The following is a 72,089-nucleotide window of genomic DNA, read 5'->3' on the forward strand; positions in this document are numbered from 1 at the left end:
ACCCTGGCTGAAAAAAAGTTATGAGAGCCTACTTTCTTGTTTAAATCAAGCACTGGCCAGTGAAGCATAAGCCCTGACAGCAGATAGGCACTTAGAGAAGGAGGGCCACGAAGTTGATAAGGGGACTGGAACACCTCCCCTATGAAGACAGGCTGAGAAAGTTGGGGCTGTTCAGCCTGGAGAAATAAAGGTTGTGCAAGGACCTCACAGCACCTGCCAGTATGTGAAGGGACCCTACAGGGAAGCCAGAGAGGGACTCTTTGTCAGGAACTGTACTGACAGGACAGGGAGCAATGGTTCAAACTGAAAGAGGGGACATTTAGATTAAATATATTGAAGGACTTCTTTACTTCCATAAAGTGGAAGAGTGGTGAGGTACTGGAACAGGCTTCCCAGAGAAAATGTGGCTGCCCCATCCATGGAAGTGCTCAAGGCCAGCCTGGAGGCAGGTTTGAGCAACCTGGTCTAGTGAAACGTGTCCCTGCCCATGGCAGGGGGATTGGAACTAAATGATCTTTAAGGTCCCTTCCAACCCAAACTATTCTATAGTTCTGTGTTTCTAAAAGTTCTCAGCAGCTGAAATTTTAAGCAACCTCCTTTGTCTTGTTTGCAGGTTCTGCCCATGAACATTGTGCATAATCTGGTCAGTAACCTTCATTAACAGGGTCTTTGCAGGTTTCCTTATTTTAGCCACATGAAATCCAGGTTTCAAGTCTAGGCCAGTACCCTCAGCTTCCATTGCTGACATGAAGAAGGATTGGATGTGTCTCAAGGTGGGATCACTCTCTCCTAGGAGAGACATTATGGGACAGCTGTGTGGCTGAAACCCTGAACTTCTACCAAGAGTATGGTCACACTCAAGTGTTTAGGATACAAGTGGATGCTAATGTAAGCTAATATAACCTGTCAGAAGCACTTTCCAGACCACCTATAATACAGTCTGAATATTTAGCACTGTAAGGGCATATAATCCAGGACGACCACCAAGAAGCAGCAAATGAAGGTGGTTTTACTCTGTGTGCACATTTTCCATGAGTTTAATGTCTGACCCTTCAAACTCTTAGTTAAACCCATCCTCTGGCATGAGTGCCACTCCAGGCACTATGGACAGATATTCAATCACAGGGACAAGCGTAGCGTGATCTCAGGAGAAGCTGAAGTCAGAATGCTCCAAACAGAAGTGACACAACTCTTCTTAATAATGAAGATAATTAAACCTCAACATCACAGTCTAAGCAAATGTCAAGGCAAATTCATTACCATCAGCAAATCATGTCAAATGTGTTTTGGAGCCAGGCTGCTCCCACTGGTGCCAGGGGAGCTTAACCATGGGCTTTCCCAGAAGCCAAGTCAGGTCAGCACCCAGCTTCTGCAAATTCTCAGCTTATCATCATGTGCTCTAGTTTACTCATTGGATAAGGCAGGGATAAGAGCCACCAGATGAAATTTTGTGTCTGTGCTGCAGCAGAAGAAGTCAGCTACCTTCTCTTGCAGCACGTTATTTCACCCTTTACTACATCCTCCAGAGCACCAGGCTTTAAAGAGGACTTTGAGAAGTGTTTAGAAATAGTTTTGATTACGAGAGAGCTCAGCAAACTCTGTGTCACAAACTTAGTAAGTTAAATACAGGCTATTCCTGAAACTTGGGAGGAGTGTGTTTAACTCAGCCAGTTCACATCCCTGGTGGGCTGGCCTTGTCCAGAATTTCAGTACCCACACTGCTGCACAGTTACTTCCCCCACCCAGAAGAAATAGGAAGAGCAAAAAGAGCAAGAAAACTCCTGACTTGATATAAAGGCAGTTCAATTGGTGAAGAAAAGAGGAAAAAACAGCAAGCAAAGCAAAGGTAGCCACCCAACACCTCCCAAGGGCAGACCGATGCCCAGACAGTTGCTGCACTTGGCCACCTTGGAAACCATCTCTGCATCCCTCCTTCTTCTGGCTCAGGTTTTATTGCTGAACATGATGTTGTAGGGTAGGGAGGTGAACAGCTGCAAAACACTGATCCTTCCTCAAAGGATGTGTGAATTTCTAGGCACTTGTAAACTTTAAAAAGCAGAAAAAAAGATACAGGGATAGAGTTGTCCTACCTGTGATGCCTAGAGAGTCCTTTCTTTAGGATGGTATTTGAGACATGGGATGTGAGTTTACTTAAGGAGGATAACTGGATAAGAAGCATTTTGATTCTCTTTCTTTCAAAAGAAAAATGACTGTTTATTTACACAAACAATGCAATGAACCTTTCTATTCCCTTTCAGAAGAAACCTGGAGTTGCAACTAGTTAAAAACCACTTTTTGCAACACTGTTCTGCTCACTGAGATATTTATAGAGGAAATTAGCACAATTTCTTGATAAGTCTGCTGGATTAAAAAGTGATGTGACTGGCAAACACAGTTTCCCTTTTTAGCTGCTTGAGCATTTCTGTCATAACAAACATTGTCCCCCAGTTGTGGCACCCTTTCCTCTCACAAATTTTTGAGTGGTGCTGGAACACACTCTGATATGATTCCCTTTCATTTCTGACACCGTTATGTCATTTTATGGATTTGTGCTGACAGCATTTCATTTCGACATCATTATAGCATCTCAACTGACTTTCCACACTGAGCACACCAAGAGGCTTTTGTGATGATGCTATACTAAGAACAGTTAGAATAAATAGGTTATTAACGTGATTACAAATAACCTCGCTAAAGAGTAATTATTATACCTGAACATGATTTTCTTGCTTAAATTTTCAGCTGTTGCAAATTTCATATTTTCTATCTTTTACTAATGGTCAAGAGATCCAAGGTATAGGTAAAGCTACCTTGCAACTGGAGGATGCAGAGCCTGGTGGGTTCACAGACTGCTGTTACGGCTAGCAAAAGCGGGCACAGCACTCACCAGGAGTCAGGAGCCAGTTCATCATCTCTGGTTCCTTGGAAGTCAGGTGCCTGAGCTGGGCAGCAAGGTGTTCAGGTGTCTCAATTCCCACCACAGAGAGCAGGAGGAACCAAAGGGGATTTGACCTGTCAGTGTTAGACCAGTCTCTTAAGGCGTGATGGGATGAGATTTTGTTTGGACCATGGTGGTACCAACTGCAAGGCAGACTGGAGAAGTGAAAGGGCAGTTGGAACTAGATGATCTTTAAGGTCCCTTCCAACCTAAACTGTTCTATGTTTTTATGCTTCGGTGAATTAGCACCACTACCTTAATTTAAAAAAATTAAACTTAGGAGAGTCTAGTTCTATCTAAAGAGGTGATGAAAAAGGGAACTGGAGAAAAATACCACAACAGAAAACAACAAAAAAAAGAACCCCTAACCTCCAACATGTCCTCTTATTTCTCTCAGTGCTATGTCTTAGAGATTCATGGCTGCACAAGCCAGGGTGTGCAAAGGAATCCCAGGTGACAAGTCTAAGCCAGATGCCTTTCTGAAGCCTCTGTGATTAGAAGAAATTGATGGTGGGAGAGGTGCTTTTGAAATGACATCCATGTAGGCTGGCAGTGCAGCCTCCTCAGGATCAGGAATCTCCCTGGCTGCCATGGCCGGTGTCTCTGGTTCCCAGAGTCGAGAAACACTTCTCATCCAGGCAGCTGGGCTTGCAAGATGCAGATTTCGATGCAGATTGAAATGCAGATTGAGCTCTGGGTGGGAGCCTGAGACAAAAGGACTGCCAACCTTTGGGATAACAAAGGCCACAAAGATGGGTGACCACCATCAAGGTGAACAGACACTGAGAGACACTTCAGCAGTTGGGAATTGCTCACCTTTTGGATAACAGAGGACATGAAGATGGGTGAAAGTCCCTGAGTTGAGGGTCCTCCTCAGAGACACCAGCTCTGGCATTTCTGTATTACTGCGCTGTGAATAAATGGAACCAGACATCTGAGACTCTGTTATGAGAAAACGAGAGCCGAACCGGTAAGGAAACCGGATCTGATTGTGTGAGTGGGATGTGCAGGCAGTCAAGCAGGGCTCCCATCGGCTCACTGGAGCTGCCTGCTCTGAAGGACCTTCGGTCCTGGCAGTGCAAGTCTCTGGTCTTTGGAGAGTGACTGGCAGAGGGTCTCAATGAATGGTCAGACTGGGTAGTTTCCTTAACACCTGAACTCTGCTGCAAAACCTCCACCTGCACCTGAGTGTTCCCAGACTTGGATTTGCTCTAAGCAAGAAAAGATATGCAAACTCATGCACAATTACAATTACAAGTTATAGAATATTTAAATAGCAGCTGAACCAAACACAGCAAAACTTAGATTTATCAAAATGTGTGATATTCAGAAAGCCTTCATTCATCTCCCTTCTGGAAGTGTGTTCTAACACAGGCTCTAATTACATCATCAACTACTGTTTTTTTAATAAATTGGAACATTTGTGTTGGTGAGGATATCCAAGGCATGCTTAGGAAGTGAGATAGGTCAGTATTTTTACTGCCATTTTTAAATTAGTGATCTTCTTAACTAGTGCATTTGGTACAAGTCATTTCTTCATGGTCTTTTGCAAGAGTAGGAATTTTCTAGTTTCTGTAGTATGTAAATCCCTTAACAACCTTGACAATGTTTTTCCTAAGGTGAAATGAGATAATGAATAGCATTACCTCCGCTGTTTTAAATGGAAAAATGAGGCAGAGGACACTTACTGGAGTCCCTATTAAAGTCAGCAATTTGGGCTTCCACATCCATCTTGCCACTGTCTCCACCTCTGTGCAGATATCCTCAGGCAGATAGAAAAACAGAGATCTGTTTTCTTCTCCTTTACATTTTATCCTTTACATTTCTCTTCTCCTTTACACTTTCACACTGCAATAACATAGTAGGTTGCATGGAAAAAAATGTGCACCTGAAAGAATAAAAATTTATGGTGTGCTTTTACTCAGCTAAATCCTCAGATAAATGTTCCAGCAAGCCCTGGCTGCACAGGATAGCGAGCAGGACTGAGAGGAATCAGATGAGGAAGTAGTGAGTTAGGAATACAACTATTTAAGACAGTGCTGCATATTTTTTATTTGATATTTATGGATCAGCTGATGTAGATCAAAAAAATTACCAGAGGGCAGTTCTAAATGATTTTATTCGAATGAGAAATCCCAGGTAAATGGGAAAGTCTGGAGGCACAGCACTGGGAGCTCCGCAGCCTGAGACTGCTCTCGGTTCAGCAGTACAAGGTTTCCTCCACGTGCTTTGGAAAGTGAGTAGCCATAGCATGTATGACATGAATGTGGAGTGGTGTGTAGGAAATGAGTATGCCACCTGTAGACTGATCCATGAATTATTAAGGTGATGTTTGTCACAAAATTATTTTTTTGTAAGAGATGACTTTGGAATATTAATAAAGACTAGTTCTGCACCATGGATGGCTCTAATTGCAGGTCAGTTTATCTGTAAGATAGCAGGTGAGGCTGCTGTGATCCTTAAACATGTTCTGTCACCGTACAGAGGATGCTGCTGCAGTACCTGTGAACCTCTGTCTGCCCATCCAAGTGTAAGGGTTTGGTGGCCTAGACAGTCCAAGGGGATCTCATTTACAGGACCTCTGTATATATATCGTACACCTCATATCCAAACATGGAAACAGCCACAGCTCCCATCCATACTTGTGGATGACCCACAGAACCACAGAATGAACTAGGCTGGAAAAGACCTTTGAGATCATCTAGTCCAACCCATGCCCAAACACCACCTCATTAACTAAACCATGACACTGAGTGCCACGTCCAGTCTTTTTTAAACACGTCCAGGGATGGTGACTCCATCACCTCCCTGGGCAGCCCATTCCAGTGCCCAATCACTCTTTCAGTGAAGAATTTTTTCCTAATGTCTAACCTAAACCTCCCCTGCTGCAGCTAAAGATCACCCTCTTGTCCTGTCACTGGCTGCCTGAGAGAAGAGACCGACCCCCACCTGGCTGCACCCTCATTTGAGGGAGTTGTAGAGAGTGATAAGGTCACCCCTGAGCCTCTTTTTTCCAGGCTAAACAACCCGAGCTCCCTCAGCTATTCTTCATAGGGCTTGTGTTCCAAGCCCTTCACCAGACTTGTTGCCGACCTCTGGATGTGTTTGAGCATCTCAATGTCCTTCCTAAACTGAGGGGCCCAGGAACTGGACACTGTACTCAAGGTGTGGCCTCACCAGTGTCAAGTACAGGGGAAGAATGATTTCCCTGTCCTGCTGGCCACACTATTCCTGATACAAGCCAGGATGCCATTGGCCTTCTTGGCCATGTGGGCACACTGCTGGCTCATGTTCAGTCAGCTGTTGACCAGCATCCTCAGGTCCTTTTCTGCCTGGCCACTGTCCAGTCATTCTGTCCACCATTGGAAGTATTCAAGGTCAAGCTGGATGGGGCTGTGAGCAACCTGATTTAGTGAAAGATGTCCCTACCTATGGCAGGGACTTGGATGTGATGATCTTTAAAGGACCCTCTTAACCCAAACTAGTCACCTACCTGTGGAAAAGTCTCCCAGTCCAGGAAGAGTTTTAGATGTTTCCGTGAGCAAGTAAGAGGATGAGCCACTCTCCTGATAGTTCCTGTAGGCATTGCAAGGGAAGAACAGAGTTTCTCTTGTGCCATCTCAGGTTATTCCTGAGCCAGGGAAGCCTGAGCAGAGACTTGTGAAATGAAGCTTGTCCTTTCAAATCCAAGCCTGTGCCTTTCAGCTGCCTCACCCCAAGACAGATGTGCTGCACCAGCCTCCAGAAAACCTGATTCATGGCTTCATCCATAGCCCATTGCCAACAAGCAAAATATTTCCGTTGACTTCACTCAGTTTTGTGGCTGGCTCCTGGGACTCAAAACATGTTGCAAAAGGCCAGTTCTCTGCTGAATCTGTCAAGGGTCTCCTGTGTTGTTAGAGCCAGCAGGGCCTCACTGGTTGCTGCCAGCAGGGAATTTGGCTCTCCATGCCATTTCCAGCATGGATGTTGCAAGATGATGGTTAAATGATGTATCTTGAGTTTCTACTGATAAAAAATATGTCAGACTTTCTGGAAAACCCTACCTCTGATACTACTGCCAAGTGTTTCCTTCTCTATTGCTACCAAGTTTTGACTTCAAATGGAACTTTCTAATTACACCACAAATATTATATCATGCAAATTGGGAAGCTGTTAACATAGCCCAGAATAAAATAGCTGAAAAATAACAGACTACAGCCTCTTTTTATTACACTCTGAAGGTCTAAAGACTTTTGAAGTATAAATTCTCAATCCTGTCTGAGTATTGAAGAGCAGATGACCTCACAGCAGAACAAGCTGGTTGCTTAAAGAAGCTGGCTAATCCACGAGACATTATTTCTGTCTTTTTCTGTTGGCATCTTTTGTAATTGTTTATTAACAATGATTTGTGTCCTGTTGAGTAAGCTGTGTTTGTATAACACCATCGGCACTATATTAGCTGAAGCCAAGGGTATTCTGGCTAGTTAGTCACAGCTATCAAACGCTTGGAACTTAATTTTCACTGTTTTCTGGCTAAGCATTTTAAACAAATATTTTGCTGCAGGGTAGAGAAAATCCTAAATACTCAACAGTATTGTTTGCAGGACCGGACAGGCATTTGCAGCCAGATGAATATGTTTGACGTGCTTTTGCGGTGGAAACACAATGACATCTACTGGCTGATGAAGATGGCTGTCAGAGTGTCTGCTGGAGCAAAACAGCCCAGAGTCGACTCTGCAAGGAAAAGGGATGACATTCTTCTGAGAGGCAGGATGACAAATCAGAACAACACCCACAGATATCTCAAGAAATACAATAGAGATTGAAAAACAGAAAATATAAGGTCTTTCATTCACGTAACACTTGTTTATTGTTAGTTGAAAAACAAACAAACAAACAACACAAATCATCTGATGGTGTAAAGTTCCTCTGTTGTCCTCAGTAGTGGCTGTTAGAGTTTAAAAAGAAGTTAAAGCAACTTACACTGGGTGTAACCAGCTAAAATTCACAAACAAGATCCAGAATGCACAAGTGCCTCCTCTCCTTTTAAAAAAAGGGATACATGTGAGCAGGACTTTCTGATACCCTAAAATGACACAGTCCTGCACAGCACTGCTATTAGTGCATTTTTTCTCTTAACATGATGCAATCTCTGTAAGTCTTGTGCAGAAGATTATACCTAATCAACCCCAAAGGCACGGTACTCCAGCAGTATGGTATTTCTCTTGGAAATAGTGTTATTAAAAATAAATAAAGGAGGGAATCAAAACATGTCTGTTTCTGAAACTGAATGCTAACGACAGCAATGAGAATAAATTTCCTATCAGCTCACACTTCTTGTGTTCAATGCATATAATTTTAAAATCTGTTTTCTTCCATCAACTCTCCTCCCATAATTTTTAGTTGTGTTGCCTCAACAAGATGATGCAGTTCAGCAGAACCAACGCCTCTGAAAATCATCATGCTTGCTGTCCAAAATGGACAGGCTGTGCTATTTTCTCAGTGAGGGACACTGGGCTGGAAATGTTATACAGTTGGTGTATCAGTGTAGCATCCGGAAGAGGAACTGTGTGGAAAAGAAGGCTTTGGCTTCCATTCATGGAAGCAAATCAATCCAGAAGTAAGGAATACAGCACAGACTAGATCCCGTCCATGGTTGTACAGGCTTCTAGGTGGTGACAAGAAAATTGAGGCTGTCCAAAACTGATGAATATTGTGCGTGGAAGTAAGAGCAGAAAATATGAGCAATGCATTAAATGCAGTCACTGTAATCCATGGAGACTTGAGTACCACCTCACATTGGATTTAGCAGGAGTCAAGAATGTGCTTGAACTGGAGCAGCATCTTGTATAAGGTATGTAGGGGCAGGGTGTTCAGTCTGGACCGGGCGTAGACGGACGGAGACGAGAGATCTCTGTAGTCAGATCTTGGAACATGCGGTTTATTGCAAAGGGCGTGGGTACAGGGGCACTGCTTAGAGCTGCAGCTGGCAGCTCTGAGCAGGCCCAAGAGAGCAAGAGAGTAAGCGGGTAAGCAAAGAGAGAGAGGGGGAGAGAGAGGAATGAGGGTGAAGAAGTAGTGAGAGAGAATGTGTGTAAAGTATAGTAAGAGTGTATAGTACGAGAGTGTATAGTACGAGTGTATAGTAAGAGTCTATAGTAAGAAGTGTCTGAAGTCCTGGTTACAATACAATAAATCATCTTCTGTACTGAATATTCTAATTGTCACTAACCAATCTAATACAAGATACAAATCCTATAGCATTTACATACAGCCTATAAGAGTTCTTATATTACCATAGAGTGTTACATCTTAACTTCTAAAAACTACTCTTTGGACCCCTTCTGCTGAGCTAGTAGGGTCTGCTCTGACCCTTGGACCTGCCTGCAAGCAGAGGGTATTGTTCAATCAAGAGGGGATTACATTCAGTTGGCCATACCATTGTTTTCCAGTTGTTCAGTAACTAAGACTTGGTATCTCAAAGGTGGCTTTCATTTCGATGTCGCTTATAGTTTTCATATTCCCAAAATCTTTTGTCAGGCAATCATATTTATAAGGCCTTCCTGTTTCGTCTTCCCCAACAAAGGTAGGTCAGCGCTTCAAAGCTCTGTACAATTTTGCATGTCACTCCCTCACTTAGATTTCATCCCTTACAGAGGAGATGAGGGAATGTGAAAAAAGGGATTTGACCCTAATGTCACAACCCTACTGTTCAACAATGGATTTTTCACAGTGTTGTTGCAAGGAAGAAAAGAAAAGGGGAGAAGGGAGATGGCATAACACAAACAAGTAAAAAATGGCAAGGTGTTACTTGTTCAGTCTGTGATTATGAAGATCTAAAAATGGTTCTCCTCATAGCAATAAAAGAGAAATCTGTGATAAAAGTGGTCTGACCATCAAAATACTGAAGAAAGTTCTTGTCAGACCATATACAGCAGATGATTTCTTCTGTACACTGCATAGCAATGGGACAACTGTGGGCTGGATTTCCCTCCTCAAATAATTTCAGAGTGTCAGAATTGGCATTTGATTCCTGACTGGCAGCATTCAGGATGCAGGACAAAACAGGACCGTGTATATCTGTGAAGCTGCTTGTTTGTGTATGTCATCCTGGATTGTGGTTCTGAAAGGCTATGCTGTATTGAGACAAAAAAAAAAAAAAAAAAAAAAAAAGAGCAAGAGGAAGGAAATGTCTTCCATATTTTCCTGATATGTGTTTTATAAATAGAGCTCTTATGGGATATGCATTGTCATGTTAAACATAGTGACACCTAACAATGAGTGAAAAATAAATCAGATGCAGATTTCTGGGCTGCTGTCCTATGTTGCCACACCATCCACGACTTTTGCAAACAGTCATGTATGTTAGTGGTTTTCACACTGCAGTAACTGGGTTGCAGCCTGAAAACGGTAAGTGTGGTACTTGTGTCCTTGTTCAGTGCTAATATAAACCCTCTGGTTTTTATGCTGGCAGGCGGGTGCACCATGTGTCCATGGGTGTGTTCCACAATAGTTCTGGGTAATAATCACTCTGTGGAGTCCCCCTAGTTATTGTCTTCCCTCATCTGACTTTTACTCACATTCCCCACAAATATTCTTATATAGAAATATTAAAAAGTATTTCTTTAGATAATAAGGGGTGGGGTTTGTTTTTTTCTGCCTTCCAAACCCCAAGAATCTGCTGACTGTCTTCACCAGCCAAGAAGATATTCACTGGTAACCTTCATTCCCCATCAAAAAGCATTGCACTGCATGGGTTATTTGTCTAAAGAGATACTGTGCTGTCAAGCTGGGACCTAAAGATAGCAACTTGAAATACAATTCTTTCAACAAACCAAAGACTCGTGGAGATATTTCTATGTTTATAATTTCCAGTGGATACAGGGGATTTTCTTGAATCCTTATTACAAATAAACATCTTCCACTCAACCAATGCATCCCAGACAAAGCAGCCTTATGCTTGTGCATGGGATTTAGGGAGTAAAAATGATGAGAAATTCATTACTTAAACTTGAAATGAATCAAGTAATTTTGTTTAATTTTGAAGAGGGAGGAAATACAGTGGGGCAGTTAAATACTCGAAAAATATTAATGTAGTCTCAGAAAGTAAAGGTGGGAGGGCTAAGCACCCTGGTTAAAAACACAGTTGGAAGAAAATTTGTCCTCAGGTGTGCCAGATCACTGCTATTTCCAGTTAAACAAAGTTGGGAGGAGCCCCTTATATAGTTTTCTGCATTCTTGTTTTCAATACAGAGATCCGTTTGCATATGTGGATGCATAAATACTTACCTTCTCCACATACATATGTAGAGATGAACCAGAGAACTTTGCATGCACAGAACTGCAGTCTCCATCTGGACACACTTCAGGAGTGAACTGCAGTATTCACTTTGTGTGCTCACTTTGAGACATCCTAGAATATCCTGCTTTTTGGGAGCACAGAGCCTACGCCATCCTTAGGACAGTTAATCCAGACTCTAGATGTAAAGAACACTTCATTTCCAGCCTGAGAGCATCGTCTGTCAAGCCTAAAGACAACACTCCTCTGGGACATGCAAAACTGGACACAGGAACTCCCAGAGTGAGGGGTGAAGCCAAGAGAGGCAGGTGAAGATGCTGATGTTGAGGCTACTCTCATCTTGCCTTGACCCCTTGTTGGTCCTGGGTAAATCTCTTTATTTTCTTCAGCAAGGAGATACCCAGTGAGGAAGGGATGATTACTAGACAGTGAATGAGCCAGCTGTGGAATGTCTAAACAACATAGCCATGGTAATAATTCTTAGCAGTTTTTAGTCCTCATCTCCTTTAAAATACATTTTTTTCATCCTGTGGCAACACTCATCTGTCATTCTCTGGTCCTGCAGTGTGGTACAATGCTGAGATTTGGCTTACCACCATCTGGAGATGAGACGGATAGAATACAGAACTTCCACTTTGCTAAATGACCAAACACAAAGAGCTGTCTTTGACCACTTCCTATCCTTCTCCACCCTGAAAAGACCAACCAGAAAATGGAACTGGATGAAAATAAAATATCCTTAAGCTTGTGAGCATCTCCTGGTAGTTGGTGTTCATATAACATTTGAATGTTTCAGCATTTAGTTCTCTTTGATTCTTCTGAGGTTATATGGGTGGTTGCTGGCAGAATTACACAAATACAGTCTTCACAGCTCAGCAATCCTTGGATCCAGATTTGGAGCTCAATGTGGGTGGCATAGGAGTAAATGCCAATAAGAAGGCTAGGACAGTGTTGTTACTTTCAGAAACTAAATGACTCAGTACAGAGCCTTTGCAAGCAGCAATTAAAGAGCCAGAAGAATGTTTTGTAACTACTAAAGAGTAAGAGGGAAACCTCATTTTTTTTTGTAATGATGTTTTATTTTCACTCTTTAATGAACGTTTTAATCTTGCCTTAAGATATATTTCTGTTACTGAATGTCAGCTAGAGACAATCAGTATCTTTCAAGTCTTTTGCTGCCAAGGGCATTTCCAGCTTTGCTGTGGGAACACCCTTCAGTTCATTTTAGGGTTAAAGCTTCAGATCTCAATAGCTGCATGTTCCTTTTGTTGAGTGAGCCTCTACAGGATATATAGAAAGCATTTACTAAAATCCCCATAGACTTTACATTGATTTGTATGGGTAATACATCATATGATGATGATGATGTATTGTCCAAAAAGTTTTAAATAAAAACTGACACATTGACACAGTGTGGAATAATACAAAGTTGTGCAAACCTCAGAGACAATATCAGCTATTGGCTGAAGTGCTGAATTGAGACACAGGAAAGCCTTAAGTTGTTGTACCATCTCTGACACTGAATTACTGAATGCTAGGTGGGCATGATGCCTCAGTTTCTCAAGTTTCCCATATGTTGAATGGCAGTGTGGTACTCTCAGACAATCTCAGTGTACCTGGAGGCACATTTTGATAGGCAATGTGCCAAGCAATTGGTGAGTGTCAAGTACACATGCACAGGACACAGTTTATATTGTGGGAAGTACTGGGATGAGTTACCAGAAGGAAAAAAAACCCAGCACCCTATTAAAAGCCTTAAAAATCTGATTACAAAGTAAGCCAGGGAAATATAGTTTTGGTATGCTACTTCAGAATGTTACAGTAACAAAGCAGTTTTGTGTGCACTTGTGTACGTGTGTATTTGTGTCCACGGACATACGTATGTGAGTTTGGTGGGGCATGTGGGTGTAAGTATATGTATATACATTTATATAAAAACAGGTTTATGCACATATAGTGCATACTACTCGTGTGGCTTATCTGTGGCATATCTATTCCTTTGCTTGTACAGCAGCACATGTATCACAGAGACAACACTTCAGAAGGAATTGAAAGTATTTACTGACAGCAAGAGAAATGATTCATGTTCTAGTATCAGAAAAGTAATTTTCAATTTTGTTTTACTTTTTCTAAAGCATTAGTAGTGTTAAATATTTCTCAACTGGCTGTTTACCAAATTTCAATAGTCAGTGTGGTTAGCTGAAGAATTAAGCTCAGGATCAGTCTGCAATATACACATATTTCATGGGTTTCATACCCTCAGATTTCTCTGACCTGTTTACAAAAAAAAAAAAATTAAAAAAAATCAAGAATCAAAAATTGCTAAGCATCTCCACAGGGAGGGAGGAATTACTCCAAATTTACAGTGAAATGTTCCACAGTTATTGTCACGACTAAGTTTTCAAGACAATCATCATATCCCAGTGGATTTCCGAGCATATAAAATGCAGTCCTCCTGGGAAGGTTGAAAAGACAGGGTATTATCTGAAGACCTGTTAGACCAACTGACTTCAGACCTGCATGGATAATGTTGCCTCTGGCTCCAGTGAGGTGTAACAATTTTCAAAACATGTTGGAGATGCCTGTGGATTTCAGAGCACTTTGAAATCCAGGTCTTAAATGAGAAGTTTTGCTCCCAGGGCATAATTTTGAAAACAGAGTGCAGGAAGACAGTAAATGAGTCCCAGCAAAGACCTCTGGAAGCTGTGAAGAGTACAGTTTTGATATACAAAGCTGAACAACAGAAGGGGTAAAACTCTTGTCCTTTTGAAGAATTTCTGATGTACTGATCCCCTCAAGTACAGCTTTTGATATCACAACCTGATATTTGAAATAGACACTGTACCCTAGACCTGGATGGGATTCTCCAATTTTTCAAGATGACACAGCAATCATTTGAATTTTAGAGCTCACAGAAAAATAATCTGTCCTACAGAATGTCATTCTCACCATAAGCTGCAGGAGTACATTGCTGCACCTTTAAACAGCTTGCTTTCAAGATTCATTGTCAATTATTTTTAAATATACATTATCTTTGTACCCTACTAGTGAATATAAAAAAATTATAATTTATGGTGGGAAAATAACACTGGAGAATTAACAATGCTAGGACAATTGTAATTGCTATATCCCATCAGTGAAAAGTCTCCAACTTTTTTCCTTTCAAGAGAGTGTGACCATCCTACTGTCTAACATATTAGACTGACACAGCTGAAATTTTTATCCCTACATCTTGGTCTGTGCTTTCTATAGCACCTCGAGCTGCTACTACTCCATAGCATACAAGAACAAGTTATCTTTCAACATCTCAGTTTAAAATCAAATCTCAAAGAAGTAAAAAACCAAATGCCACTTCCACAAAGCAGCAAGGAGTTTGTGATCACTAACTTACTTATTTTTCAGTCTAAAAATTATTCCTGTGGCACCTTGCAAATAACTTTTGTTTTGGTTTAGGAGAAGTGAAAAGCCATAATTCACAAAGCAACAGCAATAAACTCATTATTAAAAACCATATCTCACAGAGGTGATCATTTCAACACTAACAAATGCTACATGTCTTTTGATTACCACTGATCCTGCCTTCAGGGGGTTTGGGGAGGGGGCGGAGGGAGGAACTGATTAACAGTGATAGTGATGTTGAATAGAAGGGTTTAAGGAACTTTGAGTATTTATTTAAAAGCTCCTTTCTTTCATGTGGTATCCTATAGTGCCATCCTGAATCTCAACCATTAACACAAGATGTTATATCAAGAAACCACATAGGAAAATCCTGACTATCAAGAAATGTAATCACAAATATTACCAGATCCAGTGAATAATAAACCTTGGATGAGTAGCCATCCAGATACACCCCCAGTCTGCAGTGTGGCGCTGAGTTTCAGGGCAGGGAACACAACAAAAAGACACAAACAGTTTCAGAGCTACACAGTTGCATGTTGAATTTGTTTTCCTGATTGATTACAACATCAGAAACTGGATAGAGACAAGAGATGCCTATCCAAGGCTGCACACCACGGGTGACGCCAACTGTTTTTAACGTGAGGCCAGTTAAGTATTCCAGAACTTGGCCTGCATGTTAAATTGTCCTGGACAGACTGGATGCATTCAGAGGGCTATCAAAGTGCTAGACACCTGAGACAGAACATGTGCTCTGCTGATAGCATACTGTTTATGCCAAAATAATGAATGATGTTGGATTATGCATGCTTCATTTTAAACAGCAGACAATGATCTGGATTTGTGAAACAATAACAGTGTTATAGCAAAGCCTTGAACCTGAAAATCTGTAACCACTAAGGATGGTAAAAAGGAGAAATCCAAACTCTCTCAAAGGCTGACAAAATTTACGTTTGGCTTCAAATTTTGTGGGTTTGCCCTGATTTCTGCTCTGAAGTGTGCAGCACTGCCTGGGCACTTGCAGCTGCACCTCCCATGGTCAGTGCAGTCAATGGCTTAGTTTCTCTCCCAATAGGAAGGTATGGGCTCCCAGACCAGTATGAGCCACAGGGCTCATGCTTTATTGGTGACATGTATCCTGTTACCTATATATCTTAAAAAAAGCAAGAAGGGATTTCCAACTGGTCTGTGATTACTTGGTGGAGGGAGGGAGAAAGAGAAAGCAAAGTCTTCTTCCCAGTCCCCTTTGGCTCAGTACTAGTGCCAAAAACTGAAGCAGCCACACAGAGAGCAGAGGAAACTTAAAAAAGTTAATTAGGGAAGAAAGCAAACAAAATAATACTATGGTGTGTTTACTCAGAGCTGCAGTGCTGCCAGAGAAACCACAAGACTTGCATCTGTAAGCTATGCTTTTCATATAAGACATATTTAATTAAAACAGGAGATGGGACAACAAGCTTTCTTCTAACTTCATTTAAACACATTTATGTTGCACTTTAAATTCCTCTTGGGTTAATGTGAAGCTGGGCTAAAAGTTTGGAAGTGATGTAGCCTAGTTAGATTTATTCCCTGAGTTTAGACTTCAGGGCATGCCAGCACATCATGTGGAGCTCCCAGGATCCATGGACACCACTGCTCAGAAGGGGCTCACTTGTGCTCCCCTCCTGATGCTTTGAGGCTGGACTATGCTTTTGCAATCACATACATATGGTCTTTTCTGCAGCTTTAAAAAGTATTAATTTTTAAATTTGATTATCTACTAACTTTTTCTGCTTCCACCCTCTGTTAAAAGCAACATAAAAATTTCTGCACTTGTTTTGTGTTATCCTGGAAGGAAATTTAATGGATTTGTGGAAGCATCTTTGCATGGCTTTAAGTTTTACAGTGACTTAATAAGTAGAACAGGAAAACAAAGCCTTACCTATGAATGGTGCACACTTCATACTCTATTTGAAATAACAAAATGTGTGCTTTCAAATTGTATTTATTTTAGCATCAACATTCTCCTGTTAATTCCCTTACTATGTGAATTAAGAGCAGAATATTGCATGTCTTACAGAATTTGAATGCAGTTAAACAGAACAGCATGTGGCAGATTAACCAGGTGAACTAGTACTGTATTTAACAAAAAGCTTTCTTACAAGAGAAGAAGACACCCAGCAATTCCAAATACTGGCATTTTCAAATTCTGTTTGAATTTTCAAAAGTAAAAGAATTATTTTGTAATATGGGCAACCTTTTGGGCATTTTCTTTGAATGTTGAAAACAATAATAGCTTAAGGATGAAAAAGATTTCCAGTTCACAGTCTGACTTGGCACCATCTATAAAAGAAGGTGTAGGATTTTCCCCCTAAAACCATCTTGCCTGCCATTACATTGAGTTTTGATGCTCTTTAATCATTCTACCCAAAATTTTAATTTTGGATCAGTTCACTGAGCTGAACTCTTTTAGAAAATTTCCACTGAACACTAGATGTTTCTGAAATGAGATTAAAGAAAACCCTCACAAGGCTAATCACAATCCTTCTCTCTTTCTTTCACAACATTTCCCTGAGACATGCTGGTGCATGTGTGCTTTGAAATCCAGCGCTGGACTAGGGTGAGGAGATGAAGGTGGGGAGATGGTGAGCGGGGGGGTCCACGTGCAAGCCTGGCACTCCTCTGCACTGATGCTGCCTACACCTGGCTTGCTGCAAAGCTATGCTCACACATATTCAAGCAGAAACTTGATAGAGTTTGGTAGCTAAATTCTCTGAATATTTTAACACACTTGGCATCTTTCATGTCTGCAGCAGGCAAGCAGAGCTTCCTCAAAACTGTCAAAAATTTGTTTCGGATGATACCAATCATGTGCTTCAGATGAAAGTACAAGAAATCCTGCAATGAATGAGCAGCTCTAGCATAAGCTGAACCAAAGCAGAACTTCCTTTTAATATCCAAAAGCTACCAGCGTGCCAGGCCTGAAATTGACTGTAGTCCAAAAACAGCTGACTGCCTCTCCCTTCCAAAATCATGTGCTGTATTTATTTCATCAGAAATACATTCTATTATTTGTTTTCATCCTACTATCAGATGCATGCGTGAGTACCTGAAGCCATCCTGATGAGTTGCACCAAATTACATCTATTATGGCATCTTTTTTCCTCACTGAAATGGAGCTTTTGGAAGAAAATCCCGCTCTCACTACCATGCTCTGCTGACCAGCTTGGAGCACACCAAGCAGGGACTGTGTGAAGAATGCTGGGCCAGACATGGACAGGCAGTTGCCTCTGCAGCCAACACCAAACATGACTGGTATCCTCATCAGCTGCACTTCCCCAAGCCCTGGGGAAACAGCTGGTCCATTTTTCACAGCACCCATGTATAGTAGGCTGCATGTCCAACTTTTGGGTGGGTGTTGAAGCAGACAGTCCCATTCTAGGACTGATTCTGCTTCTGTTGAATCAAGGACAAAACTCTACTCCACTTTGACAGAGGCAGAAGCATCCTCAGAATCTCTAAGTACCCATAGCTTTTTCTAAGTAATTTATGGAAGTATTAATTTTGCAGCTGTCTCCCACAGAGCAGGGATAATTCTGTGTCTTTTTAGTTTATGAAGCACATTGGAAGATGCCACAGAATGTTTAGTAGACAACTTGTGCTGTCATAACAGATCTTTGGCTTGGATTTTGAATCTGCCTTGGTCTGGAATAGCATGGAAAAAGAAACTGTCTTGAATATATTCAAATGCTTAGAGAGTTTATTAAAAACATCATAGTTCTGAAGTAAGAGATGCAATTTTATTGTGATCTGCACAATGCAAAAAAAAGGAAATATGGGACAGGGCTATACTTTTTTCTTTAATAGCAGAAAATTAGACTGTACTTTAACATTCATCCACAGTTTATAGAAGAAGATTGCAGATTATTCTGTGGAGGCTTTTTAAAATATGACAATACAATTTAGGTTCATCAGGACTACCAACAGTTCTGGAAAGAAATATCACATCAGTGCATTCTATATTTAATCATTTATTTTGATTCACAAAAAGAACTTCTCTCAGGATGCTCTTGATAATTTAAAAAATTACAGCAATTATACCAGCTCAATAAATACTTCAGCTTCACCTTCTTTAGTCAACATAGCATTGATAAAAGGAAAAAATAAACATGGAAGTGTTCCTCCAGTCTTTCTACATTTGGAATTAGGACTGTAGCAAACAACATGGCCACTCTGGCAGATTCACAGGGCCAAAAGCTCAGAAGGATGGCTAAGAAACGAGGCCACTTTGCATCCATGCTTTACCACAGATTTCTTGTAAATCCTTGGGAAAAGGCTGAGATGCTACTCACACAGTTACCAGACATGCAAATAGAGATTTAATACATTGGCTAAGCCACTCCACCCGCCTTTGTGCTGACCTATTGCAAAGCTGACACTGCCTCCCCAGATTCAAAGGCACTATGATGGAGTATGGCACAAAGACACTCTGGTAGGATCCCCACCAATTCTAGCACAACGAACACTGGGCCAGTTCTCTAAAGCCCGGTTGGATACAGAATAATCCCTAACGGGTTGTCTAAATCACTTGTACCATAGTACATCCTTCTATCGACACTTGAAAGGAAGTAGTGATTAATTGCCTCCACTTGCCCAAAAAGGAGTGGGATGAACCATTCTCCTGAGATGCCTCTTTCTTAGATGCAAGCTAAGAAGTGCTCCCAGGCTGTGGAGCACCAGGAGCAGTAGGACAGATGCCCCAGCACCCTGCACAGAAGCAGTGCTGCCTGGAAGCAGAGGCAGGAACCAACAGGAGGCAAGCAAAGGAGCTGCACTCATGCATGTTAACTAAAATTGTGTCTGGATTCAAAGTGTGGCACAGATATTTTGAGTAGTGATGATTGAGAGGTCATTATATGGAAATAATGCCTCTAATATATCATATCATATCATATCATATCATATCATATATCATATCCTATCCTATCCTAATGAGTTCTGATGGTAAGACCTTTTGTGCCCATACACAAAGAATTACTCAACTCCTCTGCTGCCTCTCCACATTGCCTGATAGTGCAGAGACCTTCGAGGACTTAGGCATATAAAAATTGTTAATAGACAAAGACTGACAACTTAGACTGTAATCAGCAGCTTGATGAGCTTATAGCTCTATCTTCTGCTCCATGGGGAATTCACTGGTAAATTATTCACTCCTCTAGCAGCACCTAAGGAAGGTGCAAGGAAGAGGCTCAAGAGCTGCAGCTGAAGCAGCCTGGAGGTGCAGAGATCTGCAGGAATCCTCCTGGGCAGGAACAACCTGCCCCACAGGATGGGCAAAAATGGCTTTTGGTCTCTGTGGACAGAAACACAAGATGTAAGAAACGTTGAAGGTCACACATCTGCCTGAGTTGGTATTTAAAGAGCCTGGTGAGTATTTGAGTGGCAAAGTGAGTGCCCAGCAGAGGGCTTAAGCAGGCCATGGAAGGAAGAGGATTCCTAAAAACCACACGGTGGATGTAGCAAGGAGAAGGCTCTCAACGTGCAACATGAGGTGGTCAAGATATAATAAAATATTTAATAATTTCTCTAAATGAATGCACCCTGACATGATCCGGTGGAATTGCATCACTGCAAACAAGTGATACCGCAAATCAGTTTTTTAACCTCAATCCTTTTAAACTGTGAATGTATTGAATGACATATGGTAGACAAAATGCATTAGGTCCAGAAATCCTTCCTCAAAGAACTGTCTGCAGAAAATACAGTTTGAAAATATAGCAAGACCAATCAATTTTAGGATCAGGCCACCTCTGTCAGGGCCCGACTGCTCACTCCGACAGTATCACCAGCATAAAAAGGACAGGAGACTGTTGTTGAGGAAAAGTGAACCTATAAGCATTTGCTTTTATTTCAGTAACTTTGTGTTACTAGGAACTTCAGTTTTCCATCAGTGAAGTGCTTAGGACAATAAATAAGCATAAAGAAATAGCAGTCAGTAAAATAGCCTGTACTTTGCTTTTTACGCTGTGGCTCTCCTATCATGACTTGGGCTTTTGATGAGGCAGTAAACTTTTACGTAATTTCCTAGTATTTTAGTAAAGCTTAATGCTCCCCGGTCTATGGAAATGTTTCCTTTTTTGTTTTGAATCGTGAGGAATTTGACTGGCTGGAAGGAGCTTAACACTCACCCATAATGAGGCAGGACTTTTGCCACTGCCGCCACTGCCTGACTCTGCTTTTTCCACAGTATCTATGACTGTTGACATTTGAAGGTTTTTCCGCATGGGCGAGTTGGATGCGATGTTAAGCTGCTGAAAAAGCTTTATGGAGAGCTCGGAAGCTGGAGCTTGGGCTGTAAGTGGGAGGTAGGAGGAAGCAGGAGCTCGGTAGTGACAACGTGGTGGCACAAAGTCCCCAGCAGCCCCACGGAGGCAGTAAGGTTTCTTGCTATGGCTCCTCTCGTCTCACAGTGAAAATGCAAGTAAATAAAATTTAAGCATATGAAGCTTGCGCTTCGTGGCGTAATTAATTTGTGCCACCCTGGTGTTAAGTGCACAGTCTCTTCTTCTGGTGGTGAACCTGGAGCCAAAAATGAACTGTTTCATTTATATCTATATCTATATATTGTGATCCCTACCACCCACATCCGTCTTTTTAAAACAACATCCTCTACGCATTTTTACATCTGCTATTTCCAACTGCATTTCTCGGTACCGCTTTAAACACCACAGCCAAGACGCAGCCCCCCGGTTTCCGAGCGGAGCCGCCCCACAGGGCCCGCTGAGCGCTGGTTTGGCGCGGCGGCCGCGGAGGAGGCGCGGCCCGGCCCTCGGCCCGCCCCGCACGGCCGCCGCCATGGCGGGCGGAGCGCGCCGCCTGTACCGCCGCATCCTGCAGCTGCACCGGGCGCTGCCGCCCGCCCTGCGCCACCTGGGCGACCGCTACGTCAAGGAGGAGTTCCGGAGGCACAAGGCGGCCGGGCCTGCCGAGGCCCAGCGCTTCCTGCGGGAGTGGGAGGCAAGTGCCCGCCGCCCTGCGGGGCGAGGACGGGGCCGGGAGCGGCGGGGCCCGGCGGGGCGCAGGGCAGGCCCCGGCAAGGTCAGGGGCGCCGGGCGGTCGCAGCTGTTCAGAGGTTGGACTCGGTGATCTCAGAGGCCTTTTCCAGCCCAGTCGATTCTGTCTCCTCGGGCATGCTCCCTTGAAAGGCGAGCTCCTTACAGAGGTGCAGAATGCCTTGTAGCTCCATGTCTCTGGGCACGTTGTCTTTTATGGTTCTCATTGCCTTGCCTCAAATATTTGTGATCATAGTTATGGCCACACAGGTATATGTAACAGAGTGACAACAGTTAGATAATTAGGTATATATAAATGCACAATTATCCGTATGATCTGTTACAATTGATTATATAAGTCTATATACATATTTATAGCTACATACATAACTAATTGTATAATTATAATTAGCTAAGTACATAGCTTCCCTATGAACTTGCATTTCAGTTTTGAGTGACGTTTTTTCAGTGTTTCCTAAGGAAACAAGTCTTATGTGAACATTGCTTCTCTGCCTGACACCCCTTCCCCTGAACTTAGTGCATGGTTTTACCAAGGAGAGAAAAGCAGATCACTCCCGAGTGATGTGGTTGTAACAAGTTTCGCAAGCAGCAGAGGACAGAGACCCATAAGGTGCTTTCCCCACATGCCTGGACCCCAGCAGATATTAGCATATTAATAGGTCCCCCAAAAAGTCCACATGGCAGGCAAATGTGTAGACACTTCACAGACAGGCTGCAGTTAAAGTATGAACACAGCTGCAAGAGAGAAAAGTATAGACATGCTCCTTGAACTACTGGTGTGGTAGTATTTTTGAATCTCAAAACTATTTTCCTTTCTGTGGAAGGAAATTCTGTTCTGCTTTGCAGTGGAAGGTGGTTAGCGTAGGTAGCATCCATTGCCTCCCAGTTTACCAGTAGAAGGGTAATAGGGGAGAACTGACGCATCTCTTCTACCTGCAGTAGCTGAAATCTTGTGGGTTAAAATAACTTGGGCTGGGGCATCGGGAATAAGCAGGGAGAAGACTGCCTGGTATTCTCTACAGAGGAAAGGATTAAGTATATTTTAATTGCCTCTTGCCAACTGATAGATCCTCAGATAGAGAAATTTTTATCTACCTCTCAGATGCCTGATGCTATTGTAATTCTCAGTTGCCATTTACCTGATATTGCTGAAATGTTTCTGCATCACTGCTTTCAATTTTAACATGTGCTAAAAAGACAAGTTACAGGTTACTATTTTCAGTGCTAAAATCTTCCTTAAAATAGTTTTAGAAAAGGAGGTAAATGTTTACATTGAAATGTTTACATTGAAATATCTTTAGCCATCTGTAAAGTGAAGTAAACAAATAGTGAAAATATTTCTCAGTTTTGAAATGTTTTAAAAGTAGATTATAGGGAAAATTGTGACAAAAATTGAACTATAAGTAACTGAAGTTGGATTTTGAAACCTGACATTTAGTGCTGTTAGCTATGATATGTTCAAGGAAAGGAAACTAATTTAATAACTGTTTTGAGTGTGTGAGTATAAAGAACTTTGCAAATATGTCTGTCTTCTAACAAGGTGCTGGGAGATATTATCAGATAGTTAACATGTCTCTTCTCATCTTTAATTTTTGTTTTGTTCTGGGATCTTTTTCTCACCCAAATAATAATCTATTTCAAGTGTGGAATTTAAATGAGACTTTCAGTTTTTTGGCCTGTGAGACTAGCTTTGCATCTTGTGTTATGTTGTGGTTCTCAGCCCCATGAAGATTTGAACTAGGTAATTGAGGAAAGTGGACTGTGGACAAACATGGATTAGGTAACTCTGGGCTCTAATTACATGCTAATTCATGTTGGTGTCAGTCGTCTGACCTGGTTTTGGCTAAGATAGAGGTAATTTTCTTCATAGCAGCTTGTTCAGTGCTGTGTTTTGGATTTAGTATGAGAATAATGTTGGTAATGCACTGTTTAAGCTGTTCCTAAGTGTGCTTGCTCTAAATCAAGTATTTTTCAGATGCCCGTGCTCTGCCAGTGAGGAGATGCGCAGGAAGCTGGGAGGGAAAATAGCTAGGACAGCTGATCCAAAGTGGCCAAATGGATATTCCATACCATACAACCTATAGTATGTTCAGTATATATACTGGGGGAAGTTGGCCATGAGGGGTTGATCACTGCTCAGGCATGGGCAGGGCATCGGTCAGCAGGTGGTGAGCAGCTGTATTGTGCACCACTTTTTTCTCTTGTGCTTTATTCTTTGCACCCTTCCTGGGCAGTAGGACACTCTTTTGACCAGAAACAGGCTGGAAGCTCCAGGGCAGTTTCTGCAGGACACACCAGCATAGCTGTGAAGGGCCTGGTTCTTGCGTAAGAGTCGCACAGGTAGCCCTGAGTGAAGCTGTGATAATGCTAATTTTATTAAACAAAACAAAAACCAAACAAACCAAACAAAAAAAATCCACCCAAACAAATCACTACAACATTAATACAAACTGCTTGTTTAAATTTCCTGTTAAGTTTAAGTTTCCTTTTTTTTTTGGAAAAATGCATAGTTACAGCTCTGATAACAGTGTTTTGGTGTGTTGCATTTCCAGCATTTTTCTTTGCAATTTGCTTGTTCATTAGGCTAAGTATATACCTTGCTGTATGCACTTTAGTGTTGTCAATATTCAGCTTCCATCTGGAAATGTTCTTTCCTCATGCCTTCTGTTGCATGCAGGGCAGGGCATCTGGTACAGAGTGGCATGATGTCTCATGTTGCAGAAAATTAGTATTCTTAATTTTATGTTAAAATAATATGTCTTGATGTATATTCATCAGAGGGTAAAGATTATGGATATGATGATTGCAGTGATGTTTCTTGACTGTGAATGAGGATTTCAATATACAGTGTAATCTTAATAAGTCATCCCAAATGCTTTTTGAATGAAAATTTCCAAGGATGTATTATTTTAACATGAAACTACTTGACTATTGCTAAAACTCTTCAGGTTCTTTTTGGGTAGTCAGACCTTCTGGGTGTGCTTGAATATACTAGTTCATAGTCTGTGGTGTGCTTTCTTGTCCTCCAGTTTGATTCATATTAGCTAAATGGTTAGGAAACAGGCTTGGCATTTCAATCACATTATGTTTGCCTCAATTGATCCCCCTGCCTCCCTTACTATTTAAGTTATGCTGATTCAAGGGAACTGGGCATATTAATTTGAGGTAGTAGCCAGGTGGAAGTCAGCCTCTTGTCCTAGGCAGCTGGTGACAGGGTGAGAGAATAAAGCCTCAGGTTGTGCCACGTGGAGGTTCAGGGTGGACATCAGAAGGAATTTCTTCACAAGAATGGTCATTAAGAACGGAGTGCCTGGGGAGGTGGTAGAATCACTATCCCTGGAAGTGTTCAGGAAATTACTGGATGTGGCACTTAGTGCCATGTTTTAGTTGACAAGTTGTGTTCGATCAAAGGTTGGACTCGATGACCTTAGAAGTCTTTTCCAGTCTGAATGATTCTGTGATTGTGTCTCACAAACTGAACAAATTTCCTTTATTTCTTGTGAAACATAATGGAAAACCTGTAGGGAGGTTTCTAAGATCAGCTTTAAAAATAAAGGGGGCAAAAAAGAGGTAAAAAGCTCTGAAATTATATTTGCTGTAGTATGTGAATGGTTCATGTTGTTTTCCTGTAAAGGAGATGAGAAGGGATCTGCTTGTTTAGAATGCACAGAAATTGAGGGATTTAGTGTTAGAGCCAACCATGTAGATGGCTAATGTAGTTTTGTAGGAAACCTAAGCTGACCTATTTGCATTTATAAAATAGGGAAACTATCCACTGAATATTCTTGGAAGAGTTCTTAAGTGGGTACGACCGAATCCATATGTATTTATATAAAAGTAGAAGAATGTAAATATTGTGGTTTTCCTATCGTTGGTATTGGATTGCTAGTTTGTGTCTGGAAACTGCTGGAAAATATTAAAGAGGGATACAAAGCTTTGTTGTTCAGGAATTATGCTTGTTCAGGTAGATTCAAATTAAGCATATAAATTATTAATATATGTTCCTATCTATTTTCTAAATATTTAATATTTTAATTAAAATAATTGGTACTCATTTACAGGAGACTGCTGATATAATTAGATTGATACTGATTATTACCTTGGAATGCTATTGAATTAATGTTGACAGGTATGATAAGTCAATTAGTTCAACAGTCTTCTAAATCATATGGTAGTTGATGAGAATGCTTACATAAGATAGGTAATATTAAGATAGTATTGATTACTTTATTTCAGGTTGCAATAGGTACAATATTCAGTGGAATAATTTCAGTAAGAATTTGTTTCACATTTAAGCATTAATTTTGCAAATTACTGTTTTGTACTTGGCTTTTTTAAAAAGCCTGACTCTGTAGATGAGAAGGCCTGGACTGTCTCTAAGATGAGCAGAATCATTCTGCAGAATTACACAATGTTTTCTCAATCTATTAGATCGAATAAATTGCCTTGGAAATTCTTTGGCCACTCTTGACCCTGAAAACCTTTTTACAAGCTTTCAAATGAACTGTCTGGGGAACCTGGTCATGTAGCCTCTCAAGAATGACTAAATTTTTTTAATCAGTATATTTGGTGCAATACAAATAATTGTCATTCATCAAATTTATTTTCAGTTGTCTGTGTCACTTGCAGTATTTACTTTGCTGGGATGATTGTGGGATGCTGTCATATTTCAGAGAATATAGTTGTTCTGATACGTCTTTCTACTCATGAGTGGATACACTTACAGAACTTTTTCATTATTAATTTTCTGGGCGAGTATGATCTTCCCTCTTGATTTATTTTTAAGCTACTGGCACTCAAAAATATGTTGAAATGTTGAATGGAGAATTTGAAGAGCAAATAGTCAAAGGGGGTGGAAGAGGAAATTGTGGCCAGTACTGGAGTCAGACTGAAATGGGAATGGGATGTGTGGGTTGCTCTTTGTGCTGTCTTTCAGCAAATAATGTAGGTTGTATAAGTATAAAACTGCTGCTGGCGTTCTGAATTCTGCTCTCAGTTTCAGTGAAGTACATTACATAAGAGATGTTTTCTTTTCCTGACAAAGAAATACTTTTTTTTGGAAGTAAAATATGTCTTTAGGTTTTTTGCCATTTTATTACTTTTATTAAAGTTGTGAAATAGGATTTTAGAGTAGTATTTCATTTTAACATTACCGGATACATTGGAATTTGCTTTTAGTGATTTTAATGGCTATCTGGATAAAAACCTTCTTATTAAGAGTAAATTCCTACTGAGTCCTATGTTTTTATCCCCCACTTAGGGTGTTCACTAGTTATTAGTTTGTAAGAACTAAATTGGAGTCAATTTCCTCTATTTTCTTTTATATTTCTCAAAAGGCAGGAAGGAATTTTGCACTTTTCTGAGAGCCAGGGAGTTGTGGCTGATAAACTGAAGAGTGTGTGGGATTTGGATATGAATGGCCACAGGAAATCAGGCTGCTGCTGTGACCTAGCATTCCTGGTGGCCTGCTTGGTTGCAAGATTTGAAGTCTGTCTCTGATGAAATTTTGCCTGGGTGCACCCAGGATTTGGTGGGTGTCCTGAATTAGTTTTTATATGCAATTGCAAAGGTTGACCATGTGGATCTCTGTTGTGAAGTATCATGCAAATAGCATCTTTTTCAAATTATGCCATCTCTTCCATCCTTTCAGTGCTCTTTCAGATTCGGGTTTAGAAGCAGGAGTCTGCTTCTCTTCCACGGAGAATCCAGGCAGTCTGGGAGCTTTCTGAAGTGGTGAGACTTGGGCTAGCCTGGTGGATACCCACTTGCTTGTGCATGATGCACATCTGTTGCGGGAAGGGTTATCTCTTACTTCTCACCTGGAAAGCAGCATCATTCTCTTTCAGGTTCGTCTGCCCACTGCTGAGGCCAGTGACTTCTAGCTGGGCTGTTTTTTTTTTTTCCCCCTGTGTACATACTGGTTTTAGACCTTTGCTGTATTTTCCAAATCTAAAATTTTATAAATTGTGGCATCAGTATTCTCAGTGCTTCTGTCATGTTACCATACCAATTATCTATATGCTGTCATATCTGTGATTGCATGTAGCTAGTCAGATGGCTGTTTTGATAATTGATTATCTGCTAGTTGAAGTTTTTATTTACAAGTGTTTTGACACAGCAGGAAATAATATCCAAGCCATAGGGGTCACATCCAGCAGTAATGTCAGTCACTTGCGTGTGCCAGTCACCTCACAACAAGGTACATTGCAAGTATGTGCAAATAGGTTTATAAATTTCAGATTTATTGATATTTAAAATGTGGCATGAATTGAATCCCTGAACTGAAATTCTGTGGCAGAGTGTAGCAATTTTATTAGTTGTAACTTAGATTGAGAAGTTTAAATTGCTGTAGAAGTGGGGTGCATCTCTACTGGGTGTAACAGTTTATTCCTTGCATTGGGTAGCACTGGCAGGGCATATTTCTGTTAATGCTCTCAGGGTTGAAGATACTGTAGAAGTTTTGTGAATGTCTGCCCACGGACACCTTCCTAATAAGTACAGGCTGGTGACAGCCAGTGTGAGAATAGATTGCTAAATAAAAAACAGCCAGACACAGTAGAAGCAGAACCAGTAGTGGAGCATTTACAGAATTGTCAGTGTAAAAGGTAATTCAGGTTTCCATCTAGTGGTGGTATAAAATTCTGTCCAAGCCATTTGAGACAGCATGTGCATAACCATGCTAGCTAACATACTGTTGTACTTGTGTATGTGTGTGAAACTTAGGGAATCAAAAGCCTTTATTATATATAAATTATAAATGTAATAACACATAATTCTCAGGACCTCCAGATTTTTTTAAATTAGAGCTGCAATGATCAGCAGTTTGTTACTTTGTGCATTCAGATATCCAAATACTCTTTGAATGTAAGTTTATCTTACTTGCTGTGAATTAGGCTGATTCCTCTTTTTCAGTATTCCTTGACAGCCATTTCAAAAAGTTTAACATGACACAGGTTACTGAAAGCAAATGGGTGTCTGAAAAAGCTTTTCTTCAAGTTGTATGTATGCAAGTATGAGTGTTGTTAGATTTCTTGCTTTCTCTTACATTTAAACAAAAAAAAAAAAAAAAAAAAAAAAAGGAAAGGGGAGCAGATGGGTATTCTGATTGTTTTGCCTCCAGAGTTACAGCCCTGTTTTTAGTATTTAAAGTATTTTGCAGTAGAATTTAGAAAATCTTACCAGGTTAGGTTTTCAGATGAAGGTATTGAGGTCTGAACTCTGTTGCATTTTAAGACAATGTAGTGGGTCAAACAAACAAACAGAGTATGAATTGCAGTTGCAAAGCTACAAGGATTTCTGTTTGTGTTTTATTGACGCCTTCCTTCTAGCATTTGTTTGGTACTTGTGTGAATATTGTCAGCATGGTGTTTTGTAAGCATGGTAGGTTTTACTGCGTTGTCAGTGCATTTCTACTATCAACACTATAAACACTGCCAACTTTCTACAAGTGCTGTCAAGTACCATATTTTGTAATTACAGCAATAATATTATGAGTGCTGTAATTGCATGTACTGTATAGATGTGCCTTTCTGTCCTGTGTAGACACAAAATTGATATTTTCTGCAAGTTTAAATGGCATCTGGAGCACATCAGAATAATTGTTTGGAAACTGTTTTGGTTTTTTTTCTTCTTCTTCTTTCAGCATAATGTGATGTTGTACAAATAGAGTTATGCATCTTGAAGGGTTTTAAAGCCCCAGATTTTTATATATAGAGCTATACTTAGGACATAAGGATGTATACCCATTGAAGAATGAAAGATTTTTTATACAGTTCACTGATATTAAAGTAATTTAATTGCATATTGTTTTTTGCAAGAAACTGAACCTGAGATTTTGATCTCATAATCTTGTATTTAGTAGAGTCTTTATCACCATTCATGTTGCTTTAGCTGTCTTTTGTAATGCTGAGAGCTTTGGCTCTTTTGAGGCTGAAGCTGACTGTACTTACAACCATACGTCGTCTTAGTGATATCCTGCTTTTTGTGAAGCTCACTCCTGGGAATCCATCAAGCAGAAAATTTCTGCTCTAGTATTTTTTGTTTCTGACTCAAATCTGCTGATTTCAAACTGTATTTTTGAAGGATATAATTTGGAAAATATATTTAATCATAGTATCTGATAAAATGTTTGAACTTACAGCTTTTAAAGGTAATTTCCAGAAGTAATGTATAGTAATGAGGCATTTCTAGTGGACAAGTTAGAATTCATACTAGAAGCAGAGTTACTGAGTGTTGGATTTCAGGCTTATTGATGTGTGAGGGGGTTGAGTCCTGTTAATATGCTGGTTTTTATTGTTTCAGGGACATTAGTGAGAGGCAGAGCAGTCTAAGATGAAAGAGAGCATGATGCACTTTTTTCTCACTGCAGTAACTAGGTAAATCTGTAAAATACCTTCTAAATTGACCTTGCACCCATATTTCAAGACTGGCTAACAACAGACACACTGTAGATGCATCTTCCTTTTCGTTGTGGGAATGACTGAATGGCGTAAACTTGATAAACTAGTTTTATGCAACTTTATCGTATTTTTTTCTTCTTGCTGAACTACTCCCTAATTTAGAGGAAATGAACATTAGGTCACTGCAACATTCTTTTTTTATTTTTTTTTTTTTTCTTCCTGAACCAGAAGAAATGTGGTGAAAGGATTTGAGTTTTAAGTCCCCATCACCATTGCTTCTTTGGAGATGTCATGGCTGAAGGTATTGGGTGCTGTTGGAAGTATTGATATTTGCGTGGAATAAGTCAGAGCAACTGGTTTATTTTTTTGTGGGCCATCAAATACCATTTACTCATAATCAGTTTCTTGTTTCTTATGATTTTATAGTGAAAGCATGTGGTCTTTGTAATAGCATTTGGATTATAATAGGCAGTCTATATTGAGGTAAGAACTCACATTAGCAATCCTTAAAACATTGTCACCTTCTGGCTGACATCTGTAACGCCCTTGTGTGTACTCTCATGGCTGATTCTTGACCTGATGAAGGAAAAGTATTGTTCATAAGTTTGCAATTTTTAAAGTGTACACATGATGGCAGCAAATACTTAGCTAGAGAAGCCTTGTTCCTATGCTAGAAAAAAGTAGGATGCTGAATTTAGTAATATAAGCTAGAGTTCCTGCAGATTCAATTATTGTTAAATTATTTATTGAAATATATGTTGAGAATTGTTAACTTAATGCTGCAGATTTTGAGAAGGCTTTTCAACTAGAAAACTTTATTGTGGTTTCCACTTGGTTAGGCATAATGTTGTTGTAATGTGCTTTCTGGTTTGGATTTGCATTGGTAAAGTGTTTGGACAATGCTCTTGGGTACAGAGTGTGACTCTTGTGGATGGTCCTGTGCAGGGCCAGGAGTTGGACTGATCCTTGTGGGTCCCTTCCAACTTGGCATATTCCGTGATTATAAAATTCAGGTCAGCCGTGGTAGTCCCCAGGAGAGTATGCCCAGAGCAGATGGAACCTCAGTATGTAGATACAAAACTCTTTTAAAAAAATTTACTTATTTTAGTTTTTTCATAATGGATCTATTGAGTTTTAAAGCAATTGTATTTTTGGAAGTGTATAGTAATACTCCAAATGGAAATTTTTTTTCACCAAATGAAAAGTTTTATTGTTAGTAAGATGCTGTTACAAAATATGTTGGTATTGCGTAGTACTGTTTTCTTTAAAAAGAAAGTTTTCTTCAAAAATGAAAATATAGTATAAAATATTATTTATTCCTGCTTTTGTTCCTGGACACCAGTAAAACATTTAAACTGGATCTTTCTCTTTTTTCCTGTCCCTTTCAAAATGAATATGGCATGTTTCAGTGATTCACCATGATACTTTAAGCCAACAAATTACAGTTTGCCACAGTTCCAGGAATAAAACCTTGTGGAAGGTGTAGGTCAGCTTTTGGCTCTGGTACAAGCAGGCTTCTCTAAAATTAAGGATATTTTGGTTCATGTTCAATTATTTGTTCTGTCTATGTACTTTATTTGCAGTGGTTTAAACTTGATTTTATGCTTAGAATTAATTTTAAGGTGTTCAGCAAATCATGACATTCAGTTGTTTTCTGGGCCTTTTAAATCCAGTTTATTGTTCACAGTGAAGTACCCTGGTGAGCTATTTAACATCCATTACAGTGAGTCATTGTAAGAATTTATTTAAGAGATCCATGATGTGAAGGGTTTTAATTAAATGGCAAACATGTCTTTTGTTCTTCAGTTCAGCTGCTGATTGAGAAGTGAAAAGAAATCTCATTGGTAGTGCTAGCAATGTTGTTCTGGCTCATGGGCAATTCAGTACCGCCAGCATAACTGAAAGGAGTTACACTGTTGAGAAAAACATCATCATCCTATCAATCAAGAAGGAAGTGAGAGTTGCTTTGTGAGTAATGTGAACTCTGATTTGTCTTTTAAAAATTTTTTATTATTTGTTTTACTAGTGAATCTGATTTTTGTGGAGTGCTTGTTTGCCAGCAGGTGCCACTCCTCAGCAGCAGACTAGTTTCCCAGGCTTAACCAGATAGAGGAAAATAGTTGTGGTAGACCCTTGCTTTTAGAAACATTGATGGCAGTTTGCCTAGGATTGTCTTTGTTTTCCTCGATAAGAACAACCTATGGTATAAACAATCAAATATTTATATTTTACAATGGAACTGTTTGAAAGTTTGTTTTCTGATGATGCATTAAACCCCAGGGCTGCAAAAATGGTATTATGTGGGCTAAGATGCCTTTGTTCTTCAAAGTTTTGTGTAGAGCAGTATTTTAGTTGAATAGAGGATGACCCAGAAATCGTTTAGGACTCAGGGAGCTTCATTACGGAAGGTGGAAAGGTGTCTGTGTTGGATGAAATTGCTGAAAAGATGTAATGAGAAAGACTTAGAAGCTGAAGTCTCAATGGCTTGCAGGAGGCCAAGTCCTTGTAAAACCTTTACACATATGGAAAAACAGATGGCCCAGTTTTAAGTGTAAGAAGGAACTAAGAAGCTGTGCAGTGAAAATAGGCAAGGAAATCCTGGTAAGAATATTCTGTTGGTCATTTCTAAATTTTGAAAAGACATTGTCCTATGATTATGTGTCCTGGGACATGAATAATGATATACTGCTATCTCTAAACTTTAACAGCCATCTTTTTAACAGCTGGTGTGTTGGATATGGGCAAGGCCTGTCTTGGCCTCTGTAGACATCTTCAGTAGAAGACTATTTTGATAATTGGTAAATATAGTTAGACCACCAGACCTTGGACTGAGATGATGGATGTCACCTTTCCAGCCTTGACCCCTTCCATCTGTCTGCCAGTAATGGAAATACTCCTGATATAGCTAACAAGGTTTTGATTTTTCACACAGAGCCACCTGTGTGTGTTGTTGTTTTGTTCTAAAGGGTGTAGTTTTATATTCCTGGTGAGAGAAGATCTGTTTTATATATATGTGTGTGTGTGTGTGTATATGTAGATATATAAAAAAATATATATACACTTATTATGCCTCCTCAACTTCAAAAATAATGCAGACTACTTTCTTGTGGCTGGTGGGAAACGTGTGAAGATCTGGGGATGCCATTTGAGCCCTGGAGAATTAACTGTGAAAAAAGCCATCAGTGCCAATTTTATTGCATTCCCACATGTTTCCTGGGAAAGTTCTCCTTTAACTTCTAGTTTGTATTATATAGCTTGGGTTTCATCAGCTCTTCCTTGGAAATAGTATAGCTGCATTTTGTTTTATTCCTATCTCAGGAAAAAGTGTTTCTGACTTCATTTGACATTACAGCAAACTTGCCTCTCCTAAGGATGTTTTTTGTAGCATTGATCAGTTATCACTTATCCAGTGTTAAGAACCTTAAGTGTTTCACAGACTTAATTTTCTAGATGTTAACTATTTCCAACCTATTGGAATTGTTTTTTTTTCTGTATTCATGTATCTATAGCTGTGCAGTATACATGCATGGTGTATTTCAGGGGTTTGCCACCATCTGCTTCATTGAGTGTTTAATGGCTTTGACTTGAAGCAAAGCATATTGAAATCATAGGGTGATTTCAGTGGGTTCTTCTGAAATTGCAAGTGGGCTGCACAGTGTCCTCAGTGGACAGCAGCAGTGGGTGAAGTTGCTTTCAGATCTTTTACTGAAGTATGAAGGTAAAGCCATTCATGTATCAGAGTATTTGGTTAAGAGAAAGAAGTTGGAATTTTGCAGTTGGGGAACTTAAAATGTTTCCTGTTTGCATGCAAGAAAACCTTTTTATTAATTCTGCTTGACAACATTCCAGATGTTGTACTCTGCTATGCAGAGTCTTCAGAGACTTCACAGTGATGGGATTTTGGAAAAAATTATCCCAATACAAAAACTACACACTACAGAGGAGATACTAAGACAAAAGCAAGCTGTGTATGAAATAAGCTCTTGGCTTGGGAATACACCTCTTGCAGGGCGGGCTGGGGACTGTTCAGCCACGGCAGTGTTGAGCTAAAGGTGGGTGTGTACTGCTGAATCGATGTACCTGGGCTGCTTTGCAGCTCGCAGTGGAACAGCCCATTTCCATGCTGTTAAACTCTTATGCTCCAAAGCAGGATGGCCACACCAAACTGCCTGCTGGGAGCAGTCCCTGATCTGTGCCAGCTCACTGGCAGAACTTGGGAGTTGTTTTGCAGAAAGATGCTTGTCCTTGATCAATACCTGTGCCAGGGACTGTGGCACCAAGCTCCCAGGTTCCAGTACCTTCTCAAAGCATTCCCTGGCAGTGCTGTAAGTTGTTGCTGCAGACAGAACTCTGACTCCTTTGCTGTCAAGTGCAAGTGCTGCTTTTGTTCTGAATTCTTTCTGTCACCCATTAGCAGATTATCAACAACTGTTAGATTTATCTACCTTTCTCCAAATCAGGAGTTGTCATATCTGAAATCTGTGTGGAGATTGAACTGTCTAAGAAACAAGCTCTGAACTCTCCAGAGCTGTTCTGCTGCTGGTCTGGTGAAGTAAGAGTAAATTCTAGGCCATAATGAAATTGCATGTCAGAACTGGGTGGTGTGTCTGCACAGTAGCGTTTCTGAATGTTCAGCTGTAGGCAGGTGGAAAATACATTCCTGGAAGGAAAAGAAAGTGAAAAAACCCACCCTTGCTGTCTTTCTAACCAGGAGGGATTGCCAGACGTGTCTTGTTATTCTGCGTCCTAGATCTGTAAAATATTATTTGAATACTTACATTTATTTAAAATTTCAATTCTGAATCAATTCTGAATCAAATAGCGTTCACTGCTATTTCAGAGGCCTCTGGAGAGCATAGGCCAGCTGCTGTTCATAGTTGTGCTTTGTGTTGATAAGACAAGTAAGCACACACTTTCATCATTCCATTTTACTGATCTGCTTCTGAAATGTCATGGGCCAAGTTTACACTCTCTTGGGCTACAGAGATGAGACTGAGTTTGGGAAGTTTGTTTTGCATGGTGCCTTTTGGAGGGTGTTGTATGGGTGAAGGAAGAGCTGCATGAAGAAGCCCTGTTAACTTGTTTGGGTGACAGTGGCTATAGAGGAACTCCCGAGTTCCCTGGAAAAACGAGAGCTATCATCTTACGCAGTACCTCAAGGGCAAGCAGGCAGAAAATAAACCTTTGGGTAATGCAGGGTATTAGAGCATTTCTAATTATCCTTTGCTGTCATTGAACCTAATTTGGTGAACTGCTAAGATGCACTGCTTGTAAATTTTGATCAGATTTTTTTGGAGTGCTGTTGCATAGTGTGTATTGTGTTTCAAGTGGAAAGGAGGTTTTGTTGTTCTTTTCACTTGCATGTTGTACAAGTAAAGCTTCAGTGACTTTGGTCTAGTGAGGAAAATTATAAACACAGTGTTTCTTTTCTGAAAAATAGCTGCTAATGAAGTTTTGTGTTGGTTATGAAAAAATAGGATGGAATCTAGCTTCTGCGTGTGTTAGTAAAAGCTTGTATACTAAAAGAGTTTGAATAAATCAGCTGATTATTGAATAATGCCACTGTTCTATTACCGATCTCTTAAGTATGTGAACTTGTCTGTCTTTGCGAACTTTGTAGTTGATGTAGTTATTTGAAACAATTGCCTTGGGGGAGGAAGAGAACTGTTTGATATAGTATGGTATCTTCAGTACTGAAACATATGAAAAAAATCTAAAATCTGGTAGTCCTCAAAACATAATATCAGATCTTACCAATGTTTCTTTACCAATAAACATAATGTCAGATCTTACCAATAACCTGAGATTTGTATTTTAAATATTTTTAACTTGAGGCTAGTCATTAAAATATAACTTGGACTAATCTTGGGGTTTTAATGAATAGAGTAATAAAGCCGAGGTAGCCTGGAAGACCTTGACTGGAAGGGCCATTTTAGATCAGGTTGGTTGTAGCCTCACCCAGTCCTTCACACAAACCCTTTTGGGTTTTGCTGGTAGAGGTTGTGTAGAGGATGAGGAGAAAAGATTTGACTTAAAGTATAATTTTCAAATGTGAGGTGATAAGGTTCCCAAAGTTTCTTATGTTCAAGCAAAACTAACTACAGTTCTAAAAGTTGTAACCTAAGTCGGATTCACAACTGAATGGTACTGAAGTACGAGTGCTGACTCAGCACTCTGAAAGTACATGTTCACTGACACACATTGGTATCCTTTGTGGCACATTTAATCACTTGGTTTCAATCCAAGAGCAGTACGTCCCCAAAAACTGGAAGTCGTACTGTGTTGGGTTTTGCCTAATAATGAGTTAAGTTTATGTATAAATGTAACTGTGTAGGTGTGATGTTGGCAGTGTGTTTATGTTTCAGCAGTATGTTTATGCCGAGACAAAGTCAGCCATATAAAGTGTGTATGTCGTTGAAATGAGGATTCATGTGCTAGACAGTGTGGAATATAACTGTGATGGAACAACTTTCATGGTAATTAGCAAGAGCTTGGAAACCTGTATTATACTGATGTGAATGCTGTCTGCATTATTAATTTTTATTGTATTGTTTTTGATGGATTGTTTGTGCACTTATTTGCACAAACACACACTTTTAATGGACAGTAACAAGTATAAGAATAAATGAAGTGTATGAGTTTATGCATCTTCTTCTTTTGAAAATCAGTGCCATGGTATCCAAAAGACTTAATTCCAGTCTTTCATGGCATTAGATTGATATCTAACACTTTCACTTGAATTTATTTAGTAGTCTAACAGAAAGCATGCAGCAGTGTGCAGTGGATTTAGTTGCAGTGCGAATGAGCACTTTGAATTTGTTTTATTTGGCTTTGTCCTTTTTTTCTTCACCTTCAGATGTTCAATTCTGTTGTGTGAGATGAGGTTCTGATGATCCCTTGTACAATTGAGCATGTCCCATTTGTTGATTAAAGCTTTTGGTACAGTGATGCATCTGTCACTGAGTACTTACCAAGTTACTTGCCAAAGATTTCCTTTTTCCTGGGTAATGGGACTTCTTTGTTTTCATTTGTGATTAGATAGCTTGTAGGAGCATTGTTGAGGGAAGATAGATTCCAAAAAACATTTCGAATAATAATTTTGACAGCAGTTGGAGCAGAACTTTCCCAGGTAAATTCTCTACCTACCTGATGAAATATAGCATTACCAAGCTGGGTTCTGTAAAGGAAGATGTTTTACAAAGCTGTTATTTTTAAATTCACTGCTGTAATGGATATAGCAAAGAGTTCAGTGAAGATGAGGAGATCTGCTTTATTTTTCTCCTAAATATAGACGAATACAAATGATCCCAATCACTTTTCCCCAATGCTGTATGGTCTTGTTTTCAGTGTTTTCATCTTTTGAGAAATTAAAAATTTGTGTTAAAATGTTATGCTTTGACACAGAGAAGTTACATTTTGTTCCGGTTTTCTAGGGCAGCAGTCAATAGTCAAGGCTAGTCCTGCACTATAGCAGCAGGTGGACTTCAGGCTGGATTTGCTGTAATGCATGTGCCTGTGGGTTGGAGGTCCATGGGCAGCTTTCAACATCTAGCCCATACGGACATTTCACAAGCAGCCCCCAAGTGGGTTTTAGAGGAAGTGTTTATTCTGGTCTACCCTTGTCTTCTATGATAGAAATGATGCACGTGCTGGGATGGCAGAGGAACCCTTGCAGTCTGATGCCTTCCTGTGCATAGCCAGTGCTCAGAGCTGTGACCTGCAGCAAATGTGTGCTGTACTCGCCTGCTGCATCTCATGATACAGGTGAGGGGGAGGGCTTTCCCCTACATCACTAAACAGATGTAGTGGGACTGGTCTAGTCTCCCCTCTCAACTGGTGCCTTCACAAGTTACTTTTTTTCAAAGGTACATGAAACATTCTGCAGGACAGCAAATCATGCTAATATCCCCCCCTTTAAGACTGAAATAAACCCCTGCTCACAAAGACCCCAACAATTGCCATTCAGTGTGATCCATGAGGTTCTGCTGTGCTTGTGGGCAGATGTACACAAGATTTTCTTTTTCGTATTTGTATTTGGCTAGCAAGCAAAATCCATTAAGACATATAAGCAACGCAAAAAATAATTCAAGTTTTTATTGCTCAAATAGCATTGCATTGCTTGAAATAAGTCCAGAGTAATTTTAAAGCCATGCAAATATAAGATGAGATAATTCCTCAGTGTTGACAAGTCTTGAAACACAAGTGAAACCTCTTGAATAGCTTTAGTATTCTCTGACTGGTAGAAATCTTATTTATTGCATATCATCAGTGGACGGCAGGCAGAGATTTTTCTAAACTTATTATATAGTCGATTTGAAAACTCTTCCTGATCATATACAGTAGAAAAAGAACTTGGTTCTTTAGTCAGTATAAACAAACGGTGCAGTGGTTTGACACTGATGCTAATGATAGGAGTATCATTGTATTAGGGTGGAGAGAGCAGCTGAACAGATGGGGGTGCACCATACCAAAATGATTAAATGGTACCACTTAGAGCAGAGGCAGTTTATCATGGGACTTCTGGACATAGAAGTAGAACTAGCATGTGACACTTCCCATTCGCGCTGCCTTCGCCACAGGCAGGCTGCTTCTGCTCCAAATGTTAATGCTGTCTTTACCTCTAAGTGAAGACCATGGCTCTTGGCTGTGGAAGCACCTGTGAGGCTGGCAGCCAGAGCACAGAGCTGAGCTTGCCTGACCAATCTTAATGTGGTGCATCCCCATTTCTGAAAGGTTGCCCTCATATTTTCCCAGTTCTGGTGGTTTTGCATGCTTTCCCTTTAAAGTATTGAGGTAAATTAATTTCTGTTCCAGTTCAACACATATCTGTTTGCTTGGGACTGGACAGCCTGTTTTTGTGCAGAGGAAAAAATAGAGGTTCTAGGTGGGTGAAAATTTTTAGGAATACGTAGGCAGTCTGGATTTTTGCTGTGAAATCTTAGAGCTTTGTTAACTGAGTGTTCATTTAAAAATGAAGTACATACAGGTCTAAGCTATTTGGCATACTTAATTTCCATCCCTTTATTTTTCCCCTATCCTATTTTCCCTGTCATTTGCTAATTGAAAGCAAGCCCCCTTTAATAACTGGAAAACCTCTGGCAATAGCAGGAAAAAGAAAGAAAAAAAAAATAGAACAAGATACAGGTGAGTTAATTTTAAAGTATTTGTTGTATAGAGATTACAGGAGAACATGTGGAGGCTTGAGTTTGATATGTATTTGATCTCCCCAAGAACAGTACAGAATATTTGATGGGGTTTTTTTCAGAAGTACGTTCAGATTAGCTGTGTCTACAGTACTTTATTGAATTTTGAAACTTGTTTAGCAGATGACTGAATTTTCCTTTTTCATTATCTGCTTAATCCCTCCAGTCTTCTGTGACAGTGCAGCATTCACTTGCTGTATTGTGACAGACACTGTAAAAATCCTCTTAAATGTCAGAGCTGTTGGATAAACGGATAGTGACTTGCAGATGATTACAGAAGTTTTTTGGTTTTTCGGATTTGAGGGTTCTGATGCAATAGCGTAAAGATTCACGCTCCCTTTTAGCAGCTCTTGACCGCACTGATGACACATTTGTTTTCTTCGGTTAACTTCTGTGGCTAGTTCTGAAGTAGTTCAGAAATTATATAAAAATCTGCAAGTTAAAAAACCCTTGCTAAGTAAAATACATAGGTTTGTAGGCTTTAGAGTTTTTTACCTTAAGAAACTGCCTAAAGAATAAGCACAGTTTTAGAATTATGTTTAGAATGGGAACTTTTGGTTTCTCTGAGCATCTTTGTCTGCAGTTATGCCAGAGGACTTTCTGGCTACATGTGTTATATCACAACATTTTAGGAAACTAGAACAGAGTAAGGAACTTTATGTTGTAATTTTTAGAGCAGTAAAACTAAAGATGGAGGAAATGCTGTGATTTATTCTGTTGCTTGGAGGATATGGAAGACTTTTTAAACAATGTATGCTATTAATTTCATTTGAAAGAGTGTCATGGTTTGACCCTGGCCCAATGCCAGGCACCCACAAGAGCTGCTTGCTCACCCTCCCCTGCCACAGCTGGGCAGAGGAGGGAAAAGGGAAAAAAAAATTAACAAAGGCTTCATGAGTGAGGTAAGGACCGAGAGAAACACTTCAAGGGCAAAAGAGGCAAAGTGAATTTATTATTAACAGAATCAGAGGAGGATAATGAGAAGTAAAATAAGCCCTTAGAACACCTTCCCCCCTCAGCCCCTCCCTCCCTCCCACCGACAGCGCAGGGAGACAGGGCGTGGGGGTTTGGCCAGTCCATCACTGAGATTTCCTTCTGCTGCTCCAGGAGAGGAGTGTTCCCCTGTGAGGCCGTGGGGTCCCTCCCACAGGAGACAGTTCTCCCTGAACTTTCCCGGCGTGGGTCCCCTCTCAGGAGCAGCAGCCCCACCGCCCCTGCTGCAGCGTGAGTCCCTCCCACGGGCACACAGCCCTCCCAAACTGCTGCGCCATGGGTCTCTCTTCTGCGGGGTGCAATGCTCCAAGGACAGGCTGCTCCAGCCTGGAAGCAGGGCCCTCTCTCTCCACCAGGTCTCCCAGTGGATCACAGCCTCCTCCAGGCATGCACCCACTCCAGCATGGGCACCTCCCCCACAGGCTGTGGATGGATCTCTTCCGTCCCCATGGACCCATGGGCTGCAGGGGGACAACCTGCTTCACCATGGTCTGCACCACGGCCTGCAGAGGAATCTCGGCTCCAGCACCTGGAGCACCTCCTGACCCTCCTTCTCCATTGACCTGGGTGTCACCATGTTGTTGTCCCTCACATGTTCTCACCTCCTTCTCTTCTCTGACTAGAATCCAAAATCTTGTGACTTTGTTTTGATTTTCTTCTTAAATATGTCACCACAGAGGCATTACCAACCTCTCTCATTGGCCAGCAGCATGTCCGTCTTTAGAACCATCAGCCACTGGCTCTGCTGAACATGGTGGGAAGCTTCCTGCAGCTTCCTCACAGGAGCCGTTTTTGTGGCGCCCCTGCTACCTAAAACCAGGCTGTGCCAAACCAATACACAGAGGGAGGTGTATGTGTATACAAAGCATATGTGTGGTCTAAAACTTGAACATCATTTAACATATTTTGCTGCAGCAACAAGAACTTAAAAAATTTGCACTAGGTCTAGCACAGAGAGTAATAAGTTAACCTTTTTTGCCTTTTATTAAGTACTGTGAAGTAAATGTTAATTGCAGTAACAAGCTTTTTTTCCACAGAGTGAGTTTACCAATATAGACCAGCATATTGTTAGTTGTCTTAAGGAAAATGTCAGTTATATCAATTTGCATTTCTTTTCAAAGAGATGTCTCATTGCTGCTATTTAAAAGTAAGAAGAACTGAATTGCAGCCAAATTACTGTGGCCAAATACACTGATTTATTTTTATAGAGTAGGACCTTCATAAGTTCCAGACTAAATGTCATACTTAGATAAGTAACATCCTTATAAGAATTCACCTGTGTTTCCCAGTGGCAGTATTCTTTAAATTTTTAAAATCATGAGTCTGCCTGTGAGTAGGCTTTCTTTTATTGATGGTCAGTCCCCTAGGTAGTGCTCTGTAAAGAGCACACCTCAAAATGTTTTTGTCTTCTTGAAGAAGCAGTTTGTTCCGGTTTGGCCAAATTTAGAAATATATCCTCTGAGAGAAGGCACAACCACCCCTCCCCCACCAGATTCAGGAAAAAATAAATTTTCCTTGAAGGAAAGTGAAGGAGATAAAACTATTTATTTACCAAACACACAGGAAAAGGAAAATAATGCTAAATAATAAAATCTTTCGCTGTGGAGGAAAAACCTGGGAAAGTGTTAGAGTCCTCCCTTTGGTCTCCTCGGAGCTGGGGCTTGGCCCAGGGCCAGGCCCTCTGTGCTCGGTGTAAAGTCCTCCCGACGTGCTCTGAGGTTGAAAGCAGTCCAGTAGAAAAGGGAGAAAATCCGGAATTCCAGGGAAGGAAAAACAAAGTCCAACTCTCAGTCTCTCTCCGGAGAACAAGAAACTGAAACAACTGGCCAAAAGCTGACTGGAAAGCCGCAAGCCGGGTGCTTCCTCGCTTCCCTGCCCCAGCTGGGGAAAAAAACCTGCTGTCTCTGTGTGACCTTGAACAAGCTGCAAACTGCTTTGGAAAAGTTTTGCTCAGTTTTTTCCTTCCCCCTCTCAGGCTCAGTTTAGAGGCATAGAAAGACGCAAAAATTAATTTCTGGGCATAGGCAGCGATATGGGGTACACATCATAAGGTCACCCCAAGACACAGTTAGATAAACTTCCATGACTCCTTGTTTGTCTGTTTTAAATGCCTCCACAAGCACTGACGTAGGGCTTGTCTCTCTCCCCTTTTGCTGGAGGCACCATGGTAATACTGGCCAAAAAAATCAGCCTCTGATTCAGTGTTTTCTGATGCCAAATTTGCTTTGCTAAATTAGTATCCTATTTATTGTATTGGAATAGGTAACGTTGACTATGTTCATTTAGAACTGGAGAAGTTTCTGTCTGTTTGTCCTAAGGGGTGAATCTGACTTCTACACTAATGACCTTTTTGTATGTTTATTAAATATTGTCCATAATGTTTGCTTAATTCATTCAAGCACGTGTTTCTTCTACAGCTCCATTGAACTAAAAAATTCAGTGCACCCTCGGCAGAAGGGTTATTTGCGGTGTCACAGAAATCAATGTGAGATGCCTATTAGTGGATTAATTTTTTGTTTATACTTGAGGTTTTCTTCGTTGCTGTTAGTTTTTGTTTCTAATGAGCATATAGAAATGTGTGCAATGGGAAAATAAGAATGCCAGATCTCCGTTGGATATATATATGCACTTTAAATGCATCATTAGAAGAACATGCATGGAAGTCTTTGAAGTGTTATCATCTGGGATATATAATCTTCTGCATGTTAGTATCTAGCGGCCTGGCAAGTAATGTGGTTGTCTTGGAAACAGGCTTTATTTTCCTTTTGTGAATATCTAGATGTGAAATCATCATCTTCCTTGAAAATCTAGAAGTAATACTTCTTAAAGAAATAACTGCAGATTTAAGATGCTTATCCTCTATTTAAAGAATTGATACAGGAGTCTGTAAGTGATGTTTGCATTGTGAACTTTAATTATAGTTGTGTGCTTATGTTGCTAAAACAGTCTTTAGTGGTTTTTTTAGGTAAAATGCCTGTACTTAGTGTTGATATTTGTCTGGGAATTATCTGCAGTGAAACACTTGGCCAAGATTTCCTAGCTTAATGTTTAAATAGAAATATTACAGTGTAACTGATATGTTAGAAGTGAAATTCCTAAAAACAAACTGATACTATGGTTTCCAGTCTTTTCCCTTGCCTTGTTTGAAATTAACAGCATGTGATAAATCCTTGGATGTTCTGTGAGATTATAGCATAATATTTGCCAGACGAAACATCAGCTGTAGACAAAAGTGCAGAGAAAAGCTTTTTTGTTAGCCAAAGAGCTGCCATGCATGACATAAAATGCCAAAGTAAAATAGAAACTGAGTCAAGAAATAACTATCTTTCAAATTGCTGGGGTTTTATTAGGATTTGTATGAAAATATGAAATAATGTTCTTGAAATTTAATTTTCCTGGTCTGTGTATTATTTGTCCATTCACAGCAGTCTGATAGTTTGGTACTAGCAACAGTGTAATTTCCTAATTTTTACAGATGAAGGTCCAGACTGAATAATTTTCCATGTTTTGTTCTTAAATTGTTACGTTTAGTAAGTTTTTTAGTGGGGTTTTTAATACAGTTCTCTTCCAAATATTTTTGTCTCCATTACCAATTTAAAAGGCTTTAAAATACTGATATGTACTTCAGAGAAGAATATTTTTTAAAGTCTCTCATAAAAGAACTGTTTTTTTCAGTGGAACTCACACTTTGAATGATACAACCTGTCCAAGGATAGAGAATCATGGAAAGATCTTGTTTAGCCATTGGAACCCAATTGTGTGACCATTTCTTTCATTCTACCTCCCATCTCTTCCTCCTGCTTCATTTCTTGTGCTGCACCCACATTTCAGATTGATCTCTCTTTCCAGAACTTAATTGGCCATTTTATTTTTGCTTAAATGTTCAAGTATGTTCCAGGTTTTTTTAGCTTCTGTATTCCCTAGAATAAGATCAAGCTTTCTATATAAGGCCTGAGATGAAGCTTATTGCCTAAGTGGAGAGAATCTTAAAGACTATGGTTGTTACCAGATGATGCAAAAAGCTTTTAGTGACCTGTATATTGGCCCCAATGTACAGTAGGGGTGTAAGTATTCTGCACCCAGAAAGAAATAAATAATCACAGCTTGTTTTTCCACAAATGACAGTAGTCACTGTGATGTATTCTAATAGTGTTGTGTTCCATTTTGGATGTAATAGCATTTATATATGTTTACCTTGATGGCCAGGCCATAAACTTCCCACTTTCACCTCAAATTATGATCTCATAAATCTTAAAGTACATTGAAATAACATGTTATTTAAGCTACAAAAAAAAGCTGAGTTAGTCCTTGAGCTTTTTTCACATTCTTCTAAATAAATGTCATTTCTTCCAGTTTAACAATATTAGTTAACTGTATTCAGAAAAAGCAGTCCATTTTATACCTTCCTGATCAAATAATAATTCTCCATGCTGATTACTAAGTATTACATAATTATATTCCCTGACTCCATTTTAGTGGAACAATTTTTCATTCTTTGCTCCCAACCTGCAAACAAGGAAGCAGCTAAAAAAAAAAAAACCAAACCCCTTATGGTAACAATTCTATGTAGTTACAGTATGTGCATCATTGTGTTACTGTGATCAGTTCCCTGAAATTGGTTGATAGTCAGAGACTCTAGCATCCTTCTTGAATATCCTAGGAAAACCTGATATTGTTGACGTTCTCATGGCTTTTCCTTTCAGATTAATGGTAAACTTCGATGTTTTCTTGTTCCTATTCTTTATGATACAGAGATGTAGTCCTGGAGAAATCTGTTTTACCTCTGTGCATTGTAATTAGAAATGGTGACATGGTCTTTCATCCCCAGAAATGAAATTATGCATAATTCAAAGTTAGTTATAAATAGGAAGTACAGTTTTTTTCTCTCATGTGTTTCACTTCAGGATGTTGCCAAGTCTGGTATCAGCAGCGTTAGAAAAAGATAAAACAAATTCCAGGGGAAAGATTGTAGAATCAATCAAGGAGAAATGGTATTTTTGTTGCCTTTTGTAATTAAAAAGCACAAAACAAAATAACTAATGAACATTTCCTTTTACCATAAGCAAGGAAGTTGGTTAAATACAGTCATTTACAGCCAGAGACGCAGAGACATGTAGTAGCTTTCTCAGTAATGAGACCCGCATCTCTGGAGAACAGTGTATCCAGTCATCACATCATGTTTAAGACAGAAGTTTCTCTCTCCAATGCCCAGCAGAGAGACAAGCTACATCTCTAGCTTCACTTAGGCACGTGATATTTAGGTGTAGGCAGTCCCATTGCAAGTGCATGACTCAGCTTGAAATGACCTGTGCAAATCTTTCCATCTAATAATGGACTGAAATACAAAATAGCTTATCCAAGCTGCTCTTCACACAACTTGTTTTAGAGCTTCTCATAAATTACAACTGGGTGTGTTTGTTTGAAAAGGGAGGATTTTGTTTCATCTGTGTAATTTTTTGGGGAGTTGGAGATGTATCTGGTAGTGAGATGGATTCTCCATACTCATCATCTCATAGGCTACTCAAGAAACCAGTTTGCCATCTGGCAAACCGTGTCAATTTTGTACCTTTTGTGTCTTGCATTTGCTTAATAAAACCTGTGTGCTGCTCTGCTGTTCCTGTGTTTCCTTAATTTTCTGGAGTGTGACTGTAGTGGCTGCTTCAGCAGAGGGGCAGGGACAGTGACTGTGAGTTACCAACTCTGATGTAGCCCCATTTTTGGATGTTTTTCTCTTTGGGGATTCTTCAACTGCCCTGCTCAAAAGGCAGTGGTGCACAGGGGAGGAGCAGGGAACTCCTCCTGGGGGGAACACATTTTTCATTTGCTGGATTTGAAAAAAATGCTTTAAATTTTTTTATTTTGTTCTTACATGTAATCTGAAGTTCTCAAAATTTTATATGAAAATGTGCTTTCCTTTAATTTCTGAAAAGAGTGCTTTTTTTTTTAAAAATAAGAATGAGTAATGTTTCAGCATTAATAAAGTACTCTATTTGATACCTTTTTTGATTCTTGTTTATAGGCATTTTAAGTTTCTTCGTAGTGTTCTTAGGACTTAAGCTACTCAGTCTAGTTTTTAAGTGTTTGTGAGTAAAATGTATATGAATAAAACATACTTATTTAATATGTTGTATCCTAACTTCTGCTTAATTGAAACTTTTATTATAAATGGACAATATCAAGGGTGGCTGAAATTTGAAATGTGACAGATTCTGTAGCTTGTTTAAGGCATCTTATTCTTTACATCTAAGGGCTGTCAGAAGGTGGTAAACAGGTCTGTGAACAGCAGCATTTATAACCAAATTGCTTTCATGAGATACAGATGAATCATTCCGCAGGAGAGCTAATTATGTCTGTAGCCTGAAGCATAGCCACAGGTATCCTGGCCGTTAGCTACCTTGGTGCTTCACTCAAGCCAAAGAGCTTGTGTTTGCAGTGTGTTCAGTTTGAACGACAAAGGTTTGTGTGTGAATCCAAGGAGGACTGGAATATTATTTAAGCAATACCTCAGGATAAGCAGTGGTAAGCAGAGGACATGGACATCATTTTGTCGCTTACCTGCGTTGTTAGAGCCTTTGTGGGCTTGCAGCACCATCCCAGGTTTCTGACTTAGCAGCATTGGCCCCCTTAGCCCAGACTGCTCTCTGAAGGCTCCTGTATGGCTTTCTTCAACATGTTAGTGCTGGGTTTTGAAGCCAGAAAACTTTGCGTTACTTTGCACAACTCTGCCTCCCTTAGTAGATATTAAAGATGATGCTGAAAGACTGTGTGCTCTGATGCTGTTAATGAAGGAGAAGCTAGAACAAGAAAACATGAAGAAAAACACTGGTTTCTGTCATAAATAAGCTTGTCTCTGTTTCTTTCTTGTATATGCTTGGTGTGTTGTTATGCATATGATGGATGCTGAGGTGATTCAAATGCCTCAGGAGAAAGTTGTTTTTTCACTTTCTATCAAGACTTGCAGTAGGAGCTGGACATCTTTATTCCTTGGAGGTGCTCTGCTGTGCTGGCTACCTCAGTGAAAGTCTTGATTCTTCATTATGTTGCCTTTTCCCCAGCAATTACTATTTTAATTATTCACATAAGAAACTCATCTAATGCTCTCATATGTCATTACCTGGTATCATTCAAATACCATTGGATGGGTATTTTCAAAAGCAGGGGGAAGGCTTACTCAGAGCCCTTTGTAGTATATTGATTTTTCTTTTTTTAGGTGTTAATGGTGTGACCTTTACAAAACTAAAGGTAATTTGAAATTTAAATTTTGAAGTCGATAATACATTGCTCAGGATGTGTGACTTTACATAGCTGTTTATTCACATAGGTTAATTAATTTGGCAGTAATTGTATTTTATGCAATTTTTAAAATGTTTAGGGCTATTTTAAGTGGTCTTATCTGGTGAAATACAGATTGTTATGGGTTAATGTGTATGTGAGTGCATGAAAATATTTGCTGTAGTGGTGTATTAAGCTGAGCTTAAATGTGGTATAATTTTCCTGGGTTTATTACTGCATTTCTAACTATACTTGCAGCTTCAGGTAAAATGTATGAAGATACTCTGAAATTTCATGGGGTGTAACGCCCATTTAAAAATCACTCCCGTAATAATGTATCTTTTTCTGATTATCAGTTTAACATCAAAACAGTTTTGCAATAAAAAATATAGTAAATAATTTGCAGAATTCTGTCTGAATAAGTATGAAATAATCAATTCAACATATCTCTGCACAGTAATAAGAACAGGTTGCTCCTTGCTGTGCTGTTCATTCACAGCTGTTTCTTCATGCTGCCACCCTTAGCAGCATGTGTTTGATTTTGCTCTGAGTAGGAGCACAAACTTAAAATGCTGCAATTTGAAATTAACTTCCAGGGAGCAATGAGGGTGGCCTGTCAGGCCATGCTAATTTTTTTTTTTATGTCACCCTGAGAAAAATAAATTTAAAGTAATCCGATAGCATTTTTCTAGTGCCTGCCTGTGCCCTGTTTGTTTAATACATCTTAAGAGTAGCGTTTTCTGATCTTGCCACAGTAATGTTTTTTATCAGTGCTGTCATTAGTTTGGCTGCAAATGGAGATAGTCTTTTTGGAATGGATCAATACTTCAGCTTTATACTTAACTGCATAAAGAAGATAAAAATTTTAGACCTTTTTTGGAGAGAAAATCTGACTAGAAAGTGAATTGTGCAGGTAGTACTGTGAACAGACATATCTTTCTGAGATTTTTGGAGCAATTTTCTAAAATGTAGCATTGTACATGTTTAGGAGGATGCCAGAGAAAATAAAAATTATGATTGCTGTTCTTTCCAGTGAAAATGAGAAAATGGGCTCTTAACCCATTTAATTTTATGGTTAAATCATAAATGTCTATCAGCACTTTGTGTTAGCATATAATGTGTGCCAGTGTGGACTAGACCTGGTAGGAGTCTATATATCTGGCAGTCAGGGAGTGGGGCTTTTGGTGGTGTGATTTTTGCTTTTATTTTTCTATTTAATCCTTTCTCAACTTGGAAAACAAGAAGGCTGATGCTCTTTCTGTAATGTGTGTAGAGAAATGGCTGAGTGAACAGGGACATGTATACGCGCACAATCCAAGCTATATTGGTGAACTGTCCTTGACTAGGGAAAAAAGAGAGGAGCAATGCTGATGTGGCAAGCAACAGGATGTTGGGGAGGGGGATGCTGACCATAGAAAGACTTACGTTAATTAGTCGCGTGCATATTCATTTGTAGCCAATCACTTGCTATTAAAGGCCGCGTGAACAGTAGCTGTAACCCAATAGTATGGAGCTTGCTTATGTGTGCTTGAGGAATTAGGGTATAACTATGGGACTGACAATAGAATAAAGGGAGTTCCATCATATCTCCATGAGAAGCGTGGTTCATCCCAGCAGATCTCTGGCAATTACGTGTGATATTTTAAACCTCAAATGTTACCCATCCCCTTGCCCTTTTAATGAATTTTTGCATTCTGTGAGAGCAGAGGAGAACTTTGTATTTGCTTCACTTAGTGAATTTAAACAAAAAACCCCTAAGGTTATTGATTATAGCAAACACTCACCTGTTTTTTGTATAAATCATTTAGAGGTTCAAGCATTTAATCATACTGTAGGATTTTAAGAGAGCCTGATGCTTGGGTTCAGCATGCATGCTGTAGATGGCAGTGATGTGAGGCAGAACCATCACCTGTGAGGAGTACATCAAACCTTTCAGGTTAGGGATCTGTCTCTGCACTGGTGATACGGAGAGTTTGGGGTGTCTCTGCGGTTGCACACACTGATGGCAGTGCAGTGATGTGACCAGTCTGCGCCTTGAGACTGTTACCTTGGGCCTCCTTTAAGATGAGGAGGACGTCTGTGATACGGATGGACAGCAGGCTGGCATTTAATACAGAATAAAGCAGCCATCTTTTGATGGTAAATGGTCAGGAGAGGTTGTTGTGGCTCGAACTTGATTCTGATCCTTTGTTTCTGATGGCAGTCACATACAAGGGGGAAAAGCTTTTACCATTCAGCTGGTGGTTTGGGTTTTGCTTGCTTTTTTCATGTAAAAGCTCAGGAAGTGTACAGCTGGTGCAGGCAGAAGATCATTGCAGTTAAGAGCTACTTCCAAAGAAGCAACCAACCAACCTAAAAAACTGCCAGAGAGGAGAGCTCCTGTGTCCCTCTGCCATCCTTGTGTATGTTGAGCCTGGCTCTGTGAGGGTGCAGGAGTACTTGGTACCAGAGCTCATGCCTGCAGCAATAGCTGCAGGCTGCTCCCAGGTGGTTGTTATTAGCAGTGGGGAGGACTTTTCTCCTGCTGTGGAACCTACACTGTTAGGACATTGCATGGAGGGGTTTTTGGGGTTTCTATGTTCAGTCAGATCTCTTGATAAGATGTGAAGAGTTTTGCATTGCTTGCTTTCAGTGTTGTTTCTGAATTATATGCTGTGAATGTTGTTGTTTGGTATAATGAGAGTGGTCTGGGGTTTGTTGGTGTGTTTTTGGGGGGTTTTTTTATGTGGGTTTGTTAGGTGTTTGGGGTTTTTTTGTTTGTTTGTTTGCTGGTGGTTTGGTTTGGTTTGGGTTTTTTTTGTTTTGTTTTTTGTTCCCTGGTCCAGAGCCAGTGCTGACTGGATTGTTCTGTGCAGAAGTGTGAAGATAGAATAAAATAGAATTAGGTGGAATAATTGATGTGTGACTGTCAGTGTGTTACTGGTTTGCTAATAGCTTCAGAGATCACATTTGTCCATCTGCCTTGGTAAGAAATTCTGTTAACCGCAAAGTTGAAGAATTAACCCATTATAATTTTTTTATCGTCATTGCCATTTGATTGTTCAATCATTGGAAAAAAAAACTAGTTCCTTTTAAACCCTATGCCAACTCTACCATGAGGTAATACCACTGAGGTATAGGTTTACCACAGGAATTAACTGTGGTGTCACTCTTCCTGAATGCCTATTTAATGTAAAAGCAGGAGAGGTCATGTTGGGAAGAGCCTTGAAGAATCAGTTTGGTTCAGAGTCTGGTTTGTTTGCCCCAGTTTGTTTTAGCTATCTGTTTTCTTTAAATAGCCATGAATTAAGGCAACAGGGCTGGAAAGATCCTGCTGACTTCAGTGAGGCTTCACATGGTCCATTAACAATGTAATGTATTTATGTTAGCAAATGGTGTCATTTTGAAATTTTATCACGGGCTCATCTTTCTTTCTTCTAGCCCACTTCTCTGGAATTATTAGACATACAGCTGAAGTAGTGGCTTTAGTTACTCTGCTGGTAATCAGATTAAGAGTTCACTATGCAACTAAAAAAAGAGGTTTTTTAGCTGAAAATTGGGAATTAATGCTTATATCTCATTGCTGTAATGCTGTGCTTTTGAATACCCCTGATATTTAATCCTTTCTTAAAAAAAGGTTAGCAGAGAACAGTTATCATTTTTAATATTCAGAAAACAGGTTTTTTAAGTTCAGTTTCTTACGTTGTATTCAGAGTTGTGCTTCAAACTTAAAGGTACTTTAAAGGATACCATATTGAAGAGAAGCCTGTATTTTTTCCAATTGAAAATTAGCTTTTGAAATTAATTTCTTAATTGTGGAGTTTGTTTTTAAGTACCTCTTAAGAAAAATATAAGTTTAGGCTCCCTTCCAACCTGGTGTTTAAACATGTACTTAACTTTTAAACATCTGAGTAGGTTGACTGACTTTGCTAAGTACACAGACCACGAGGCTTTTGAATTCACTCACTACAGCTTTTTGAGAGCTGCTGCAGTGGGGCTGGTGCTGGGCAAAGGGAGCTGGGGAGTGTGCGGGGACCTTGGGCACAGCAGTGTCAAGGGTAGCACTGCCAGCAGAATTAATTTTGCAGAGCTGCCCTCCTTGCAGAACCTTGAGTGTTGTAATTTAGAGAAGTCATAATGGTCAAAGATTGCTCCAAAGTGGTGAGAAAGCAATTTTCCATCTGTGCCCTCATTACCAGTGTGACCCATTGGCCACTTGCATTTCTGCCCTTGAGAAAGTTTTGCTTTTCTTGTGGTGCTCAGCCTGGTATTGCTGTAATACACACTGACTGTGTCCCGTGTCCACCGACATAAATACTGTTATCTAAGTAAATGTGGGGCAAATGATTTCTGTTATAACAGGATTGTAAGTAAGTCTGAACAGACTTAAATATGTTCAAAACAGTGTGGGAAGGGGGTTATCCTTTTCTTCTTTTCCTTTGGGAATGAGTATGTGAAGTAGGTATATGTCCTTTAAGCCCCTTCTTACTCTCCTCTAATTTTTAGTTTTGTTAACTAATTTCTTCCAAAAAATTGGAAAAATGACAGAAGTCTCACAGTTACTGAATTTCTACTGCCCTTGGAACAGTCCAGGATGGATGCAAATGACCTTACCAGTTCTGAGAAAAGCAGAGAGTGGTTAGGCAGAAAGGCTTCAGGGCATGTGTCTGTAGCGGGCTGGGTTTATAACTGGGCAGAAACACCAATTTAGTGTAGTGGTTTGGTCTAAGATACTCATTACTGTCTATCTTCTGTGAGATACGAATTAGGAGAAACGCAAAGCAGGCACCAAACTTGAAAGAATATAAAGAAGTTTATTAACAGACCTAAAAGAAGGGAAAAAAAAATTATACCACCTTCAGAACTCTCCTCCTCCCCCCACCTTCCTCCTTTCTCCCACTGACAATGTAAAAAGACAACCCTTAAGGTGTTCGGTCTGTTTACCACTTCCATAATAACCTTGTTCAGTCCATTTAGAAAGAGAAGTCTCTTCTTGCTCGTGCTATGAACACATTATCACAACGAGACAGCCGCCCTGTTCCAAATAACTTTGTTCAGTCCATTTAGGAAGAGGAGTCTCTCTGCTCGCATGTGAGTCCCTTCCCCCAGCTTGCAGCTTTTCCCACAACTGCTTTCGAGGGTCCACTCTTGAAGGTTTTTGGGGTACAATTTTAAGGTTGAGCTGTTCAGAAACAAAAGTTCTTTTCATCCATCTCTGGGAGCATTTCATCTCTAAGAACAGAGGCCCTTCTCCTTCCCTGGGAGCAAAGGGTCTTCTTCATCTTCGTCTTTAGGACTATCTCTGGGAGCATCTCTAGGAACTGAGGTTTTTTCCTTTCTCATTTGGAGCAAAAGTCCTCATCTGGTCCATCTCTCCCTGTCCAAACTTCTCATGAAATTACAGCTGCGTCAGCATCTGCCAATCTCAGCGCAGGTGCTTTTGCTTACGAGTTGAACACTCCACCCCCCATATCTTCATGAAATTACAACTGGTACTCTGACATATCATAGCTTCACAACAGAGTTTCAGCTTTAAGCATCTCCTCTTTCTCTTCTTTCAGGTTTTCAGCTCTTCACAGCACTAAAAGGGTTAATCTCACCTCGGCCTTGCAGCTGGAATTTTGCTTATTGCAGTGGAGAGGGGGGAGAGCCGAGCCGCTCCGGCTGCCCACAGCAGGGCTGTGGGGGGGTTCCACGGCTGGAACAGGTCCATGGCTCCAGGATGGCCGTGGCCTGGCCTGGCCTGACCCAAGCAGGGCCTGGCCGGGCCCGCTGGCCCCCGCACGGGGCCCGCAGCCACCTGTGCCAGCAGCGGAAATGAGAGAGAGAGTCTGCCTTGGGGTTTACTATTCTTAAGTGTGGATCACAGAGGTGGTCACAACTTTAAGTGGCTTAGAGAATTGTCCATATTCAAACTGGCCAGCTGATAGGTTCTGTCAGTTCCCAGAGGAAGCTGTAAGCACCCCTTAGCAAGGACATCCCTTCCGGGACTGTGCTTGCTAACCTATGACAGTGTCTAATTGTAGAATGCTTTTTCTAATACATTTGTTCAAAAATAATACTTTTTTGGATGTACCAGTTTACGAAGTGTATCCTATTGATATCCTGATAGATAGGAGAGATTATTTTAATAAATATATTAGATCTATAATTAAATTTGTTTTGTTTTCAGTAGTAGTATAGGATAGGCCATTAATCCGTACATATATGCATTTTAAACTAGCTACATAAAATTGACTGTAGAATTGCTTTAATAATGTTTCTTTCTTATAAAAACTGTAATTTGTTTTAGTCATTTGTTAATGATTAATAGACAGTTGTGGGAGATTGTGTAGGAGTATGTTATTACAGTAAAATGCTATTAAAAAAAGTTGACCTGAATCTTGCATTTGTCAGTTTTGTGACCTTTATATTTCTTTCTCAATAGAACTATGCAGCACTGATCCAGCAACAAATTAATGAGGACAAACAAAATGTGAGAGAAAAGGCTGTATATGGAATTCAGCTCACAGAAGAAAAACTTAATGACTTCCGTGATGAACAGATTGGGCAGCTGAAGGAACTGATGGACGAGGCTACCAAACCTAATAAAAAAATCACCATTTCTAAAGACTCGGAATACAAAAGCTAAAGGATTAAAAAAAATTATTTTAATGCATATAGAAGCATTTTGAAACTGCTTTTTCCAGTTGTACTTGAATGTGGTTTCTCTGAGATAATGGATGCAGCTATGCTATAACTTGTCTGAAATGGATGTGTTTGGCTTTCTGTGCAAGAATAAATGAAAAAATGGAATAATCACAACACTTTTATGTTAATTGCATTATTTTTGTTTTCTCTTTTTTTTTTTCCTCCTAATGGGTGCTGAAGGCTGAAAGAATTTGGGAGAAGTAAATTGACATTTTTAAAATAGAAAGTTGTTAGTTTTGGGGTTTCTTGTTTTGTAATCTTGGCACCTAAAGAGCAAAACATCTTTCTATTTGTTTGTCATCATCTTCCTTAATGGAAAAGATGCAATTAGCATTTATTTTCTGGGCTGAGGATTCAATAGACAAAGGAATGGTACTAGAGTGGGTTTGTTTTCATGGAAAGAAATGAGCTGTATTAGAAAAATATACTGTTGGTGAAATTGGAAGTTGGTTTTCTTCTTGAGCTCTATTGTGAAATGGACTTTAAAATAAAAGATGTAGCTCATTATTAAATGAACCTTGAATCACTATCTTATGCAGAAAATTTTGCTTTTTTTTTCCAAGCTAGATTCAGATTATTGTTAGTATCTAAAATTTTTAAAAACCTTTCACAAATGGGTTGTGCTGTAGTTTGAATTCAAAGGTTCTTAAAAACTTGGTATCCCATATTATCCAATATTTTATATAGACCAGAATTTTTAAATGACTCAATCACAGAAATTATCCTGTTGATAATACTGTATGACAAACATTCGTAATTTATTTCTAATAGGCTAAGTCTGCAGTAAGACAATGTGTGCCTATTGTAACATACACTGTTGGGACTAAAAAAAAAAGGGTTTACCTTTCTGTGCAAAAGACAGCTTTCATTTCATCTTCCAAACCTAGTTTTATATTATTAGTTTTGTTCTATTTCTGGACCTTTCCCTGTCTGTTTCCCACAGCATGTTCAAGACGACAAAATTTCTTTGCTCTTGGGGAGTAACAGCTTTGACAAGGAAGCACATTTCCATCTGTCTCAATTTGTAACAACATGCTGTTTGCCAAAGCTGCGCTCCTGGATCTAACAGAGTGGGGAGCAATTTGGGGAGCTGCCTCTTTCTTTCTCCTTTACCTCTCTTCCCAATTCTTTGAAGGGCTTGTAGACTGCAGGTTGCGCATTTCTATTAAAAGTTCACTTGCAGGATTGCTGTGTGAGGAACATGAGGTTGCTTTGCTGCGTTTTCCTCTGGCACCCACAGGCTTTGTTGTGTGTGCAGTAGGAATATCCTGTAGCTTCAAGCACGCAATGCAAACAGGATCGAAGGGCAGAGATGACATCCAGACTGCAGAGCTGTTCACAGGTCCTGATTCTTGGTGCTTCATGGGCATGGTTGGAGAGAATGGCAGTTCCCTCCTGGCCTGCTCCGTACCGAGGATGCCCCAGCATCAGAGTGGGAAGCAAATGTCACGTGCATTGTGTTGATTTGACACGGGCTGGTTTTTGGTAGTGGGAGAGGGCCACAGAGGTGGCTTCTGTGAGAAGCTGCTAGAAGCTTCCACCGTGTCCAGCAGAGTCAATCTCTGATGGCTCTGAAGGTGGACGTGCTGCTGGCCCAGTGAGAGAGGTTGGTGATGCCTCTGTGATGACATATTTAAGAAGAAAATGAAAACAGCACGCGCGCAGTTTTTTCCAGGGGTGGTGAGACGCGGCTGCTGGGGCATCCCAGCCATGGCCTGTGATGAGCCTCGCCTGCCTGGCCACCCCTTGCCAGCTGTGCCGCAGCAGAAGGGCAGGGACGGCAGCGGCGGCTTCTCCCTCCCGGTTCCCCGCGTGAAGAGAGGCATTGAATAGTGCCAGCGCCGCGGCAGCCCCCAGTGCCCACGCCGCGGTGGCGGGGGCCGTGTGGCTGACAGCGGAAACATGGCCAGCCATTCCCTGACACGGAACCTAGACGAGATCAACCTCTCCGCCCTGCGAGGTGCTGCAAAAATCTTTGAATTAGTGGAATTGTTGGCAGTAGTACCTATGGGCAGCAGCTTTTTTCTAGATAGAGGAGGAAGTGAGGACATATAAGAGAGAGCAACATGGCAGCACCAAGGTCAGTGGAGAAGGAAGGGGAGGAGGTGCTCTAAGCATTGGAGCCGAGATTCCTCTGCAAGCTGTGGTGAGGACTGTGGTGAAAAAAACTGTCCCCCTGTTGTCTGTGGAGTCCATGGGGGATGCAGAGATCCACTCTCAGCCCGTGAGAAAAGTGTTCATGCCAGAGTGAGTGGATGCCACAGAAATCTATAATCCAGTGGGAGACCCAAAGAGACAGAGGGCCCCTGCTTCCAAACTAGAGCAGCCTATCTGTAAAAGACTGCACCCCATGGACAACTGACCCATGCCACAACAGTTCTGGGAAGACTCTTTGCCTGTGGGAGGGACCCCACAGCATAGCAGAAGAAAAACTCCTCTCCTTGAGCAAACTGAAAAAGATCTCAGATGATGAATTGACCAAACCCCCACGCCCTGTCTACCTGCATTGTCAGTGGGAAGGAGGGAGGGGCTGGGGGGAAAAAAGGTGTTTTAAAGGCTTACTTTACTTCTCATTATCCTCCACTGACTCTGTTAATAATAAATTTATTTTATACCTTTAAATTTAAACCTGTTTTGCCCTTAGAGTGTTTCTCCCAATCCTCATCTCAACTCATGAGCCCTTTGTTAATTTTTTCCCCTCTCCTCTGCTGAAAGCGAGATAGGGTGAGCAAACAGCTCTCATGGGTGCCTGGCGTTTGGCCAGTATTAAACCAAGACAGCATACAGGAAGCTTGAAAATTGTCTCTGATACTGCCACTCACACATTCCCATTTATTCTTTTTACAGTTTACAGTCTGTAAAAATGTAATCCAACTTTGGAGTTTAGGGCATGAGGATTTATTCCGTTGCACTTCCATCAGATGTAATCAGTAATTCCATCACTAAATATATTTGGCTTTTATACCAAAAGTAATTTTGGGGTTTTGACAACAGAGTTTGTTTCCAGTCCTTGATTGGTAGTAGACCTGTGCCTGCTTTCCAGTCAATATCCAAGTTGCTTCAAATTTATTTCAAATACTGCAATTTAAAGCACTGTTACTGTTATCAACACCTTTAATGAAAGTTGTTAGTTCAGTGAAACTAGTTAAAATACTTGTTTTGCATCTGTCTACTCATGGGTGCACCTAGATTTTTAGAGGCTAAATTAATTAATAATGAAAAATTGCTTTTTGGTATGAAAAACTTAAGCTTATAATGAGACCTAAAGGGAGTTGGAGGTGAGGGTAATCATCTTTACATCCACAGCCCCTTTTCTAGTAAATCAAACAATTTTTTTCTTTCATTCCCAACAGTAGTTTGTATTTTGTATAATATTTGTGTTCTTGTTTGAAACAATTCTCACAAAAGCCAAAATTCCATTGCAGGAATGAAGCATCTTTCAAGAGTGCTGGCTTTAAGACAGCCAGTGCTGATAGTGCTGTGGTCTGAGCAGGGCTTATGCCAGTGTTGGGCCCCACAGAAGCTTCATGTTGCCAGCAATGCATTAATAAAATTCTTTGATTTACAAATGTAGTTAATGACAGTTAAGTTGAGGAAAACAATGGCCTTCTCATTTTGGCCACAGAAAGACAGACTGACACAGATGCTGTTTCTTTAATATTTGGGGTTTTTTAAGGTACAGGATACTTCTGTGGGTAACTTTACACTTGGTTTGAAGGACAATGAACAGAGGAAAGCATCTGTCAAAAATACTTCGAAACTTCAAGCAGTGTGCCATTTCAAATGGCAAGAGTTGCCTAGAAAAGAAAGATGCTACTCACCTTATAATGAAAAATAGCTCTGATCCCTTGAGATAAGAGTACCAAGTTTTGACTTGTGTTCTCTGTGTTGGATGGATTGCTATTATACAACTCGCCACTGAAAAGCTTTTACCACCTTTAAAAGACTTCTCTCCATCCAGCTTATCCATTAAGAAAGATCCATTTTATTTTGTTGATCTCTTCTAGAGCTAGAAAAGTGATACAATTCATTGGTTGGCATGGCTGAGCCTTACCTGTGGTAACACTTCATGTGATTGCCTGGCAGCTGGTAGGAGTTGGAGGGAGCTGAAGTTTTAAGTGGCTGGAAAAGCTGCAAGCTGAAGTCTTATCAACAAGTAAAGAATTTTCAGAAATCTCTTTCATTAAAAACTACCGGTTTTGATATGCAAAGTTATACATCTTTAAAAGAACAAATAAAATGTCATTCTTTCAGTGTTTTATTATGCCTATGATGTGGATTTACGTTTATTTTAAGTGACTGCCTGGGAAGATCTGTTAGGACATATTTCTTCCTTAAAAATAAATTAATAATGTAATATATTGAAGGTAGGATTTATAAAGTTTTATTCCTTAGCTATTTGGACTTTATTATTTTTGAGTTATTAGTGGACATTCTATTTCTTCATCTTGGATACGTATTTGTGGGATGCTGACTATTCACTGATGAGTCAGTGGCCAGATTTTCATTGGCTTCTAGGTAAAAACATTGGACAATTGGTAAAGGAAACATGCTTTTCCCTGCGTGTTATAAACTATTTTAATTTCTACTTTCTATAGCTAAACTAATAGCAGAGGGAAGGCTGAATGTCTTAGCAGACTGATTTACCCAAGTGAGACCATGGAGGGTCTGTGTATCTTTGATGTAGGGTGAAAGCTGAATCACTGTAAAAAACAGCTCACGTTCTAGGGCAGAAGTTTTTATGTGCTATCCTGCTTAATTGTTGATTTTCAGACCTCGTGGAGAGTTTCAAGGTAAATCCTTCCTGTTGGATGATATCGCTGCAGGAGGGTATAGATGCAGCAGCACAGGTCTTGGGGGGCTTGTTTGATAAACAGGACTGCCTGACCCACTTCGTACTGCTCTGTGTCCTGTTGCTGGACCAGGCTTGGTGTGCTTGCCTCACAGTGAAGAATGATTGTACTAGTTTGAAAACAAAATGGCAGGAGATTCCAAGTCAGAACTACAATTTAATAGGAAAGTTAAAGGCAGTATTACAGAAACACTGGCTTTAACTGAGAGAGTCAGAATATGACCTGACACCCTGCCAGTCAGGGTGGTGGTAGCAGTCTGATTAAATGGTGACTGCAGTCCTGTTGGAGTGATGGATGTGGTTTTGTCGAAACAGTGATCCTGTAGAAAGATCTGGTCTTTCTCTTGAGGTCCCGTAGTGAGTATCAAGCTCTTTTCTCTGGAAATCCAGTGGTAGTGCCCCTGTGGTGTTCCAAACCTCAGATTATATCCAGGTAGGAATGTCGGGTTCCTCCCACTGGGCGGGGCATGTCACAATGGGATGATGTAATTTTATGAGTCATTCTGGGAGACCTTGATGGCCCATTAACAAAGATATCCCCAGAGGGTGTTATCAGGACTAACTCGTGGAGAAGATAAACAACACTACCCCACCTCTTTTAACAGCTTATGAAGATGGTGATAGAATATATACTTCTGGTTGCATCTTACATTGTAACCTAAGACAATGGTGTACAGAGAGGTCTTTCCCATTGAGCCACATCAGGCAGTTGGCTGTGAAGACTGGTAAAAATTAAGTGGTGTTTGAAATGATAATGTTTGTGCTTGTAAATGATCTGTTCTTGTTCGTGGAGGTTATGCATCTGCTGCAAAACCACTGGCTTTGGTAGGAACATTTTCAGCAGCTTCAGTGGCCACAGCTCTGCTCTGGGAACAGCCTTGACAATGCTGAGTCCTTCCAGCTTTTCCAGTGGTCTGTCTACCAGTCAGTCTCCCCTGGCACAGTTTCATGCCAATCTGTTAGGTCCTCTCACTGGTCACCAGAAAGACTGGCCAGCAGAGCACCAGTCGTGCTGTTGGTTGCTGATTTCATGTGGGGGAACTTAGCTCAGGCTGTGAGAGAGGGGGAATCAACACCTCCATGAATGATTTGGATGCCTAATGATATGTGACAGACACGTTGTTGTGGTGTGGACAGGAGCGTGGCACATACAGCTGCATATCTGCAGCCCCTGCCTGCTGCTCACTGGCAGCCCCCTGCCCAGGAGGCTGGCAGCCAGGGAAGAAAAGATTTAGGGAGAACTGGCTTTACTAAAAAATAAGTCTTGTAAGCATCTCTTGCTACTTTAAGGTGCTTTCCTCTGGAGAGCCACTGCTGAGCACTGATCCATCACAGAGAACACGAAAGCCACAGACAAGTCTTGGTGCCAGACACTGACTCAGACTGTGGGGTCCAGTCTTCCTGAGGCTCAAAATTCCCCAGTTGTCCTGGAAAATTCAGTTTTTCCACTGCAGGTGATGGATGTCTCTCAGCTCCCCTGTGCTCAGGAGTGCAGCATTGCCTGCATGCCTCGTGCACTCTGCATAGCTGTGGCAGGTTCATGGCCGTAACCTGGGACAATTACTTTGGTTTTGGTGCAAAGATAGCAACGCAGCCCCATATTTTCTAGGGATTTAGTACAGTGTTGGCTTCCTGATCCCACAGTGGTGGAATGGTCAGAGGAAGACTGGCACTGCTTAGTGTTAACATTTTCCCTTCTCCATTGCTTTCTTTGCCATAGGCAGTTTGTGTCACAGCAGTGTGCTTTACTGCATACAAGTCCTACAGAGATAAATTCAGTACTTCCTACCTAGCTTTCCCAAGCCCCTGCCTCATACCCCAGAGCTCAGGAAAGCTTTTGGGCCTAATTTGGCCCATGCTACTCAGCCCAGTAGCCTGCTTTCAAAACTGCAATGAACAAGTAAGCTAGGAAATATTTTAACCTCTTGCCACTCTCCCAAGCCTCAGGTGAGAGTACAGGATTGGAATTGTAAAACTGAGGAAAGGAAACATTTTTCATTGTTGCTATGGAGACTGGAGTTTATGCAGCAATGACTTGTTCTGTTTTCTATCTCCTTGATCTTAGGCCAAAAAGAAAAAAGTAAAAGGAACATGCAAATATCACTGACAAAACCTCTGGGACATGAGATTACAATTTGAATGACCTCTCAGCAGTATCACAAAGAAAAACAAAGATGACAGGAATAGGGAATAAAGTTTTTGTGTGTCAAGACCGTCTCTTTCTGAAGAGAAGGAACTAGCAGGAAGTTAGAAAAGGAACGAGGGTCACAGTGAACATAAGAGCAACCTCTGGTTGCAGATTCTTTGGAGGATTTGGTGTTCCCTGTTGTAGCGGGTTCAGTTTGTAAACTGGGCAGAAACACCAATTAAGTGTAGTGGTTTAGTTCAAAATATTTATTACTTACTTATTTTTTTTCTGTGAGATAAGAATTAGGAGAAAGCAAAGCAGGGACAAAACTTAAACAGTTGCAGTATAAAATAAGAGTTTTATTACTAATAGAATTTAAAAGTAAGAAGAAATAACAAGAAATTAAAGCAAACCCCCTCCCCCCCCAGCACTTTTCTCCTTTTTACTCAACTTGCACAAAGGATAACAGAACATGGGATTTTAGTCAGTGTTGCAGTTCTTGATAAGTCTCTTTCTTATGCTTAAGGGAAAAAGGTTTTTCTTCAGCTGCACACGGTTCCCAAAGTGCCACCAACAGCAGGCCTGCCCGGAAAGAAATGATCTGTGGTGTAAAACATCTCTTCCATGAAAAAAATCTCACCGTTCCTTCACGCTGCCAAACATAGGCTATCACATGGGGTTATTAATCTTATTAAAGATGAGTTACTTTCGCCTAAACACAAAGGCTTTTTTTTTCACAAGTCTCTAAAAGTCTCTCACTGCTTCTATACAGCCTGGCATAGGCACTCTTCACAATCTTCACGGGCCACACGTGAATTCTCCATCCCCCCATGTTCTTCAAATGGATTAAAGAGACAAACAGTTTGTGGTATTACAGTTTCTTACCACGGCATGCAAGAAGGTTTCTTTTAAGCTGCGCGCCAGAATCGCGGCACCGCCCTCTTTTCTCCCAGTCGCCATTTCCAGCTCCGTCCCACGGGACTCACTTCTCTTTCTCTCTGACTGACACCGCCATGCTGAAGAGTGTTCTTGTTCGGCCTTTACGGTGGGGAAAGCCTCGCTCCCTCTGTGCTGCTGGCTGCCTGGTGTCTTCTTCAGTTCAGCACGAAGTGTGCTGGCTGCAGACAGGAGGCTCTGCCGGCTCCCGTTGACTCCGCCGGCTCCGCATGGAGAGGAGAGGGACCCGCCGGTCCCCAGAAGCCGCGCTGGATGGGTTTAGCTGTGAGCAGTCCCTGGCTGGTTTTAGCTGTGAGCAGTCCATGGCTGGTTTTAGCTGCCTGCGGCTCTGGGACAGTCCCCCCCAGCGACCCAGGGTCCGTGCCGCAGCGTTGGGAAAGGAGGGGGGGGCAGGGGCCCCAGCCTGGCCCGGCAGAGCCTGGAGGCTCAGAGCCCCCCCACCTTCCGGCAGGCAAGTCGGGACAAAAGGCAATTCCCGCCTTTCTGGGTGGTTTACATGTGTAAATTGTGAGAAGCGTCATTAGTCTAAAAGACTGTCCATCAACTCAGGTTCGACCCACTACACCTATCCAGAGCCACTGCTCCAGCCCCACAGTTCATGCACTCTGGTCATGGTCAGATGCTCAGAGAACAATGTAACACTTTGAACAGTAAGACTTACCTACGTTTTATCTGTAATATGCGTCTTTCAACAACAGGGGTATCTGGGACTTTACCTCCTCCTAAATGGCTGTGGATGAGGTCTTCCCTTGCTAGTCCATTACCTGAAGGAAAATCTGCTGTAGCGACTGTATGGCAGTGTAGTGAGGAACAAATATGTACCTGTTCCTTGTGAGCACATGATCAGTGAGGGTATGATGACAGTACATGAAATCTGTACCAGGCTCTATTGCAGATCAAAGCATGAAGTGTGTCTGATCACATTGCTACAGTAAATAGATTATTTCCAGTATTTGAAAGCAGCTCTGAAGCTTCAAAACATGACACATCCTAAGCATAATATATGTTGCCCTAAAAACCCCCAACATAGCCGTACTGAAAAGTGAGACTCTGCCAAACTAAAGGTATTTTGATGTCATGGGATTTAAGCCCTGGAGTGGAGACAAAAGGCATCCCCAACACAGTGATCAGAGAGGTTTCAGAGCACTGTGGAGAAATACCCTTTTTGCTTTATGAGCATCGAAATCCTGTGCTGAAGGAGCAAAGAAGGTGGCTGTATGGTCTCATCCCTGACCTCAGATCCATCAGCAGCCTCTTCTGGTTGTCATGACTTGGGACATAACTGAATCCATGTGGTTTTCCACAGTGATGCATGTGTCAGTCCTGAAACAGCAGCCCAACAAGTGGAAATGCTACAGGACAAGTAAATCAGATGGAATTATCTTCTCCATTTTCTCTTCTTTTTCACTGTTCAGCTCTGCAAAGCTGCAGCTGGGTCCCAGAGCAAGAAGTGTTTCTCCTGGCTATTCCTAAACATCTGTATTTCTTCTAATTAAGACCAGCCAGGTGGAGGGTGTAGAGATATCTGTGCTGACTGACAGTTATCAAAAGACTGGATAATGGCTTTCAATGTAAAAAAAACCCCAGAAATGAGATGGCAGGGGACATGTTGCAGGAATTTACTAGTTTGATCCTTAATGTTGAACTGTTGTAGGAATTGTATGGGATATCACAACGAAAGCTCACCAAAATCTGTACAGTGAGACATAACAAGCAAGGAATATCGACCTGGAATGCCAAGGGGGTACTTGGAGCTCGAGGCAATGCTATAAAAGCTATTTTAATGTTATTGGCATCCTACAATGTGTATAGTTATTTTGAAACCAATTTTCAGCAGGTTTATAAGCCAAATTATTATTCCGCTCATCTCAAAAGCTAGGTAAATTTAAAAGTTATGTGAAAATCAGCCTTAGAGGGAGAGTAAAGTAGCTCCTGAGGAAATACCTAGAGAACTGGAAAGGGGATCTGGAGGATTGTTTAAACTCAAGAGTGTCTTCAAATGCTAAGTGCAAGTTAAGAAGCTGATACTAGATGGAAGTGAGTTCTTGCCTGGTTGAACTCCATGATCTTGGAGGTATTTTCCAACCTTAATGATTCTATGATTCTGTTCTTTATTTTTCTCTGTTTAATTAATCTCTTTATTACCATAAGAACTACTTGATAAGTTAAAAATTGGAGCTATTTCTTTTCAAGTTCAGAAATAAATGCAAAAACTGATGGCAAGGGTTCTTAACACTAGTATAAAAAGTTCCTATAAGTAACTAAGACTTGAGAAATTTGAAAATGCCTGGGCTATACTCCGCAAAACAACCAAAAGGGCTTAGAAAATTAATAATGTTATTAATTACTCCTGAACATAATATGTGTAATGAGATACCTGTGAAGCTCTTTGCATCACTTGAACCTTATGTATGATTTATAATTACTTCTGGGTCTCATCATTACCACATAACCCCTTCTATTATAACTAACTGATCACTATGTAATTAGTGATGGTATAGTCATTTGAAAGAGCAAAATTTTGTTCCCTGCACAAAGGTAGCTGGAGACAGCAATAAATGTGAAATATCAGTGTTACCTGTGGGATTAAATTGCTGTTTTCCAACAGCTGCGATCCTTAACAGCCTGCTGCTGTTGCATGGATGTTTCAGAAATGTGAGGCATGATATGCAGCCATGTTTAAGTTAAACCACACTCTGTCTTTCATTTGACTACCCTCTAAATCAGGTAACACTGTGTGTCACACCCTCTGGGGTCCAAAGGAGTACTTGTGCTGGTGGGAGCCAGGGAATGTTCTCCTATGGAAAGGAGGGACCCATTCTCAAGGCCATTCCCCATGGTCCCCACTCCCACCTCCTCCCCAGACAGTGTGACCAGCTTCAGGGGGCCCAGGGCTGCCACCTCCATCCTCCGCATGGTGAGGAAGGGCACTTCTGACACAGCACAGCAAACCTCTGAGGGAAATCTGACATTATGTTGCCCATTGCTCTCAGTAGGCTGAGGTTTGGACTGCAAGGGCATCACTTCTTCCCTGTGAAACACCCCAGCAAAGCATCTCTGGACTGTGGTGGCATGCCCACAGTGAACCTTTGCCTTCCCCTTGGGGGGAGGCAAAATGGAAGAAACTGAAAATTGCATCAAACCAAATCTGGTCTCAGCTGTGTTTGTTCTTACTGTGGTATTTCCAGTCCTGAGGTGGCATTTCTTTACCAGAATTGTTTGCTTTACAGCTGAGAAGATGGAAAGCCTGGCTTGGAAAAAAGACTTCTTAGCTCTTCCCCTTTGCAGGTAAGAAAAACTGCTTGAGGTTTGCAAACCTGTCTAAGATTATTGAAACTGATGCTATTTTACTGAAACATCGGAAGCTTCAGGAAGCTCAGGACCCACTGCATTGGCCTCTGCAATAGAGATCTCATCTGTGCAAATGAGTAGGGGCTTCTGTTGTCACTCCAAGGGATCTGTGTGGATTTTCTGAATGAATTTTAACATACCACAGAGGGGATTAGGAGGGAACCTGTGTACCATCTCTCCTGGATTGCAAGTGAGCCTTTTTAGAAATTACTCAGATGGTTTGGTGTGGACAGGCTGCTTAGATGTGTTTTTCAGCCTCAGGGCACTGCATAGAGCCTGGAATACCAACCTTTTAAAGAGCATGGCCTTAAAATGCCATGTCTTTAAATAAAAAATGAACTTTATAATAAGCATTTGCAATAAGCCCCAAAATAGGCTGCTTGTTTTATTTTTTTAGAAATGATTCTCACTTCCTGTGCCAAGTGCCAAGTACGCAGCAACATCTGCTGCATAAAAAGCACATCTGCTCAGCAGGGGAAGAGGGGGCAGACACAGAGGTCATATTTGGAGGGCATGGTGAGGGAGGGGATAAACAGATGTAAGAGGCTGTGGAGGGTGTGAAGAAGCACTTGGTACAGCTGCTCTCTGAGCCTCATGCTGCATGTACCACTGCCCTGCCCTGTACCATCCCCAGTCAGCCTCATTCAGCATGGAGAAGAAGGCTTCCCAAGCCCTGGGAATGTGGCTTGTTGCTAGACTCAGCCTCTGCCATAAATATGAAAGGTTTTTTCTACTCTTTCTGACATTCTGCCCAGATTGCATGATGTGAAAATTCAGAGCCATCATGGAGCTTTGACATGCCAGTGAACACCTTGTCCAAGCAAGATTTTTAGTGTGTTGTCTTCCCAACGGATGGGACAGGCAGCTCCTCCTAGACTTTGGACCACAGGCCTTCCTAGGCCTTTGGTGTGCACCGTGCTTCCATGGTGCTTGGGAGCAGGGTATGAAACAATTTATAGTACTTGGCATATTTCTATGTAATATTTATAGAGGTACTATATTCCAGTGAATTTTATTGCTGGCTCATGCAATTCAGATGATAAAAATGCCCTTTCTAATCCACAGAAAATAAATCCATCAGCACTGTAGAAATAAGATTTGCAACTGGAGGCATCATCAACTAACTGGAATCCAGAACAAGGGCAAGCACCATTCCTCCAGTAAGCCCCAGATACAGGGGAGATGGTGGCAAGGTTCACCTGTGCCCACGGAGCCAGGCTCCTGCTGCTTGAGTTAGAGAAGGAGATTTGTCAGCATCTGGGCCTGAGAACCAGCCTGAGTTTCCAGTCAGGGCAGCACAGGTTGTGGCTGAGGAGCAGCATTGCTCATGGCTCACCCTCATGCAGCTGGTGTAGAAAAAACCCAAAGCTGCAGACAAATTTACAGTCTCAGGTTATTTGCTGAAAGATACAAATTGCAATGCTCTGTAATGTCTGTCTAGAGGCAAGAACAGTATTTCATTTGGTTAAGGGGAACCTTCCCATTCCCTGAGCACATGCATAAATGCTGGTGCAGAATAAAGCCCACCACAAATGAGTTTTCATCAAAAGCAAAAGTGAGTTACGAAATTGTGTTCAATATAGTGGTGATTTTCTCTTTTCACTGCAGGACAGACTCCAAGGGACGGAAGACAGAAAAGCTTGAAATTAAAGTCTTCCTTTTCCATGGAGATTTTATTTTAGTTCTTCCTTTGTTCTCCCTTATTTTCCTTCTTGAACGTAAGTTGTCTCACCATAGTCTCTGGCCCTGGCAGCCCCATCCCACAAGAAAAGGAGGTGGTGGCAGGTCAGTCTCCTTGCTGCTCGGCCCTGCCATGTCCTGCTGGCAGTACACAGCTGTGGGGCAGAGCTGTCTTTGGTGGAGACCCTGGATTAAGAGAGACAGGAGCCAAGAATGGCAAGCATTGGTTTCATTTGCTTTATGTTTTCTGCTTTTTTCCCAGAGTTCTTTATTTCAGGGTAAAAGTGGAGTAAGGGATTAGATAAGAACTGAGTGAAGAAGACTTAGATCAGTGGTGATGAAGGAAAACAGGGCTGGAAGAATAAAACACATACTTTGTCACAGGACGTCCATACCCGCTTTGAGGGCAACAGGCTGCTAGATCCACCAGAGACCACTGGGTTATCAGGGAAACATCACCATTTCCTCCTCTCCATGCTCATCTGAGTTTTCTCAGCTGTTAGCAGGATGAACTCCTATGTGGTATTTCCGGTAAGAAGGCTATTTAGAAACAGATGTGCAATAATTTCGGGATCATCCTTATTTTAACGTAGTCTTATATGAATTTGTCTTCAAATCCTTTGGATGGATAATTCTTCATTGCACATGATGATTCATCATTAAAATAATAATCACCTTACTGGCTGCATAGTGTTTAATCTTTCAGCAAATAAGGAAGTGATTTAAACTTGCTCTTATCACACCAGAACAAGTTTGTTCAGAAGAAGAAAATAATTATGTTATTTTTGTACAAATTGGTATAATGAGCTGTCTCTGTGCTATTATCTCTGAGCATTAACTGGCTCTATTATGCAGGATAATACTCAGAATAATTATTACTTATCTGCGTGTACATACACTGAATAATAAAATAATTAGACCTTTTAAAACAGAGGATAGAAAAGATTCCATTTACTGTAATTCTGAATTTCTGATTATAAGGTTGGAATAAAAAATGTGATATTTCATCAGTGTGTCAAGCCACTAAATGCTGGATTTGTAGAAATCAGTGCAGGCTTTGCGTAAGGTATGTATTTTGTCAGTCTAGACTGAGCAGAGATTTACATAAGGATGTGAAGGATCTGGGCTGTTGAAATTCAGAGATGGATGAAGCTGCTGAGAATGGCAAGCTCCTTGTAAGACCAGTGCTCCTGCTGTGTGCAACTCTGCTGTGGTGCAGGGGCTTGCAGTGCCTGTCCCATGGGAGCCTGCACATCTGGAGAGCAGGAGGAGCTCCTGCAGCTGTGGAGGCTCATCTCTTCTCTGGGTGAAGGCTGCTCCTTTCCCTGCCAGCTGGCCAAATTCCTCATGCAGTGGAATGAGCACAGTCTGCCTGGCAGCTCAGGCTGATGTCTCGTGCAGAGCTGACCTGGCCATTGCATCTCAGAAAAGTTGTCTGGGCTCTTGGGTGGTATGAGCACACTGGATGCTCCTGAAATAATGCACTTCCATGGAAGGTTACCTAGGAAGCCGTCATGTGCTCAGACTGCCAGAGTCTCCCATCTGTCTGATGGGGCAGCTTCTGCTTCACATGAGTCCTGGGAAGACAAAAGTGATAATAGTGTTAAAAATGGTAATGTCTTACTGTACAAAAAGGTAAAATGCTCCAGCCCTGGTATTTTTTTGGACATATCTGAAAGACACATGTCCTTCAGAAATGGAATCATAGAATCATGGACTAGTTTAGATTGGAAAAGACCTTTAAGACCATATCTGTAACTACTACATCTGCACATCCTTTAAATACCCGCAGGGATGGTGACTCCACCACTTCCCTGGTCAGGCTGTTCCAGTACTAAACACTTTCCTTGAAGAAATTTTTCATAACATCCAATCTAAACCTCTTGGCAAGAACCTGAGGCCATTTCCTCTCATCCTGTTGCTTGTACTTGAGAGAACAGATTGACCTCCACCTTGCTACTACCTCCTTTCAAGTAGTTGTAGAGCGACAAGGTGTCCCCAAGGACATCCTTGCTCTCCATTGGAGAGGAGTGGGGAGCCCAGATGCAACCCCTGATGGCTGTCAACAGGGAGGAGGATCTGTAGGGTGGTGTAAGGCAGACCCCTCCTGCCCCAAGAGGCTCTTCAGAGCCAGGAAACCATCAAACATACAGTTAGGGATTAGCTTTTAATGTGATCACAAAAGCAGGGATCATCAAAAGTTCTTATTGTACTGGTGCAAATGAAATGGAATCAATGGGAGATGGCTACTGCAGAGAAGAGTATTAAAATGTTGTGGTGGGGAGATGAGTGGTGCTTTGAGCTTCACATTTTTGGATGTTGTTCACTATTTTCAAAAATTGCATTTCTGTATATCATGCACCCAATTCTCTTGCCTTCACTCACAGTCCCTCATGAGCAGGCTGACATTGCCAGGCTAGTTGTATGCTTATTCTTGGCCTGGGATTAAATTTGCTTCATTTGCCCTCTCAAGAGCATGACCTTCTGACTTGCACATATGCACACAGTGGTCCTGAGGAATGGCAGGGGGTGTTATCCATTTCTTGGTGGATAACTATTTAAGGTGGAATTTGCTTGGCTGCTTGTTTTTTTAGGACACCTCAGGAATAACTGAACTGTGTCAGATAATGAAGAGAAACCAATTCATCTCATACTCTCTTGCAAATCCCAGACACTGGGTTAATCACAAAAATGATTAGGAATTCGAAACAGACTGGTGGAACATTTTAATTCTGTTTGTTGAGAGCTGTAAACATAATTGATTTACATTTCTCTGCAATAAGTTAATTTGAGAGAGTGCTCCCATTGTGAATAATATCAGATTCAAGGCTGTATGGCTTACAGATCTCAGTGGCTCCACTGGAGAAAATACAGATCACTCCTTGCTGCAAAGGATGAAAAGGATAAAGACTAATGACTGGTAAATGTTGGCTTCCTGTAAACAGAAAATGACCAAATCTGATAAATGCAATACATTAGTACTGTAACCCAAGAAGCAACATGCTCTCCATTATCTCTGATAAGTTAATGGATCAGTGCTGAAATTTAAAAAAAGAAATTAAAGAAAATCTTTGGATGCAAAGTCTCCACTATTCAGAGTAGTTTTGGATTTAAAAAACCACTTTGTTTCCTGGAAATACTACAATTAACTGAAGGTATGATGTATGGAACATTTTTCCATCACAAAATGTAGATTAGCTGAAGACAAAGATCTCTACTGAAGGACATCCCTTGAGATAGAATCTTTTGCTTTAATTGTGGTGAGTCAGAGAGAAGGAGGGAGTGGGCTGAGCACAGAAATGCAGCAGACCCAGATTCAAACTCCTGCTGATGCTGCAAATGTTAATCTTCACTGGCTTGTCTAAACACTCTCTAATGTGTCTTTTTCTTTCTTTTTTTTTTTAACTTTTCTCTTTCCAGAACAATCTCTGTCATTTCTGCATGGAACCAGATCTTATGGGATTTATTTTGTCTGACTGAATGAGAATTCTTATATTCTGGAGAGCTCTGTGGTCCTTCCATGTAGGCAGGAGAAACACAGACACAGTGAAAAATTCCTTGCATACTATTGTTACTTCCTGTTTCTACAGCAAAGTGAAACAATTCAGAAATTTGAAAGGCTCAGTATTCAGTTTAATCAAAAAGACACTAAAAATTCCGTATCTAGTAAAAAAAACCCCAACAAATGGGGACAAAAGCCCCCTTATCAACATGATGAAGGCAATTGGGCGAGAAGAGCAAGAGAGAAGGCCTTACTTGCAGTGAAATGCAGTTTAGTTAAATAATGCTTTAAAGCATTTCAGTCAATATTAGTAATTGCCAATATGGAAAAATTTTCCTTCTGACACAGCCTAATCACAGTGACAGGCAAAATAATTCCCCTTCTTAATATGATTAATGCAGGTCAAGGTTTGCCATGTGCTTTTGCAAGCGTGGCTTGCATTAATCACACGGGTGTTGCAAGTGCCTCTGCCCTTGCCAACACTCATTTTCACAGCTCCTTGTTTTTGGCACAGTTTCTCCAGCAGCCGGGCTGGAACACTGAGGCTTGCTCACCTGTCCAGGTGAACTCCTGGATGCTTGGGGTCCCAAACCTGTCTTGTTAGGGAAGAGACTTTGTCGTCACCCCTTACTAAAACATAGGAGGAATGCTCTTTTTAGCAGCAAAATTTGAAAATATTTGTAATGTTTGATACCAGATTCTTATAGGTACTGCTGCAAAAGCAGCTCACCTGCATATACATTTTATATATCCCTAGTAATCCTAACCCTTTCAGAGTTCAAATTTACATCCAAATCCCTTTGCTAGCAACTGAACTAAAAAATGAATTATTTATGAGGTTATTATGAAGGTGCAATTAACTACCACTGCAAACCTGAGTCTTTTCTGGTCTCTGAAAGAAGGAAAACAGTAATTTTCAAATGGATGTAAAAATTCTGCTGCATCACTAGAAAAGACAGGCTGGATATTTTCTGCCCCATCCAGTGAATTTTAGGGATGCCCCTGTGGGTGCTACTGTGCTGTTAGGATATGTAGGACAGAAGCTGTGTAGAAGGTGCTGGGATAGGTGCTTGAAGGGTGGGCAGTTGTCATACCTCCTTCTCCTCTGCCAAAACTCCGGTGAGAAGGGTGCTAAGATCTCCAAACGTCAGTCTTTCCAGACATGGAAAACACTAACTACTTCTTACCTCAGGGATCCTGGCCAAGACACCCAGAAACACCCAACTAAGGGCTGTCATGAGAAGTGAAAGAATATTACATGTTTGCTGGGAAATGTAGTTAGCATTAATGCAGTGCTAACATTTTGTTAAGTTATGAAAGAAATAGAAGAGGACCTCGTGCTGTGAAGTTGTACCCAAACTCAGTAGTGACTGACTGTTAATCACAGAGTTAGATGGGGTGCAGGTGTTAGAGGCA

General features: G+C 40.8%; 1 protein-coding gene across 2 annotated transcripts; it reads left to right on the forward strand.

Moving 5' to 3' along the window:
* The first annotated feature begins 21,440 nt into the window (after positions 1–21,440).
* SDHAF3 (succinate dehydrogenase complex assembly factor 3) lies at positions 21,441–54,732 on the forward strand. Of its 2 annotated transcripts, none has more exons than XM_082296247.1 (2): positions 21,441–21,692; positions 53,941–54,732. In XM_082296247.1, the coding sequence occupies exons 1-2, from the start codon at positions 21,450–21,452 to the stop codon at positions 54,142–54,144; spliced, it is 447 nt and encodes a 148-aa protein (XP_082152373.1). In that variant the 5' UTR covers positions 21,441–21,449; the 3' UTR covers positions 54,145–54,732. The 2 variants fall into 2 exon arrangements, with proteins under 2 accessions (XP_082152373.1, XP_082152374.1); XM_082296248.1 differs by having other exon boundaries at positions 21,441–21,611.
* The last annotated feature ends 17,357 nt before the right edge of the window (positions 54,733–72,089 follow it).

This window comes from Coloeus monedula, assembly GCF_965178545.1.
Source record: "Coloeus monedula genome assembly, chromosome: 1".
Classification (NCBI taxonomy): domain Eukaryota; kingdom Metazoa; phylum Chordata; class Aves; order Passeriformes; family Corvidae; genus Coloeus; species Coloeus monedula.

Excerpts from the sequence above, each read along its gene's own strand:
- SDHAF3 (XM_082296247.1), top strand. The coding sequence starts at position 21,450 with ATGGCGGGCGGAGCGCGCCGCCTGTACCGCCGCATCCTGCAGCTGCAC. Across the intron at positions 21,693-53,940 it reads GCAGGGCAGGCCCCGGCAAG|AACTATGCAGCACTGATCCA; the intron begins GTCAGGGGCGCC and ends CTTTCTCAATAG.